At 51.9% G+C, this 70,951-nt stretch overlaps 1 protein-coding gene and 1 long non-coding RNA gene across 2 annotated transcripts; one reads left to right on the top strand and one right to left on the bottom strand.

Moving 5' to 3' along the window:
• Positions 1-15,519: 15,519 nt before the first annotated feature.
• Positions 15,520-60,274, bottom strand: NGFR (nerve growth factor receptor). The gene is made up of 6 exons (XM_005301920.5): positions 60,010-60,274; positions 51,467-51,608; positions 36,749-37,108; positions 27,221-27,464; positions 24,159-24,319; positions 15,520-23,742 (listed from the first exon to the last, which is right to left on the bottom strand). Exons 1-6 carry the CDS (start codon positions 60,052-60,054, stop codon positions 23,441-23,443), a joined length of 1,254 nt encoding a protein of 417 aa, XP_005301977.3. The 5' UTR covers positions 60,055-60,274; the 3' UTR covers positions 15,520-23,440.
• LOC135977373 (uncharacterized) lies at positions 56,613-58,073 on the top strand. Its single transcript, XR_010594826.1, has 2 exons — positions 56,613-56,885; positions 57,319-58,073. It is a non-coding gene; the product is annotated as an uncharacterized LOC135977373 (long non-coding RNA).
• Positions 60,275-70,951: the final 10,677 nt, after the last annotated feature.

Below are 70,951 nucleotides of genomic sequence, written 5' to 3'. Positions count from 1 at the left end.
GCATTTCTCAGGAACTTTGGCCTTGGCTCAATCATAAATGTCCCAACCTTTTCACTTGGAGTGTGAAATGAGGATGTTTGAAGGGAAATAGTTTGTTTGGCCTTGCCGAAATGCATGCTCGCCCCTGGGAATCTCTGCCACCCGGGAGCACGGCGCTGTGCTCTTCCCCTACCCCGCCCGGTGCCCATTCAGTGCGGAGGGCGTAGCCAATCATTGCAGGAAGAAGGATCGCTGGATGACGCTGCAGATTGAACAGGGAAGCTATTGGTTAAAGTACTAAGCTGGGTTTTTGGAGCCAAGGTTCAACTCCCTAATCTGCCACAGGCGTCTTGGGTAACCTCTGGCAAATCACTTACTCCCCACAATCTGTATATACCAGGCTAATACCTGTCTGAGGTGCTCATACACCCCTCCCCCCCATTCCCATAGTAGCTGAGTGCTTCACCCTCTCTAATGGATTTAGCGTCACAACCCACCACGGGAGTTTGCGGATGGGGAACTGATGCACAGAGCGGCTAAGTGACCTGGCCAAGGTCACACAGGTCTTGTAGCAAAGCAAGGGCTCGAACCCATGTCTCCTAAAGCCAGGCAAACACCCGAACCACCGGACCAGCCTTACCTGGCTGGTGCTACGAGGATCAACACTCGATGGTGAATTGCCCAGATGCTTTCAGTCTGTGTGAGGGCCTAGGGAGGGGTTTCAGTGCAGGTGATTCATGGGCAAAGGCGGCTTCCCTGATCCCCGGTTACTAATAGGAATGTTCTGATGGGTCTGCAGAGCCAAGGTGTGACGCCGGGCTCTGTCCCTCTCTCTGCCCCCTGGAGGCCAGGTGCTTGGCGGATCAAAGGGACCGGGGGACTTCGTTCCGCAGAGCGAGTTCCTGCATTTTGATTATATTAAATCTTCCAGCATCCCCTGTCTCTGTGGGACAGGGCTTATCCCCTCCAAGGGCCAGAGCGCTCTGCTTACGAGCCGGCCTTCACCCACGACCGATTCCTAGCTCCTTCCACGCCCTCCTTTTCCCTCTGCGAGATGGTGACTTTCCCATGGCCCCGCAGGGCACGTCAACGCAGCAAGTAGCAGCCCATGACAGCGCGTCTCAGAGCCTGGGACTACAGACTGGGGCTCAAACTAGAGCGACAAAAATAGCCGTGTGGCCATTCAGAAGCACCCCTCGCCTCGGCTTCAGAGCCTGAGTTCCAGCCCCAACCCAAGCATCTGCCCAGCTGTTTTTCAGTGCCACCCCTAGAGACATGGCCTCTGAGACTTGCTACCCCAGGCTGCTGCTGGCTGGGTGCAGGAGTCCTGCTTCCCAGTTCCCTGCCTTAAATATTCCTCCAGGGCCAGGCAGGCCGTTGCCCATGATGTGACAAAGAAAAGGGATGTTCAGAGGTGCTAAGCACGCTTGAAAAATCTGTCTAAGCAGCCATGGCCAGGTGGACAGAAGTCGCCAACAAGTCCCATCAGCTGCGGCACAGCCAGGGCCGGTGCAAGGAAGTTTTGTGCCCTAAGCGAAACTTCCACTTTGCGCCCCCCCCAGCCCTGCGGCAGCTCCCTGCCCCCCCCCCCGCCCTGAGGCACCCCCGCGGCAGCTCCCCACCCTCCCGGCCTGGGGAGCCGTGCGGCAACTCCCCACCCCAGCTCACCTCTGCTCCACCTCCTCCCCGAGCACGCCGCCCCCGCTCTAATTCTCCTCTCCTCCCAGGCCTGCGGTGCCAAACAGCTGATTGGCGCTGCAAGCCAGGGAGGTGGTAGAAGTGGGGCGGCGACCACCCACTCGGGGAGGGGGCGTAGGAATTCTGTTAAAAAAATTGGGGGCACCGCTTTTTGGCGCCCCCAAATCTTGGCGCTCTAGGCACCCACCTAGTTTGCCTAAATGGTAGCACCGGCCCTGGGCACAGCTAAATCCATTTCTAAGAACAGATCCTCATAGGGGGTAAGTGTTGCTTAATGCCGCTTGCTAATGGCAACTGCTCTATGACCCTGCCCTTTATCAACGCGGCACCGATGATCCAACTCCACTTTTCTGCAACGTGCTCTGGGTGATAGCCGCGGACGGAGAGGGTACCGAGCGCTTTCCACTGAGCCGGCTGTCTGTCCCATACACTAGCTGCCTCCTCAGTGGAGCTGGGGGAAATATTTCGTCCACAACATTTTTGCAGAGGAAAATGCTGGGCCAAGGACACTGAAACGTTGTCAGCTTTGCTATGTTGTTCAAAACAAAACCAAAGAACGTTGAAAGGGTTTGACTTTTTGTTTTGAAATGTCCTTCCATTTGAAAGTTTGAAATGTCAAGGAAATAGTTTTGTTCAACCTGATATGATTTCCCCCCCCCTAACTTTTTCAACTTTCTGAAAATGTGAAAAAAAAAAAAAAGAAGAAGGATTGGTTTGGGGTCAACCTGAAATTATTTTTTATTCTTTTTTTTTTAATTGCCCCCAGTGACCCCCCAAAAAATCAGTTATTTCCACCTCTCTACTCACAAGTAACCTGAAACTGACTTATGGGCAGAGGTGCGCATTTGGCATAAGTTTTACCCTCTCTGCTCCAGGCCACGGGGCTCTCTGCTTCTAATGTTACATACGCTGCTCTCTCTCCCGGTGTGGGGGCACCGCTGGGATTTTTTGGTTGCTGCGGAGATCTGCAGTGCAGACTGGAGAAGTTTGGTTCTCTGGGGCAGGGAAATGTTGTCTTTGTGAGGGGTCTGTATTGCGCCTAGCATGGGACAGCCCTGATCCTTGACTGGGCGGCCCAAGTGTTAACCTGGGAGCAGCTCATCTAGACGGGGCATATACAGAATGTAATTTGCCCTTCCGCACCGGGGGGTTCATTTCACCCACAGGCTTTGCTTGACCCCGCTGCCCCCCTCCCCTGCTCCACTCCAGAGTTCAGGTTCCTGCCATGTCATGTCATCCTTTCATTTCATTTCTCTTTCAGCCCCAGCTGCGGCCTGGGGACATCTTGTGCCCGTGTCCTGCAGCTGTGTCAGGGAGGTAAGCTGGTATCTGGAGCCACTTCCTCACAATGGGGGGTTTGGGTGGGGGCAGGAGAGGTAGGCTGATGCATCCCCAGAGCTTTGTCCTCTCCTTCCCATATGGGGTGAGGGATTGAATCCCAGGAGACGCACGCAATGCCCCACGTCAGTGTGTGTGCATGTTACCACATCCTACAGAAATGGGCCCCTGCCCTGCGGGAACGCCGCTGCAGAGGCTTTCAGCAGCACACATCCAAATGGCTGCGGCGGAAGAGAAAGATGGGCTTGTGGCGAAGGTGTTGGCACAGTCAGGGTTCAGTGCCCGGGTCCACCCTGGACCTCTTGTGTACCCGAAGCATCTCTGCTTCTTCCCTTTTGCTTCAGGATCCAGTTGGAAGCTGCCCTCCTTGGGTTTCTAAACTAGTCCCTCACCTTTCTCTGTCCCACCTCATTGACCGTGTCTTCCTATTTCCCACATATGGTGGCACAAGAACTTCCACCTATGCTACTCCCGAGAGCAGCTTTTCCGTATCTCTCTGCCCTCTTTTCCCAAATCCCGTTAGAAACCTCCCTTTTTCCCCCCCCTTTGCCTACAGCTCCTAATTGTCATCTCCCTCTGCTTTTGGCTTGTGATCCATCTCTGTAATTGCTTGTTTGTTTTACTCACCTTGCCGTCTGCCTCCCCTCTGAGTAGTGGTTGTAGCTACCTGCCCTGGTGTGTCTTGTGACAGACTAAATTTGTAAGCTCTTTGGGGCAGGGGTTGTCTTTTCGTTAGCTGTGCCTGTTCAGTGCCTGGCACCCGGAGGCCCTGAGCCCTGGCTGGGTCCCATAGGTGTCACCTCAAGATAATAAGAGTAATAATTTGTATGGATGATGCTCTGTGCTCAAAGCGCAGTGTTGTCTGTCATATGCTTAGGCTTCCGTTCATCTTTTATTAGCCCTCGCTAAATGTGTTAGGGTTGCCAATTTTGGCTGGACGTATTCCTGGAGGTTTCATCGCACGACAGCACCTTTAATTCAAGATTAATCATTAATTCCTGGAGACGCCAGGACAATCCTGGACGGTTGGCAACCCTGAAATCTGTCCTAAGTATAAAACTGGTTTCTTGAACTGGAGACTGATTTATAAGGAGCCCACCTTCCGCTTGCAGACACCAGCCAGGACTTGTGTGTTTCTCACCGGGCACGTTTCACTCTCGTGCCCCAGGCTCAATGACACCAAACAAGCCCCAAATGGTTGACTGCTCTTTTCAAGTCTTTCCCAACTTCCTCCTCCAACGGCAATTAACGCGTTTGGTTAAGATGCCGCATCAGGTGATGAGAGGTGTTTCCCTTTCCCATCAGAATCATGTCGGTGCAGGGCCGGGCAGGACACGCTGCAGTCAGAGGTGTCAACCGCCCGGCTGGGAAGGGGGTGTCTGGAATGTGCCTGGCGAGAATGCAGCTGGATTTACAGCTGACGGGTCTATCTGTACTGTAATCACAGGGGTGATTGCGGCTCAATCAAGCTGGCTTTCATCTAGCTAGTTTGGATCAGTTCAGCTGCACCATCACTGCTTTGGGTCCCGAGCTAGCTCAGGTATGTCTACTCAAGCTGCTATCATCTCCTCCTGTGACTGCAGTATAGACGTATCCCAAGAGAAGGGCGCATGCTTTCTTTTTATGGGTGTTTCCATCTCTCTCTCTCTCATTTGTTTCTCTTCTCTGTATTTTCCCCCATAATCCCACCGTCCTGCTGAGAGAATGACCCCAAAATACATACCCATTCACTGACTGCCATGTGTCCTTTGCCAGCTCACGGGAGCATAAGAACGGCCGGACTGGGTCAGACCAATGGTCCTCTTAGCCCGGTATCCTGTCTTCCAACAGTGGCTGAAGACCGATGTTTCAGAGGAAATGAACAGAACAGAGCAATTTGTCAGTGATCCCTCCCTGTCATAGAATCATAGAAGATTAGGGTGGGAAGAGACCTCAGGAGGTCATCTAGTCCAGCCCCCTGCTCAAAGCAAGACCAACACCAACTAAATCATCCCAGCCAGGGCTTTGTCAAGCCAGGCCTTAAACACCTCTAAGGATGGAGATTCCACCACCTCCCTAGGTAACCCATTCCAGTGCTTCACCACCCTCCTAGTGAAATAGTGTTTCCTAATATCCAAACGAAACCTCCCCCACTGCAACTTGAGACCATTGCTCCTTGTTCTGTAGTCCACTCCCAGGTTCTGGCAATCAGAGGCTTAGGGCCACCCAGGGCATGGGGTTGCGAAATGAAAGACAACTCATTGGGATGATCAAATGGAAGAATTCCGCCTGTCGTGGGAACTCCTAGTAGACGGAAGGGCTGATCCAAGGCTCCACAGGCATGGGGGTGTTCCCAGGTGGGTGAAGGCAGGATGGGCTTGTGGTTAAAGCGTTCGAGTTGGACTGCAGAGGGCTGGGCTCAATGCCAGCTTTGTTACAGGCCTTGGCCGAGTCTTTGGGCAAATTACTTCCTTTCTTTCCGTCTCCTGAAGTCCACTCTACAGATGGGGAACTATTTCCCTCCTTTTTGAGGGTCTGGGGAGAGTCTATCCCCATGTGATGCAGGCAGTCAGACTAGATTAGGGTGACCAGATCACACAGGTGAAATATCAGGACGCGGGGGGGGTGGAGGGGAAAAAAAAAAGGAAAAAAAACGGCCGCCGGAGCTCCACGCCGCCATACAGCTAATCAGCGCAAGCCTGGGAGGGAGAGGGGAGGAGGAGGAATGCGGCGTGCTTGGGGAAGAGGAGGGGCCAGGGTGGGGATTTGGAGAGGGATCCAATGGGGCAGTGAGGGGGCGGGGCTGGGGGCACGGGGCCAGGGCGGGGATTTGGGAAGGGACCCAATGGGGGAAGGACGGGGCAGAGTCAGGGCGGGGGGGCGCGAGCCCCCTCCAGGCTCCGGTCCGCCTGTGAGCGGAGGCAAAATATAGGGACAATTCACGTCCCGACTGAAGGTAGGTCGGGACGTGGGACAAATAAGCAAATATCGGGACAGTCCCGATAAAATCACGACATCTGGTCACCCTAGACTAGATGCCCATGTAATTGTCCCTTCTGGCTTTGAAATCTCCCAGGATCTATCCTTGAGATGGAGGTACTATGATGATGGGAACCATTTAGACACCTGGAAAGGTACATAGGTATGTCCCTGTGTGAATTTAGAATCACAGAATCATAGCATATTAGGGTTGGAAGAGACCTCAGGAGGTCATCTAGTCCAACCCCCTGCTCAAAGTAGCACCAACACCAACTAAATCATCCCAGCCAGGGCTTTGTCAAGCCTTAAAAACCTCTAAGGATGGAGATTCCACCACCTCCCTAGGTAACCCATTCCAGTGCTTCACCACCTTCCTAGTGAAATAGTGTTTCCTGATATCCAACCTAAACCTCCCCCACTGCAACTTGAGACCATTGCTCCTTGTTCTGTCATCTGCCACCACGGAGAACAGCCGAGCTCCATCCTCTTTGGAACCCCCCTTCAGGTAGTTGAAGGCTGCTATCAAATCCCCCCTCGCTCTTCTCTTCTGCAGACTAAACAAGCCCAGTTCCCTCAGCCTCTCCTCGTAAGTCATGTGCCCCAGCCCCCTAATCATTTTCGTTGCCTTCCGCTGGACTCTCTCCAATTTGTCCCCATCTCTTCTGTAGTGGGGGGACCAAAACTAGATGCAATACTCCAGGTGTGGCCTCACCAGTGCCGAATAGAGGGGAATATTCACTTCCCTCGATCTGCTGGCAATGCTCCTACTAACACAGCCCAATGTGCCGTTAGCCTTCTTGGCAATGAGGGCACACTGCTGACTCATATCCAGTTTCTCATCCACTGTAATCCCCAGGTCCTTTTCTGCAGAACTGCAGAAGGGCAGCAGGGAGTTTCCAAGGGCCGGTCAACAGCTGGCTTCCTAGGCTTTTGAAAAGCCCAGCTTGGGTATATGTGTTAGGTTAGCGTGTGTACGCGGGTTTGTGTGTTTGTCTGTGCGTGCGTTGACAACTGTTTTAGACTCTCTGGTTTTTGACCTGGTCTTTCTGCTTTGGGGCTTTTCCAGGACTGCACTGAAGAGTCTCTGCAGAGCCTGCGCTGATTCTGCCGGAGAGAAAGGCAGGTTTAAAGCGATTAGAAATGGAACAAAGGCCTTCCAGCTGCTGCAGAAAACCAAATGAGTGTGTGGGATGCACACTTGTGCTTCCATGAGCTTCAAGGCGGATTGCGCCTCTGGGGAAAGTGGGCTGTTCCCTTCCTGTTGGGGAGTGGGAACTAGATCCTAGCTAATAACTCCACTTCTCAGTTGTTTCTTTTTTGGATTCAGCCCCCAGTTGTGTTTGTGTGGGGGGTGGCTGGGTGCAGACAGCTGTATGGTTGGGGGTATACAGCTGAGTATTTTGAAAGCTGTCTGGCTTACCTGCTGGGTGTAAAATCTGAGCATTGCACAGTCTCACCGCATCAGGTGATACTCCACCTGTGAAACATACCACCCAAAGACATGAGATCACTGGTGTGTGTCCGTTGGCTTCCGGGGATGAATTTATCTTTGTTTTGCTGACCCTCCAGTGTTAAACTGGCCCGATATCTTTTGCTTAAAAAAAAAAAAAGTCACGTTCAGAAAATCGTTACATTCCCAATGGCCAAATCTTGCAATCTTCATGCAAGCAAAACTCCTGTTGAGATTCACCTAAATAAATTAATGGAGATATCCCATTGTCTAGAACTGGAAGGGACCTTGAAAGGTCATGGAGTCCAGCCCCCTGCCTTCACTAGCAGGACCAAGTACTGATTTTTGCCCCAGATCCCTAAGTGGCCCCCTCAAGGATTGAACTTACAACCATAGCTGTAGCAGGCCAATGCTCAAACCACTGAGCTATCCCTCCCCCAACATAGAGACTGCAAGAACCAGCTTGAAGGCTGTATTCCCTGAAGGTGACCTTCAGCCTAGCACAATGCATCTCTTCCAAGGCTCTCCATTAGTGGTAGATTTTTCCCCTGACAGCCCCAGCCTCGGAGTTATGCTGCTGTTCACCTGTGGTAGCTGCCTTTCTTGGGTGTTAAATACCTCAGGCGTCCCATGTTTTCCCATTCCATGGTTGGGCTACCACAGCCCATGCTTACATCAAGCCATAGCAATGTTAGGTACTTGGACAAGCCCGGTAGACCTGGGGATCTGGAAGTACCCTGCCAACATTAATTAATTAGACCTAAGGCGTTACAGACATTAATAAATTAAACCTGAAGATACCCCTGTGTGGCAGTGGCAGAACAGGATACAGAGCAGTATGTAGGAAGAACAGCTCTATTTGGCAGGTGGGGAAACTGAGTCACAAAGCAATGCCCAAGGTTACACAGTGATTCATATTTAGCTCTGTGCTCCAGGGGTGACATTTCCAAAAGTTCTGAGGGACTTAGTTGTTCCGGTCCCCATCGGCTCTCAAAATGCCCAACACCCAACAGCTCCGGCTATGACACCGACGGTCAGATTTGCACAAGAGCGCTGAACTCTTCTGAAGAGCCGGCCTCTCCCCGAGTCTAGCGTTCTACGGCATGCTTGCCAGTCCTTGAAGCAGCCGCAGGAATTGAAAAAAACTGTCTTACAGTGAGAGACTCAAGGAGCTCGATCGGTTTATCTAAATAAAGAGACGATTAAGCGGTGACTTGAGCACAGTCTATAAGGGCCAGGCCAGAGGATCAAAGTTATTTAGGCTCCCGTTGATTTAAATAGAAGTTAGGGGCCTGAATACCTTTGAGGAGCTGGGTCGAAGAGCCTCCATGTTATGCAGGAGGTCAGACCAGAGCCTCACAATTTCTGGCCTTCGAATCTATGCAATTCAAGATCTTTTGAAAACCTGGCCCTGTGCTCTTTCAAAAAGGATAGTGGGAACCTTTAGCAGCGGTTCCCGGCGGGGCTGCCCATTGGCTGCGTTTCCACCTTTCTGAACAATACTTTAATTTTGCTGGGACTAAAACTCCCCCGGCTGCACCGGCCTGACTTTGAAGGGGTAGACATGAATTGGAGTTTTCCGTCTCCTGCCTGCTGTCAAGGATTCTGTCCTCGGCTCTGCCTGGAAGGAAACCACTTTCTCCCGGCCGCCATAAATAATCTTTCCTTCTCCCAAACCAAAAGAAAGGAAATCATTAAATTGCCGAGGCGGGGAGCTGCTGCCAAGCCCGTCCCAGTATTGCTCAGCCCGGAGGTATTTCACAGAGCGACGGGGTCTGTTCCGCCTCCTGCCCCCTCCAACAAGCCTATTGGCCTGGGACAACCATTTTCACTGCTGTTCTCTACAGGGCCGGCTCCAGCTTTTTTGCCGCCCCAAGCGGCGAAGTGGAGGGGGGGGGGAAAGATAAAGCCGTGATCGGCGTCACTTCCGCGGCAGCTCTACCGCGCCGCTTCATTCTTCGGCGGCAATTCGGCGGCAGGTCCTTCGTTCCGAGAGGGACTGAGGGACCCGCCGCCGAAGACCCGGACGTGCCGCCCCTTTCCATTGGCCGCCCCAAGCACCTGCTTCCGTCGCTGGTGCCTGGAGCTGCCCCTGCTTCCCTAGCGTGTTATCCTTAATTAAAGCCCCACTTAAAGACTGTCTGGGTGATTCGGTTTCCAACGAGGGCAGCATCTATTACTGCCACCTGGGCTGGGATGCCACTAAACCCCGTCCAGATCGGTACGTTTGAGAGCCAGCAGCAAATTCAGGTGGGCCAGCACTGTGGCCTTGTTTTCAAACACTCTCGGGTAGAGACATTGGCGCTTGTGGGTATGTTAGCTTGGCCTTGGGACACCCCGAGGTTGGCTGAGTTAGGGTCTGGGGTTTAAGCCATTGGGTGAGGTTTTGGGTTCAATTCTTGGCTCCCTCCAGGACTTTGAGTGAGTCCTTTCCCTGCTCTGTGCCTCAGTTTCTCTATCTGTGGAATGGGGATAATAACCCCAGCTTCCCAGCAATCTGGTGATGCTCAATTAAGATACGGTGACGATGAATTTTATCTACCCCGCTGGGCATTTGGCATGAACGGCTCTGAGGCCTTGGCATTTATGGAGCTGCCAGGCAGCAATCGGCTCTGACGAAGGGCTGAGCCGATCGCGGAATCGTAACCTCCCCGGAGGCAGGGAAGAGAGGGGGGAGGAGAGATTGTTTAGATCCTTTTAATTTAATCTCCCCGTGGTTCATTTCACGTTGTTTCAGGCTGGGTGTCAGGGCAGAGCATCGGGGAGATGTACCCAGATACAGGCACACTAGGGCTCAGAGAGGACAGTCGGGGCCATGCTGAGCATTCACCAGGACACTCAGAACAGTCCTGAAAGCAGCCACCTTGGGGTAACAGAGGAGCTGACACCGGTGCTTCCCTTGACCTAGCCAGATGGGACCGCATGAGGTGGGGATACTGGATACAGCCGGGCTGGAGGCTCAGATAGGGGCAGTGGGAGAGATTTAACGTTCCCAGATGCCCTTTGGCGAGGGGTAAGAGTGGACCAGCAGGGAAGAGTGGTAGGTAGCACTTGCAATGGAAGCAGTATCTGAAGCGCTCGAAGCACTTTGCAAAGGTGGGGCCCTATTAGGCCCATTTTATAACTGGAAAGTGGGAGGCAAAGTGACTTGGCCAGGGTCTCACTACATGCCAGAAGCAGCATGACAGCCTGGCGCTCTGATTCCCAGTCCTGTGCTCTAGTCCCAGTCAGTGCTGCCCGGAGATACTAGACAGCGAGGGTGAAATTCTGGTCCCACTGCAATCAGTGGTGAAACTGCCCTCGACATTCATAGAGATGACATTTCACCCTTGGGCAGAGCTCAGGTATGTTCTCCTGTGTCCTAGGATATTAGGACTAGAAGCTCAGTGCGGCAGGGACTGTCTCTTACTATGTGTATGGTTTCCCAGCTCCCGGGCCTAGATTAAAGCCCGCTCAGCTCTGTGTACATGAGGGTAGCCGTACCTATGTGTTTATTCAACACCGAGAACAACGGGGCCCTGATTTCCGCTGACACTTCTGGTTGCTACTGTAACCCATGTAGTAATAACTCAATTCGTGCCTATTTTGATGGTTTTGCTCTGTGATTCCCTTGGAGATTGTTGGGGGATCTCTCTGCCCTTTCTTGCCTACCCCCATCAATCCAGTTCTTTAGATTAGAACGAGCGGCCCCCTGTCAGAATGGAAGCAAAGATGGATGTAAAAGAGTTAAAGGGCGAGTGGAGGAGGAAATATGCCTCTCTCTACGCTGCTATTTCACCACATCAATCCTGCCGTCCTCTGCACGGCCCCTGTGTTTATAAGACACTGAGCCGGCCTTTGGGGATGGAGTTTGACGCGAATTTGGCACGCTGCCGCCACGGCTGGCTTTGCGAGCGACCTGCTTTGCATTATTTGGGAATGTGCGTTCTGCTCCACATATGGCAGACAGATTGTGCCCGGGGGCATGATGGGGAGGCCAGGCTGTTCTGCTCCAGCCTCTGACCCCCGTGCCCCATTTTCCTCTGGCAAAACCAGGTAATAGCCTCAGTGGGGAGAGGCAAAGCTGGGGCCCTTTTGCCTTTGATTACAAATCGCTTCCTACCGTCACCTGGGTGTCAGGAGCTGAGCTACGCCATGCGCGGTCTGGAGAGTGGGGTGAATCGCGGCTGGTGCCACTGCTTTCTGGGGCAGCTCAGAGTTGCTGTATATTCCATCTGAGTGTGCACGTGAGTCAGCGCTATGTGCCGAGAGGGACCGACACGGATGCTTCAACGAGATCCAGGAACAGAGGGCGCCAGCAGCAGGAACGAAAGCACGAGGGCGTTGTGCTTTGCAAAACTCTGGCCCAAAGCCGTGTTGCCAACTCATGTGATTTGCTTGCAAGCCTTGCCATAGGAAGTTCTATTCATAAAGCCCCAGCACCTGGAGTCCTGTTATTTTTGAGAGAATCTCTGCTTTGGTTTAAAAAGAAAAAGGAAGTTTCAAGCCCTCCTCGAGGACCAAATCTTGGAAATGGGACCCAAGTGCACCTTAAAGGCACAGGAACTAGAAGACAAAAAGAACCTATAATGTCATTTAAAAAAAAATCTCCTGGGTCTCATGATATTTTCGGGCCTGACTCACGATTTTTGAACATTTGGGGCTTAATGGTTTCACAGAACCAAAGTGAGAGGGACTTGCCCAGAATAGGGTCCCACTTTATCCATCCCCTGCCCTCATTTCGAGCTGGCTAGGTAAGTGCTTAGGTAAATGCATACTATCTGAGAACCCCTCTAATTAATAATGAAGTTTATTTAATTCTCCCAGCATCCTTACGAGGTAGAGAAGCATTTTGCCCAGAGTAGATTAAGTGACTTGTCCAAGGTCACACACGGAGTCGGTGGCTGAGTTGAGAATTAGACCCAGATCTCTTGACTCCTTGCCCTGTGTATCATCCACTAGACCATCTATCCTCAGAGAGGGGTCAGCTATGGTCCTGGCTTGGGCCCATCTCTGTCAATCCCACCACTTGGGCTGTGCATGGGGGGAGAAGGTTCTGTGATCTTTGCTTCTGGGATGGGCGAGGGAACTGGGCAAATTGGGTGGGTGCAGATGGGAACTGGGGAATGCAGGGTGGCAGGTGTCTAGAGAGAACGGTGCCATGTGCTGAGTTAAGAGACATGACAGAGGACACAGCAACAGAAGAGGTGACCTCCCGGCCCCATGAAGTCAAATGGGAGTTCTAACAGTGATGTCACCGGGGCTGGGATTTCACCTGGTATATGTGCTGGTGGTAGGAAAAATGGACATTTTTTTTCCTACCACCAGCACATATACCAGGGTTACTGGCTAAGGCAGATGGGTAGAGTAGGATCTGGGGCTAGGGGTGAACAGAGAATGCCTTGAGAGGGGTGAGTAGGGGAGAGCATGGACGGAAGAGGTACGCGAGGAGGCAGGTGGTAGGAGGAATCTTCTGTTGATTGAGCGTGAGACTGGGGATGCAGAGCTTGGGGAGGGGCCGCGGTTGCAGATGGTCTGATGTAGGGTGGCAGCAGGGAATGGGACAAGATTAAGAGGATCTGAGAAATCAGACCTCGTTTGTAGCCTGGAAGTCTGGGACAGGGAATGGAACAGGACGGTCTTACGAGAGCAGAGGGAAGACAGGGCACAGCTGGGGGGGATTTTGTTTGAGGCACAGAGTGTGGGGCTGATGGGTTTAGGAGCTGACAGGGTGCAGCGAATACCAGAGCGTCAATAAAGGGCTGGGGGGGTGGGTGGCTCGGTTGGGATCGTGCTCTTCAATCCACCACTCCCCCAGCCTCCCTCTTTGCCCTCCCCACCCGCCCGAATAAATTCCATCAGTCGCCTGACGCGAGGCTCGCTGGAGCTCATGACTGCACATGTGCGATTGAGCCAGGGGCCAATTTCTCGCTCCTCGGGGAGCAGTAAACAGCAGAAAGGAAGTTGTCCGAGTCCCTTTCCCCAGCCCCTCTCACCACAGCAATGGGAACCCCAGGCTCCTTTCCAGACCTTATTGTTAATATTTTCCCTCCTGCAATAACCATAAATCGGTTTCGTTTCTGGGGGGTGGGGGGGGGACATATTACACAGCAATTCCCACACATCAAGACCACCTTGCTGAGTCTCCTCCTAGCCCCCCACCTCTCCCAATCAGGGCTCTGCATCCGGGGAAGAGAAGCAGCAGGCGAGGATGCCATGACCCTCACTTGGAACCTTGCAGGTGGTATTGTCACCCTGAAACTTGGGACAAAGGCAATCCAGATCACGGCCCAACCCAACCCATCCACCCCGACCTCTCAAAGACGCCCACCCCCTTCCTCTGGGATTAAGGGGAAGCAGGTTAAAATAATGAATCGACCGCAGTTATTCACCATTTCGTTATTTGCCGTCTCAGAAGGAAGGTGCAAGTGGAGGGGAGCGACAGATCTATAATCCCGGGCTTCACCACAACGCCCACCAAGGAGAGGGAACTGAGGCAGCTGACAATCAAATCATTCACAACCCCAATTACAACCCTGGGAGCAGAGCTGAGTACATGCTTCTGTGCGTGGAAACCACCCCCCCACCAAACCTGTGTGCATAAATCCACACCACAGCCCCGCAAACACACGCGCAGTCCTACCGCCACATGGCTATAAACACACTCTGCACCAAGCCCTGCCTTTATCTGAAGGGCATATTGTCTGCTGTGGAGTCCGTGGCTTTTACCAAAGACCTTAACTCCCCTTTAGGCATGGTAGTTGCTGAACGATGGGAATCTGGCCCTTATTTCGGTGTCTAAATGGGAGCAGAAAATCTGGCCTCTGTGGTGGTGTTGAGCCATTTTGAAAATCTGGCCCTGAGTTCTTTGGAAAACTGGACCATAACAAATAATAAACTCTGCCCTTATGTTTTTGTCAGGTTAGTTCTGTGCTCATTGACCTCAATGGGGCCCCTCGCTGGTCAAAGCACCGTGCAAATCTAAAAGATGCCCCAAAATAATAATTCGGGTTGTGTCTATGTAGGCTTCTTTTTCATAGCTCAAGAGCAGCTCGAAGGTGTTTTGGGGGCAGGAAAAATGTTTTCTTCGTCCTTTCTTCTTTGTTAACGCGTTAGAAATACAGGTCTTGTCTGCATTAGAAGATGCTTTGGGGACCAGCTAACTAGTGAAACTACGAGCACACACAAGACTGAAACCTGCCGGGCAGTATCTTCGGTCAGATGCTGATTCTGGTACGATCGCTGTAGCACTCGTGTCCAATGAACCATTGGGAGAAAAGAAGTCTTTGTTAAAGAGTCCTCAACCTGCTGCGTTAATTGAGGTGTGAGTTCCCACAGTACGCGTCTGACACTCCCAGGCCATCCTCTCTCCAACTCAATGAAGACCAGACTTTATTCTTCTGATATTTCTAAGGTTAAAAATCAAGCAGGGGAGAAAAACTGAAACAAACAAACCCCCACCTTAAAAGGGACTTAAGAGAGTTTTTATCTTTCATAAACATGAGGGGGGGAAGGAGCACAAGTCTCGCTATTTAACAATCATTTGAAGGTCACCTTCCACTAATCAATCCCAATAGCAATATCATCATCCTCACTGGGGGAAACTGAGGCACAGAGGCATCTGCAAACTAAGGCAGCTTGACTGGCATCTCAGAGTAAACTCAGTGGTAGAACCACAATTAAAATCCAGGTGTTCGCAATTCAGCTAGACCAAAAAGCCTCATCTTGAGAGACAGTCCAAGCAATACAAACACAAAGGCCAGCAAGCACATACCCACAGGCCCAAATTCCAGTGCGACATACAAGTGAGGACACAAGCCTACACACACACACAGTATGAAACACCAATGTACTCACATGTACATGCTGCCAATCACAGCTACATGATCACACGTCAACGAAGGCAAAAGCAATCGCAAAATACAGCCAAGACACACCAGAGCTGTATGCCGTTTATTCATGGCTGAACAATACACCCGGATAATTGCCCACACAAGCACAGGTTCATTCACGGACACACAGACACAACCTTTTGATGCTGGGCCAGGTCAGCCATCCACCCAACCCCCCACTGCGAGCCGCTGACACCAATCACAGCAAAAGGACTAATTGTGTGGTTCAATTACAGGATTATTTATTCATTGTAAGAATTTCTAATAAATTGGCATTTCTCCTATTACAGAGAAACCCGAGGGGCCGGGATAATAACAGGTATTAACAAGAGGAACGTGCTGTCTTTGTACAACAAAACATTATAAAAAGCAACAAAAATCTCCAAGATCATTAACTTTGGCTTATTTTTTCCTCGTTATGTTTGTCTCAGCACAGGAAGGTGAGACATCCTTAAGTCCTTCTTTGCATACTGAACGCTTCACGCTTCAGCATGGAATTTGGTGATGCACCGAGGGGCTTCTCCTACATGGCCATTAGGACCTGAGCGCTTAGCAATATTGCTCCGGCGATAAGAAAGAGATTTCTGAGCTCAGTAGCTCCAGCTCTGCACACTGAATTGCACCCGGTTAAATGAAAGTGCGACTTTAAACCGATTTAGTTTAAGTTGTGCAAAAACCAAATGTGGCCGCTCGTCAATCCATTTAAATCTAATTTCTAACGGTTTAATTTTTACCAGTAAATTTAACAACGCAAGTAAAACTGGAAGCCAGTTTTAAGCTGAGCTGAAGGTACGTTTACACTATAGCCATGAAAACAGCATAGCTTTGAAATGGATTGTAATCAAACCAGTGCCACTTCTGTGTGTAGACAGGCCATAAATCCAGAGGCATCCCAATGTCCGGGGGTTTGCACATTCAGACGAACTCCGTTGGATTTCATTGGGATTTACGTCAGGGCGGCTGGGCTCAGAGACAAGTTCTCCAAACTGGTGGGTTTTGCATGCGTAGTTGACAGCTAAGGCCATCAGTAGTTGATGTGGGATGGAAATGGTTCGTCCTTGGAATGGGTCTTTCTGCCTTGTCTACAGAGAGATTTGCATGAACGCAGACTCTTCAGGGCTTAAAAATTCATCCTCTGCTGAGCCTCCACCCCCTGCTTCTGACCTCTGGCGCTTTCCCTGTCCCACTGGGATGCGGCAAGCAGAGGACTATATGCTGGGTGAGATGGAGGCTGCTACTCAAGCAGGAGCCGCCGTGGCTACCACGGCTGAATCCCTCCCTGCCAAAGTGCCCGTCCTCCCATGCCCATTGGAGCCACCACGCTGCACGGAGCCTTCCCCCTCACGCAGACGCCATCTTCCCCACTTCCTGACGCCACACTGCTCCCTGATCCTTTGTGGAGCCCAGGGAGGCATCCCTTACACCTAACAGTCTCTCTTCCCCTCCTCCATTAGAGATTCCCCACCCCCACCTCTTCTGCCAGGCTCCCTAGCTGCTCCATCTTTCCCTGCTCGCTTTGCAGAGCCGGCCCGATCTTTCCTTGTTCCCACACCGTGCCCTAAATAACCCCTGAGTCCTCCCTTATTCCCACCGGAGGCAGGCCGCCCCGTGCACATGCTTTAAGCCTCATATGGCCCCTGTACATGACTTGCTTTGGATTCTGGCAGACATCTGGGCCATTTTTTTTTAGTCTCTTGCTGCAAGGGACAGGCGTTTGCAGGTGGGGGTGTAACTGAGAGCCTGGCTTTAAATTGACAGGTTTCAGAGTAGCAGCCGTGTTAGTCTCCTCAATATATGTTCCATTCTATATGCATCCGAAGAAGTGGGCTGTAGTCCACGAAAGCTTATGCTCTAATAAATTTGTTAGTCTCTAAGGTGCCACAAGTACTCCTGTTCTTCTTTTGGCTTTAAATTAACCCTTTCACCCCGCATGGACGGAACACAATGTGACGCCTAAGGATTTACAGGGGGGAGGGGGGATTATTTGGAGATCTGTGACTAACGAGGATGCTTTTGTTCTGTTCTCTGCTTTTAGGATTCACAGTGCAAATAATATAATCAAATACTGCTTTGTGGTGCTGAGTGACTTCTTAAAAAAGAAGGGGGAAGAACATTAACTCATAGAGTCCTCCTCAGACAGCAGAACATATAAATCACTCCTCAGAGAGAGCGAGAGCGCACGGGGTCTATGTGGTTGCAGGGGAAGCAGGATGGTGAAGTGCTAGCCTGCAGCACAGGAGAGCTGGATTTATTTCCCCTGTTCTTCCATAAACTTCCTCTCTGATTTGACACAAGTCATTTAGTCTCCCCGGATCTCAGTTTCCCCATCTGTAAAGTGAGAATAATAGCACTTCCCTGCCTTAAAGAGTGGGAGGTGATCAGATAAGAACATAAGAACGGCCCTACTGGGTCAGATCACAGGTCCATCTAGACCAGTATCCTGTCTTCTGACAGTGGCCAATGCCAGGTGCCCCAGAGGGAATGAACAGAACAGGGAATCATCAAGTGATCCACTCCCTGTCGCTCATTCCCAGCTTCTGGCAAACAGAGGCTAGGGACATCATCCCTGCACAGATACCACAGTGATGGGAACCATATAAGTACACCTCTACCCCGATATAACGTGACCCGATATAACACGAATTCGGATAGAACGCGGTAAAGCAGCGCTCCGGGGGGGTGGGGCTGCGCACTCCGGTGGATCAAAGCAAGTTCGATATAATGCGGTTTCACCTATAACGCGGTAAGATTGTTTGGCTCCCAAGGACAGCGTTATATCGGGGTAGAGGTGTACCGCAGACGTCCTCCACTGACTTTCAGTGTGTACTTGGCAAATCCCAGCCAAAACCCCAATATAAGCCTGTTTTCATGCACGTTTCCCATGTGATTAAAAAATGGAGCTAACCCAAAATATCGGAGCGGGTTGAAAATCTTCAGCTAAAGTTTTGTTTCAATGTTTTGCAGGAAATTTTAAAACAAAACCTGAGAATTTTCATTTCATTCCGATTCAACTACCAATGTTCCCTTTGATGCTAGGCGAAATTTTCAACAATCGAAACAAAAATTGCCATCTCAAATGAAGCTAAATGAATATTTTTGTTCTGAACTTTCCCTTGAAAATGAAAATAAAATTTCATGAAAAACTAAATTTTCCTGTGATCACTTTCATGTTTGAGGAAACCCTAATTTTCTGGTGGGACCAATAGTTCAAAAAATTTCAGCCCGCTCTACAACGTAGACATGAGTCTGCATTTGCTTTTCAGAGTTCTCTGCAGGGCATTTTTGTCTGAAACACAATACAGGTATGTTACGACTATGATCACCTTCCACATATATAAGGCAACTCAAAAATTAAAGCTGTTGCTTCATGTACAATATCTAAGCACCACTGGGTTCTGTGAAGAATACCTGATCTCTTATATGATGCTTCAGGACCTGCATACAAAAAATGAGTAATAAGGTCACTATTAACATTTTTTTTTTAAATCCCTTGCCTGCGTTACTAATAACACCATATAGATTGTTAAAGATAAAATCTGTCTGACTCAAATATGCTTTTTTATTGTTTCTAGTCTTTCATCGCTTGTTCATATTTCTCCCAGTTTGACCTAGACTGGTAAGTTTCAGTTTTTGCTTCTCATGCGTTAGCTCACTGCTGCTGGCCAAGAGTTTTGCAAATGGCTTGTTATCTGGGGACGCCTTAAAGGGGCCTGATTTTCAGAAAGGGCCGAGCACCCACCCTCTGAAAATCAGCCCCTTTTAAGGTGTCCTCACTTGGGTACCTGAAGTCACTAGTCACTTTTGAAAACCTTGGCCATTGTGTTTACATTTTCAGCACCGAAGCAGGAAGGTTTTGATCCAATCCCTCCTTTTTCCATTGTCATTTTTTTGCTTAAAATATTTGGGACATTTCCACTCACATTAAGTTTTCTAAAACTTAAAAAAACATACATCTAAACAGGCAACATTTTTCAGAAATGGGGGCCTAAATGATCCGCTCCTCAGTCCATAGTTTGGCACCTGGTTAAGTGGCCTGATTTTCAGAGGTGCTCATTTCCCCACTGACCGCAGTTGCTGAGTGCTCAACCCTAAATCAGGCCATTTAATCACATGCCTACATATGGTCATCATGGGTGTGGGGTTTTCCAAAGCATCTTAAGTGACCTAGCAGCTCAAGCCCCACTGGAAGCTGATAGGATTTGTACTCCTAAATCAATCAAAGGTATGAAGGTAGCCGGGCGTTTTTGTAAATCCCGTTCTAGAAGCCCAATTCTTAGCAACCTCCGCCCACCCCCATCTTTTAAAGCACAATGGGTGAAATTTTCCAAAGCACTTAAAGGAGTTTGAAAATTTCAACCTGTCCCTTTAAAAAGGCCTGAAGTTGCATCCTGGAACTAATCTCTCCGCTTTCGTCAGTTTCGCATGGCCTTTCAACATTGCCATCATCATAAAAAAAAAAAGTGTGCATATGTCAATATCCTTGTGTCCTCTCTTTACTCTGTAAGGCCAGAATCAAGGTTATTATAACAAATACAATGCTGGTAACATAAAATTCAACCTGCAACGCAGAGCCGTGAGCAAACGGATCTTTGCCACCACACCGTCCATCAGGAAGACACTGGGAGGCCAGGCAGTTCATGGGAGCTGAATGGCACTGGTTATAACACTTATCATAGCTTTGTGGAAGAACGGGTAACAGCTAGACCCCATGCTAAGACAGCGTTGAACAGAAGTCTTGATGAGAAAGCCAAGGTCTCCTGCTCTTTAGCACTGTAATCCACTTCACACTTAGAAACATTTAGCAGTGAGTAAAACAAGACAATATTATTTACAATTCTTAGTTGTCTCATTTAGGTTTTTTTCCCCCTTTCTTCCTCATTTAATAATAAGATTTCTGGTGGAGCTGGGAGGCAAACAGCGGGTCCTTCACTTATGTAGCTCAGTCTCTCACATTTCTCTCTTCAGGGACAAGTTCGGCCCCCTTGGAGCAGAGATGAACGTGGCCCATAGACTTCATTTCGTCTGTGAAATTATGAACATCACCAAAACGCAGCTACTGCAGGCCCCGAACATGAACTCCTTCCTCCGACAGTGCGCCCACTGCTTTCCAAGGCAATGCTGTCTGAGCAAGGAGGCTAGAGTCAGGCTGTTAATGAATTAGCAACTCAGGTTGGATATACAACATGGACTTGCTGGCTTGAGGTCTAGAGGAAGATGCCAGACCAGAGGTATAAAAGGAGGAAGGGTGAGGGGCTCCCCCCACCCCAGTTCTGCTACAATTCTTCACTAGCCACCAATCAAATGAGATTTGATCCTATGTTGTGAGAGCAGAAGCAGGGTAATATTCTAGAACTGGAGACATTTGGGGCTGGATTCTTACTTGCATTGGATAGAAGAGCTGGTCAGGAATTTTCCAAAGAAACATTTTTGTCCATTGGAAAATGCTGATTCTTTGAAATTGAAACTTTTTTTTTGCAGAAAAGGGTCCGTTTCGACAAAAGTTTTCTACCCAACGTTTGGGGGGGGGGGTGTTTTGTTTTTCCCCCCCAAAATCATCAATGTTTTATTTTGACATTTTCTACATGAAAAATCATAGTTTTCCTGTTCAAAGTGGCTTTTCGCTTAAAAATTTAAGCTAATTCTAGTAACCCCCCCATAAAAACCCCTTAAAATGGTCAAAATTAAAACAACATGCTTCAAAATGATTGAAACGAAATATTTTGACCTGATCTGAATTTCTTTTGCCAGATTTTTTGATGTGCGAAAAACATTGCCATTTAGACTTTTCCTCTCAATTTGGGATGAGAAAATGTTTCAATAACTTGAAAACTTTCACGGGATGGGAAAATCATTCCCTGGCCAGCTGGGTTTGAATAGCCCCTTATTCAAGGAGTCTTCATCATCAGGAGGTTCCTGGGGAAGCAAGGAGCTATTCAGTGGGAGCAAAGAGAATCTGGCCCTCTCCGAAGATCAAAGTGCTGTGAAACAATCTTCAAAGTCATCAAAACTTTTGCTACCAGTTTTTGGTCCCCCAAAAGGAGCCAACCCAAGAACAACCTCCCGTCTCCAGCTTCTAACGCTCCCAGGTGTGATCCGTCACATACCAGCCATACTAGGAATCCGTCCTGAGCCTCTTAAGGGCTAGAGCACTTTGCATAGTCCCTTTGACTTCCTGATGGCTGTCGGCAGGTGTGGGAGCCCTTGTGGTGAAGGAAAGGCATTTTCAAGTCACCCTTCCCATCAGGAGCTTTATATGAAAGGGAGCCCTATGGACAAGGCTAAGCCACTCATACCACTTGGCTGCCAGCGACCCTGGGCTCCATTAGAACTCCCCTCTCCTAGGAATACATATCTGGAGTGCCAGGAACTGGTAGCTTCCTCCAATGGGTGGGAAACAGCTGAGTCCTACGATTTGGTGCTTTTCTAGTGTCTTCTTCAAAGAAGGAACTTCTAACTGACGATTGGGCCCAGTTGGTTTGGAAGGAGCAAGATCCACCCCCTCCCCCAACACCCCCTTTCACCCAAACCCATTTCCGAGCCTGGGAAAAACTCCATCGAACACACTCCCTGACCCCCTGTTCCTTTAGAAAGGTTGCTGCAACTGCCTCTCTACCTCCTGGGTCTTCCTTGGAAGCCTCAACATACCCAAAGGAGCCTGTTCTTGGGATGTTTCCAGCTTTGCAGAGACCGAGAGGTTCAGATAATACAGCGAAGACAGCTGAGCTTCTGGGCGCTTTTCCAAATCACCCTCCGACCCTTTCGAGCCTCATCCGTACCAGCTCAGATACTATGGTAATGATCATGGTCTAGGAATAGAATCGACTCCATCACTAACGTCGCCCATCCCCACTTTCCCCTTACTCGTCGGCCGCTAAAGCAGCAGCGTGATTACGTTGTAGCCCACAGTGGGTGGATCACTGGTCTGAGGAAGGGCACAGAGCCTGTCTCCTAGTGTTTCACTAGTACAATATGTGAGAGGTCTGGGAGGACAGCAGCTGCTCCAGCTCTCCATGGCCGCACGGCGATTGTTGGCTGACCTGCAGTGTGACGGATGGCAATTGTTTTCTGCTTTCCCAGGCACCGTTAGCGGGTTGCTATTCTCCACTAGAATTTGGGGGCTCTAACAAGGGTGATGTCTGCCCAGGAGCGATCAGCGCCTGGGAAGGTGCTGGAGATTGACCGCTGAGCACCCGAGACGGGCAAACGACATTATTCCTTAGGTAACTAGATTGTTTCTTAACGTGTCAGGCAGCCTGGCTGCTAATGACCAAGGCAAACTCTTCCAAGCCTGAGGAATGTGCGTGTCATGGAGGCATGTGGATCTCTCGCCAACACGCACGCTGTATGTTTCATGATTCACAGTGTAGATTTTGCCTGCTAGAAACAGTCTTCTCCCCCCTCACCAATTTCAAGGACAGTGCAGAGGCACAAATGTGTGTTTCTATAGATGGGGCCTTTTTTCCCCATGCTGCATCCTTGGGTAGCTCTTTCTAATTATATCCCTCTGCTCCCCACCCTCCATCCCAATTCCCTGTTAATAACATCTTCACTCAAACGTTAGCCCTGAAATCCACCCAGTTCTCTCTGAATTCAGCTGGGTCCGTCCTTCCTGGCTTGGGAGGTGCAATTCAAAGAGAGCAACTGGTGATCTGGGGCAAACAGAAGGGGGTGGATATTGTGGGGGGCAGAGGAAGATCCTCAGAGGGGGAGTGGAAGAGGGGGAACGAAGCAGACAGAGAAAGAAAGAGGAGAGACCTGAGCGAGAGCAAACACGGTCATCGTTGCAGCTACCGGAGACGTGTTGTTGGGGTTCGGGGGGGCGGGGCGTGCACAAGAGATTGTTCTGCTCACACAGGAGGCGCCGAAGCCGTCAAGCGCTCCTAGGTCCCAGCAAGACTGAGGGAGGCCACAGCCCCTGGTGGCCTTGGCTATATCCCTTCTGTTTTAGCATCGGCCAGTCCGCCGGGGAAAGGGGGATAGAAAAAAGGGGACAATACTGAAAATAAGAGGTCAGTGCATACGGGATTGTTCGTAAATAGCAGGGGGCCCGGGCGGGAACCCCATTTCCTTCACATCTTCTCGCCAGCTGGTATCTCCGTGGGGTCGCAGAGGGGCTGGCTGGGGAGTGCCTCTCCCGCCCCACCCTTCACACCGGCGACGTGGCGGTCGACTCGCTGTACAAGCTCTCCACAATGTCTCCCCGCTGGATTCGGCGCAGGGCGGAATAAAGGGCGTCCATGGTGGCGCTGTCCTTGCTGGACCAGTCGGAGAGCAGGGCCCGGACAGGGCACTCCTCCTGCGTGAAGGAGTCTATGTGATCCTCCTTGTAGCCCAGCTCCCCCGCCAGGTGACGCCAGGTGTCCTCTGGGGAGCTGTTCAGCAACTTCTCCACCTCCTCTTGCTTGTTAGGCGGCAGGCTGGTGTAGAGGTTCCCGTCTCCTTTCAGAGCTATGCAGGGAAGGGGAGGAACAGAGCAGGGTCACTACGGCCTTTGGGAGGTGAAACTGAACCAGAAGGGGTCAGAAAGCCCAGGAGAGCACCAGGATCGGGGGCGGGCAACTTGGTGCTTTGTACACACTGGGAGATTTTCCCAAGGCAAACTGGAGGATGCCTATGACCTGTACCCTGCTGTGTATCATTTCCCCAGTCTGGACTTGCAGCATCACCCCACTGTTTCAGTCCTGGGCTCCCCACTGCCCCTCTGTCCCAGTCTGCAACCCCTGTCCAGCCACTCCTACCCCGATCCTGACCCGCAGCGCCCCTTCCCTGCCATACCATGTCTGATCCTCCCAGCTCCACCAGCGCTCCCCAGACTCCCCCCAGCCCCGGGCCCACCCTAGCGCAGCTTGGTGGATAAACCTTACCCTGCACCTGTGCGGTCTGTGTTGGTGGCTGTTGGTCGTGAAGGCTCTGGCTGTCCACGGAGATCCCGCTGTCGCTGTGAAGCTTCTCTCCTTCCGGAGAGGGGGTCTGGTTGACAGGGCGGTTGTTGGCGCCCTGTTTGTTCTGTTTGCAGCTGTTCCACCTGCAGAAGGGACCAGCGAAGTGGAATGAAACAGCCGATCCAGCCACAGCGGCCAGCCTCTTACCCGGATCTTATTGTAAGTCAGCCAGAGTCACAGAGCCTCATTCTCCCTGTCCTGCCCCTTTGTGCCCAGTCTGCCTTTGCAGTGCTGGTGTAAATGTTGATACAAGGGCAAAGCAGCAGAGAGCCAGACCCGCTGGCCTTAGAGATCCAGGCTCCAGCATCCTGCTACTGATTACTATGATGTATTGCAGTAACACCTAGGAGCCTTAGTAACGGGTCAAGACCCCCACAGGGTGCTAGGTGCTGTACAATCCCAGAACAAAGGGACTCTCCTTGCCTCAAAGGGCTTGCTGTCTAAGTCTCAGCTAGGAATAAATGAGGAGCAAGGGTATGTCTACACTCCAGTGGCACAGTGACAGTCCTGCAGCTGTAGCGCCATAGTGTAGACGCTTCCTACGCGATAGTGTAGACACTTCCCATGCGGGTTTTTCCGACGATGCAGTTAATACACCTCTCCGAGAGGTGGTACTGAGGTCAACGGAAGACTTCTTCTGCCAACCTATCTGCAGCTACAGTCTACGCTACATCGCACAGGGCGCAAAATGTTTCATAGCTCTGAGTGATGTAGCTAGGTCGACTCAAGTTTTAAGCATAGCCCAAGTCTTCCACTGAAATCAGTAGTGTTACAGAGGTGAATGTGGCCACTGAGTCAGGCTGCATGAGATCATTGTGATTAGGACAGGATTGGTTTAGTTTGCTTGGGGGCCTAGGTTTAGCCAGGCTGACTAAAAAAGATTGGAGCCAGAAGGGGATTGGTCCTGCTTTGAGCAGGGGGTTGGCCTAGATACCTCCTGAGGTCCCTTCCAACCCTGATATTCTATGATTCTATGATTAGTCCTTCAGGGGAGAAACACTGCATTGCTCCTACTGTCTATGGGCCAAGCTCTCCAACAGTGTAAACGGGCAGCGCTCCACTGAATTCAGTGCCAATTTGCACCACCAGAGACCTGAGTTTCGTGTAAACATAAACTTTCCTTTAGACATACAAATATTTTTTTAAACGGACATGAAAACCAGCCTGTGCCGCCTGCATGCCTTTATGCACCAGAGTCTGTGCACATATGGGAGTGTGGGCACACTGTTAGCCAATGTATATGTTATATATGATGCTTATATATGGAGATATCCTATCTCCTAGAACTGGAAGGGACCTTGAAAGGTCATCGAGTCCAGCCCCCTGCCTTCACTAGCAGGACCAAGTACTGATTTTGCCCCAGATCCCTAAATGGCCCTCTCAAGGATTGAACTCACAACCCTGGGTTTAGCAGGCCAATGTTATATGTATTGCACAGCATATTATGATGTAGTACCCACCAAATTAACAGCATATACATTACATTATATATGAATGTTGGCACTACATTGTATTAGGGTCACGCTTGCCCACTTACATTAAGAGTGATACCTCCCACAATACCTTGCAACGCTAGATACGGCATTTAGCACTAGCCAATATAAATCCTGTCAAAATCAAGAGACACGAGTGTCCTGCTCTGGTACAACGCGGAGAACGTCTTCGTGGCGTGGTGTGGAGTGCTTTGTTCAAAAGGAGCTAAGGGGCACACCCTGGTACCAGGACAAAAAAAGGTAAAAAAGCTAATGGGGGAATGTTAGTCTTGGGTGTCATATTGCATGCTTTTAACTTGTAAATGGGTCTACGATAAAAATAGGGAGCGGTACATAACATCCTTTTCGTATTGTACTATTTTGTCTTTAGACAATAAACTTCGCTGAGGTTGGTCATAAGGTTGTCCTGCCTTGAGTGCAGGGGACTGGACTAGAAGACCTCTTGAGGTCCCTTCTAGTCCTATGCTTCTATGCTTTGATCGCTTGAATGTTTTTAATAAGGGACCGCGAGTGTAGGGCTAATCAAATGGCTGCATTTTAATCCATAATACATCTGTAATTGTGTGTGCTCATATACATGCATGTTAAACCGTGCGTGCACGCATGTAAATGCATGTGTTGATATGCTTTGGTGTGTGCACCTGGAAATGCCTGTGAAACAGCGTGTGGGTGGGTGCGTGTGAATCACTGCACCGAGCGAAATGCAAAAGCACATGGGATTGTGTGCGCACAGGCAACTGAAGGTGAATTTAGTGACTCAGTGCACACAGGTAGTTGGGTGAAAATATGCACATGTAAACCATGTGGTGTGCATGTGTGAACGTGCTTGTGGGTGCGCACACGGGAATGTCTTGGGGGCGGGTATAGATGCACCTCTGCTGGCATCACTGATTAGTCAGTGGGAGTTTCCTTAGCAGAGAATTCAGCCTCCTCCCTAGGAAGCACAGCGATTAGGGATTATTTCTAGTGCGTGGGTATGTGGAGAAATCGTAGCCCTCTGTGCAAACACTGAACCAGCTGCGACCTGCATAGGCACCAGGTGCACAAAGGGGGTGAGAGGGTGCAAGACACTGAAAGTGACGGCGTTGCAGAATGTCTCGGAATTACAAGCACCCCCTAAGGGAAATGAGCGAGCTAAAGAAAGAGCAGGATAGGCGAGAGAGACCATATAGGGCCCCATTCTCCATTGTTCTGCACTGCAGGGCAGGTGAGTGCCCAACTCCCCTTGGCCTTCCATAGGAGACGAGTGCCCGACTCCCATAGGTGCCCCTCCGGTGCTGTCATTTACACCAGTGCGAAGTGTAAATTTGTGTAAAACTCCAAATCGGGCCCATTATCACCGCAGGTCCCAAGACGATCAGGTGCTGCTAGAGAAAGCTGCCCGATGAAGCAGTAACGGCCCTGGGTCTCAGTCTGAGGCCGGCAGCCTTCCCCACTCCTGGATCCCTCCCTCCGTTCCTAGAATGCCCCAGGGCATTGGCCCCTGCCTACCTTTTGAAAGCAATGTAGGCTATTAGCCCCACCACCACGGCTGCCAGGATGGAGCAGTAGACAGGGATGAGGTTATCGGCAGTGCCGCGGCTCAGGACTGGCTGGGAGCTACCCAGGACGGTGGTGACTGTATCTGCGAGGGTGCTGGCGAGGCCTTCGGTATCGTACGGGTCTTTGGTGAAAGGCATGGGGCTGTCAGACCCCATCAGGGTTGGGGTCCGAGCCGTCCAGCGCGGGTGAAGATCTGCCAAGGGGAATAAAAATGGAGTTAGCAATTCACCCGGCCTCCTTTTCTCCTCTTTAGCACTCAGTAATGGCACCGCAGGGAAGGGGGAGGCGAGGCCAGCACTCTCCCAATGAAGCTCTGCTGGCACCCAGGGGGAGGAGCCAAGTTGCGGCCCACCCCCTTCTCACACAGACACACCCCTCTGGAGCCCTTAACAGTGTTAGCCATCATGGACGGGCGAGCTATGAAAACAGGTACTGCACAATCTCCACCGTTGACTCTCTCTGGTGGGGCTCAGGGTGAGAGGAGCCTTTTATCTCAGGTGTAACTAAACCTGCCCAAAGACTGTCAGGACTTCCTGGCAGAGGTGGGCTCACATGAGAAGCCCACAGCCTAACACCCCTGAATTCTGCAGCCTGAACTCATCTTTAACCACTGTCTGCCAACCCTAAACATAGCGCACCCTTGGTGGTGCTTTGGTTATCATGTGCTGGGCATTGTGTAACTAATCTACCGAGCCTCCCATTCCTCTTTCTTATTAGTCCTTCTCATCAGCGCCACATATCCCTGCAGGTGGCAGCCTTTGAATGCAGGCATGTAATTCCAGAGAGAACCGAATCTTTTCCATACCCTTTCTCCACCCTGGGACGGCGGATCCTGCCTCCAGCCAGCTCAGAACCATCTTTGACCTTTGCTCTTTGCCAGTTTTTGTTTATTGGAGGCTTTTTTCCTGACGCTCAAGGACCGCGGGGGTTTGACCTGTCGCGCTCTAAAGGGCGTGAAATCTGGAGCGCCAACCAGATCGAAAAGGGCAAAGGGTTTCAGAAATGCAGCGCTCCTGCCAAATACCATGGACGGCACGGAAACTGGGAGTGGCTGATAGCGGGAGGCCAGTCTGCAGTGCGGGGAGCGATTCTGGACTGGGAAGATCAATAAGCAACACACTCCTTTGTAGCACTGTTGTCTAGGAACATCGCGTGGAAATCCGCAGCATGGCTATTAGGCTACCCGGAGCTTGGTACACTTAGCACCAGAGCAAATGCATCCCACCTGGATGTACTAGGAAAAGACAGCAACAATCAGAGCTTTGGGGACTGCAGACCATATAGATCAGGCTATGCAAGGGGGGAAGCAGGTCAGGGAAGAGCTCAAAATCAGGGCAGGCAACTGCGATGATCATTTGAGCACGGTTTGCAGTAACCTGATGGCCTCCCTCATAGGTAAGGGTCACCACTGAGGAAGGCTGAATGCAAAGAATGCAGCAAGCAGTTGGAATGTCTAACGGAACACACAGAGCAATGCAGATTCTTAGCAAGAATGAGGGACAGTCTATGTAGCACTGTTCGTCCAATGGCCATTGCAGTATAGCATGTACCCGGGAAGCTGTTCACGCGTCACTGAAATGCAGCCTCCTCTGGGGTGGAGGTGAGGCAGCTTTTTCTGCAAAGTGTTCAGCTCCAACCTCAAACACACCTAAAATTAACCTTGGTTCAGGCTTAGAACTAGGGGGTTATCCAATGAAATGAATAGGCAGAAGGCTTAAAACAAACCAAAGGAAGTATTTCTTCACACAACGCACAGTCAATCTGTGGAACTCCTTGTCAGAGGATGTTCTGAAGGCCAAGACTATAACAGGGTTCAAAAAAGAATTAGATAGATTCATAGAGGATAGGTCCATCAGTGGCTATTAGCCAGGAGGGGCAAGGATGGCATCCCTAGCCTCTGTTTGTCAGGAGCTGGGAATGGGTGACAGGGGATGGATCACTTGATGATCACCTGTTCTGTTCATTCCCTCTGGGGCACCTGGCATTGGCCACTGTCGGAAGACAGGATACTGGGTTAGATGGACCTTTGATCTGACCCAGTATGGCCGCTCTTATGCTCTTATGTTCTTATTATTTGTATTTCAGTTGCCCCGAGGTGACAGGCCCCCATAGCGGGGCAGTGCACAGACACTTAATAAGAGACAGTCCCTGCCCCAAGGAGCTTACCATCTAAAGAGACATGCCAAAGGAGAAAGAGGAAGTGCTGTGCCAAAGATCACCCAGCAGGTAAGTGGGAGAGCGGGGAATAAAAATCAGATCTGCCGATTTTCCTCACATTATCTCTCCGAATGGATTCTTTTTACAAATCATCTATGGCACAAATGGGTTTTGTTCCTGCCCTTCAGTCCCTTCCTCAGAGCTGGCTACGTACAGCGATACTGGCCTACAATTTATGGAAGAGAGGAACCAAGAATACCCATTGCCAGGGGAACACAGAGAAGGAATTTAGGGTGTCAGATTGTACTCATCCAAACACAGTTCCCTTGAATAAGTAATAACCAAGGTGGGACAAGTATCAGGGGGTAGCTGTGTTAGTCTGTATCTACAAAAACAACAAGGAGTCTGGTGGCACTATTTCAGGGTCAAAGAGAATGGTCCAAGAAGTTGTAACTAGAAATAACGGGATAGTTTTTAAAAAAAAAAGTAATATGGTGCAGGATAAATATCAAGAGAAACCCCCTCAACAGTGGGATCTCTGTGACTGTGTGATAGTCTTCCAATGGCAGCTCCATCCCTGGAGATATTGACATCTAGGCTGGATGATTCACTAGAAGACATTGTTAGGAGCAATCCTGCAATGGTGGGAGATTAAACTCCTGTGCCACTTGAGTTTTGCCGGAACACTGGTTAATCCCATCTCCTACTCCTGGCAGATGTGCCCACAGCACATGTGATTATCACGAACGGCCAGGTTTTTTCCTGCAAGATCTCTCACCATAGTGCTGGCCTGGCCCAACCCCGCTTTGCTGATGAAATCTGACTAGATCGGCGCCTGAGGGGAGAGATGTTCTTTCTGCTGTTCCTCCTCTCAGCCCCACTTTCCGCCTGGAGCCCGGCTGCGTTGCAGCAGCAGTAACCGACCCTCAGGGGCTGTTCGGTGGATCAGCTCCACCCAGGCAACGGAAGCTCAGCGTTGCCGGGGTGCTGCACTGTGCATATACATCTCCTTATCCTGCACGGGAAGGATGGGCTTGTGGGCAGCAGTCCAAGACTCGAGAGAGGGGTTCAGTTCCTACCCCGTCTCAGACTGTTCTGTGTGAACTTGAGCCACTCTCTCTGTGCCTCGGTTCCCCATCTGTACAATGGGGATAATACCATTTCTTCTGTCTTCCTTGGCGATTTAGGCTGTAGGCCTGAAAGCTGTTCTGTGCTTAACTCCCACTGAAATCCATGGGAGTTAGGTGCCTAAATACCTTTGCGGATCAGACCCTTAGCTCATCAGGGCAAGGACTCTCTTACTCTGGGTCTGTACAGGGCCTACCATAATGGGGCCCCAACCTCAATCAGGGCTCACCATCACATTCATTTTAATACACGGGAATATTGTGCTATCCAGCCTGCAGACACAGCTATGGCGCAGCAAATACACATCTGGCGTGAGACCAGTGGCGTAGCCAGGTTTTAAGAGCGGGGGAGCAAACATAAAAAAGGTGCCCCCCCTTGACACCTCCTCTGGCCACGCCCCCCTTGGCTCCTCCTCCAGCCGCTCCGCGCCCCGCCCCCCTTTGGCTGGCTCCTCCGGCCGCGCTGCGCCCCCCCCCGCCCCCGCCCTCATGGGGTCCACTCCGCGCTGGCCTCCCCTCTGCGCTGCTACGGTGCCAAGCACCCCCCTCGCCGGGCCCCCCAGGCGGGGGGTGAGGTGACACCCCCACGTGCCCCAGGCTGGGCCGAGCCGCAGTAGGGTCCATGTCCCTTTAAGAGCGGGCTGGGCTGAGCCGAGCCGGCGGGGGGTGGCTCCGCTCCCCGCTGCAGGCTGATGCCGGAGCCTGGGCTGAGAGCCCCACTCGTCTCCTGCACCAGCTCCGGGCGGGGCTTTGCTGCGGCTCCCCCAGTCCCCCCGGGCCGCGCCCGCCCCCTGCACAGTAGGGACGGGTTGCATGAGGGCCGGCAGGGCAGGACCCAGTGGGGCTGAGCGCTGAACAGGCCCAGCAGGGCGGTGCGGGGGCTGCTGGGGGGGGGAGCTGGGGAAGGGGTGGCACGGCCTCAACCCCCTGGGGCTGCCTGCCCCACGGAGGAGGCAGAGGGGCGCAAGCTGCAGCAGGACCCTAGCCTCCCGGGGGAGGGGATCTGGGGCCAGCCCGGGGAGGCAGGAGCAGCCCCAGGGGTGCTGAGCATGTGCAGAGCAGAGCCCCGGGAAAGCCCGACCCCAGCCCCATGGCGGGCAGTGCTGCAGAGGAGGAGCCCGCGCCCCGCGGCGGGCGAGGGGAGCCCCAGGCAGGGGGAGCCGGGCCGCCCGCGAGAAGCTGAGGGGAAGCGGCTGCTTCCTCTGCACCCCACTAGCTACGCTACTGCGTGAGACCTGTGTACAGGAATGCCACCTGTCTCAGCAACATGCATGGCAACCAGCATGGAGCTAGGGTCATCCCTTGCTAACATCGAGGGGTTCCTGTTTCACCTGGATCCCCTCCCTCACTGTGTGACTCACTGGCGCGAGTGAGTAGCCTGCACGCTCACTCAGACTCAGTGAGCAGCAGCGGTCCCAGTTTGTTCTCTTCCCATCTGTGCCCAGACGCTCCTATCCTCCATGCACGCCCCGTTGCTCTGTCAGCCTGCTGGGACACAGCTCTGGAGGGGAGGAAAACATTTTCCTATTGGCTGGTTCCCCGTGTTCAGCCAAGAACCGCACCTAGGCATGCCTGGTGAAGAAAATGTGTCTCATCTTGTACCTGTGAAGCAGGGAGGGTCCTAACCCTTTGTTGCCAGGGAAAAGGCAGAAAACAGTCCTGGGGAGGTTATGAAAGGTGGCAGGGGAGGCGAGCAGGACGGGGCGAAGGCAATGCCTACGGGCCTGTGATTTTAGAGTCTCTTGCAAGAAACAGTCTCTGAGGCTTACAGCGTCCCATTGCCAGGGGAGCGTGACAGCTGAGCTGACACTTTGTCTTCTGTTTTAACTCTCCCTGGTGCCACCGAGCCTTTTCATGCTGCCCTTGCTGTCTGCTACGCGAGGATGGAGCGATCCACCTTCTAGCTCTAGCACCGACATTTGGAATAGTCCATGCTGCAGGCTATGGGTTCTAGGGCCAACAGTTGGAATATTCCACTGTAGCCTTGGGTTCCAGGGCCAACAGTTGGAATGGTCCATGCTGCGGCCCGGGGTTCTAGCACACGCAATTGGACTGGTCCACATTGCAGTCTGGGGCTCGAGCATCAGCAGTTGGAATGTTCCATGCTGCCACCTCGGGTTCTAGCGCCAACAGTTGGAATGGTCCATTCTGCAGCCTGGGTTTCTAGCGCCAGCAGTTGGAATGTTCCATGCTACCACCTCGGGTTCTAGCGCCAGCAGTTGGAATGGTCCATTCTGCAGCCTGGGGTTCGAGTGCCAGCAATTGGAATGGTCCATGCTGCAGCCTGGGGTTCTAGCGCCAGAAGTTGGAATGATCCAGGCTACAGCCTGGGGTTCTAGTGCCAGCAGTTGGAATGTTCCATGCTGCCACCTCGGGTTCTAGCGCCAACAGTTGGAATGGTCCATTCTGCAGCCTGGGGTTCTAGCGCCAGCAGTTGGAATGTTCCATGCTGCCACCTCGGGTTCTAGCGCCAGCAGTTGGAATGGTCCATTCTGCAGCCTGGGGTTCTAGCGCCAGCAGTTGGAATGATCCAGGCTACAGCCTGGGGTTCTAGTGCCAGCAGTTGGAATGGTCCATGCTGCTGCCTGTGGCTCTAGACCTTTGGTATCTTCCCTCTAGGCTGCTCGTGCGCTCTAAATCAGGACAGACCTCAGCAATCCCCTTCTGGTAGCTGCCCGAGTTCCTGCTCTGCCGTGCCCAGCTCAGAGCGCACCCGCGCCACAATGTGCTCTGAGAGCCGTGTCAGAAACACACTGCAGATGAACCCTTGCTCCAGGACCTTTAAAAAACCCCTGCCCATCTGAATGCGCACCCAGGCCCCTCTGCCATCCCCTCCAGCTAAGGGTGAACCACGATGCAAGCAGGGCCATGGAGCCTGCCGAGGCACCGACCCTTGCCATAGGAACTGTCTAAGTAGAGCACCACACGGGACCTGGCACAAGAGCAAACCCAGATCCAGAGGTAGTTTCTCAGGCTGGCGATAGCTCCTGGCTCAGAAGTGCTTGTAGCAACTGGCAGCCCTCCCTACTCTGCACGCTGCCCTCAGCTGGGCTGGTACACATTCCTCCTGTGGCATCCTACGAAGGCCTTCCTGGCTATTTCCTGCTGGGCTCTGATTCCACCCCTTGCGCCCCCGAGCATAAAACCTGCTAACAAAGCCCGCCCTTTGTGCCTTGACTTCTGTCTCCATTTATTCAACCCTGTAAAGGGATCAGCCAGAAAGGGCTGCCCAGAACTCCCCCCGCCTTGCAGCGGTGAATCAGAGACGCCCATGGCACAATGGTCTCTTCTCTACTTCTGTGCTCGGGGCAGGGAGCATAACTACGTCTCCAACCAAAGGAGGAAACCGGTGCCCTCCCCCACCCCTGCCACCAGCCCAGCGTGCCATTCATTCTGCTAATGAGCTTTCTAAATAAAGGACTGCCCCTTTTGGGAAATCCCCTGGGGAACGGGGCCTCCCGTGAAGTGTCATCAGCATGGCTGGGGCGGCAGAGGACTCAGCCTGGGGGAACAGGAGGTTACGGCCAGATGACAACAAAGGGAATCAGATATTGCGTGTTGTTGCTCCTCCGATAAATGGCATCTCTTCCCTACACGGGTGACATTTTATGTAAACCATTACAGTGCTAATTTGCATGTAATTTTAGTTGACCGGCACCCTGGGGGATTGAATCGGGAACCTTCAGAGCTAAAAAACAAACAAACCAAAAAACCATAAGCTGCTGTAGTGTAATCCCAAGCGCCTTAGCTAGGGCTGTAACAGACTCACCTCTTCTGGGACCCGGGACTGGTAGCTCACACCCACCAGTGGGTTACATCGGACCATAAACTTCCCAGGCCCAGGCCTACCCCTTCTCTGCCCAGAGTGCCTAGGTGGAAGTGAGGAGCTTAAATATCTTTGAGGGGCTGAGGCAAAGTCCCAGGGTGACATTACAGCCGATCCCCAGCTGGCCCCGAGCACTCATTCCTTCCCCCAGAGCTCAGTCCCTATTCTGTGACGCGCCAGGACCTGAACTCAACACGGGCATTAGAAGAAGTAGTGAAGGAGCTGAGGGACTGAAGCCAACAGGCCAGAGCTTGCCATGCCCTGCAGGGCTGCGTGGATTTGCTCTGTCTCACCCCCCCCTGGCCTGTTTCCCAGTCCTGAGATTTGATTCCTCAATAATCCCAGGGGAGAATTGAAGCATTGTCCCATGCTCCCGATTTCCTTACTTCCCTCTTCTTAACACAATTCCCCAGCAAAATGCAGCCCGGCCCCACATCCCTCCTGCCGGGTGGCACAGCGGAGCCTCAGGAAGCAGTCACTGATCCCGCGTGCCAACTGGCGCGGTTCTGCCAGGCACTGAGCCTCATTGGAGCCAGCAGGCCCTGAACTAGATGGGGATGCTGTAGGATTTTAGGGAGATGTTGTCCCTGGGCGTTGTGCCCCAGGAAACAGAGAAGTTCTGTGTGCACTCCACACCCCCACTCCCCAAAATGAAGCACACTAGCTCCACCTGGGGCAGTGCAGCCCCCAGGTCTGGCAACGACTAAATGCCTCAATTAATTCCCATTAGGGGCCCGGCGGCTGCCAAATTCCATTTTGCAGAAGGCCAGGACTGCCAGGCTCCAACTGCCACAAACAAAGCGTCTGAAGCTATTAAACGTCTCCTCTTTGCTCCAGGTTCCTGTAACTACCAGGCAGGCCGATTATTTTTAAACGCAGCCAGCAGAGGCCTCTGGGCACATCCCTCCCCACATGAGTCGGGCTTCACCTTGGAGCCAAGATGCTGCCGTTGCCGGGAAGTCATAGACCCCTTGGAAACACACCAGACCAGCCGCCAGTGCAGGGCAGATGTTTGCAAGCCACGTGAGAGCTGGAAGCAGCAGACACAAACCCCTGAAATGCCCAGGGCTGCATTTGAGACAGTATTGCATCCCCGATTTCCCTGCTAGCCATGGGGTTGCTGCTTTATTACCCTGATGTGTGCAGAACCACTGTCCAGAACCAACACTCTGACCCCAGGCATTCCAGTGGCCCCAGCCTAGGATCCACGCTGCTTTCTCGACTATGTGTAGCAGTTTTCATCATAATGTTCAGCACTGAATTAAGCTGATGGATGATCAGTGTCAGCCCCGGGGATATAGCGGACACAGATAATGCTTTGCATTTATAGTGTCTTTCACTGGAAGATCCCAAAGCCCCGTAACCAGCTGGGTGCAGCACCATTATCCCCTTTATCCACAAGGGGAAACCGAGGCACAAAGCTGCTAAGGGAGTTGGCCAAGCTCACACTCCCCTGATCTAATCCCTGGGCCTCTCAGGTGAACAAAGATTGGCAGCCAAAGAATTTCCATACTTCCGTACACCCATTCCCCTGCCTCTGATGCGGAAGCAGCTGGGGTGGGCTCGGTGCGGAAGCATGGGGGGGGCTAGCCGGGCGAAGCTTTCTCTGACTTGGAGGGATAGCTGCCAAGGCCGTGCAGTGGGGGCAGAGTCAGAGAACATTGTGGCTGGTTCCATTGCTCATCTGGGAGCTGTTTCTATATTGGCACGGCGACATTGCTGGGGACGCCAGATCTGTCTGAAGTGACAGGTAGAACCATATGGAACAATCAAACCCTGCACGTCCTGCTTTACCATTATGTCCCAGAAAGGTGGGGAGCAGAGGTGGGGAGGGGGGTTCTTCTAAAGTTCCTAGTTTGCTGGGAGGCCACATTGTCTAGGGGGCTGGGACTGGGAGTCAGGACTCCTGGGTTCTTTTCTAAGCAGTTTGAGTGGTATTGTGATCAAAGCAGGGGACTGAATGCCAGGACTCCTGGGTTCTTTCCTAAGCTGTTTGAGCGGTGTCCTAATCAAAGCAGGAGACTAGGAGCCAGGACTCCTGGGTCCTCCTTCTAATTTTGACACTGGCTCATTGTGTGACCATCAACATATCACTTCACCCTCCTTGGGCCTCAGTTTTCCCTTCAGTGAGGTGAGGCTAATGCTCCTGACCTACCCTTGGTAAAATGCTTTGAGAGGTAGGAATGGAAGGTGTGCTGGGTGACTTATTCCTTTTGACCTGAAAGTCACTAAGGGACAAATCGTGAGCCCAAGGAAGCTAACGGCCAAACTCCCATTGCCTTTAATGGGGCTGGATTTGGCCCTAAGGTGTTAATCTGAACTACCATGATCCACGCTCCACAGCACAGGGATGCAGGGGCCCATTACCTCTGCACTCGGCATCGGATATCGGGGTGCACTCCTTGATCAAGACCTCGTTCTCCTCACAGATGGTGCAGGGCAAGCAGGGGTCCATGTGGTTGGCTTCGTCGGAGAAGGTCCCGTCGGGGCACTCCTCGCAGACGGTGTTCTGAGTGTACCCACACGGGAACATCAGGCCGTAGCCCACCTCGCAGATGTCACATTCCTTGCATTGGCCGCTCCCCTCGTCCTGGTAGTAACCGTAGATACATTTGCAGACGGCGTCGTCCGACTCCACGCAGGGAGCCGACATGCTCTGCAGGCCCACGCACTCTGTGCACGGCTTGCACGCCTCCGTGGCGCTGACGGTGTCCGAGTAGGTCACGCCTGCAATGGAGCAGAGGGAGAGAGCGCGAGCGAGAGATCAGTGTGTGGGTAACCCCCCCCCCCCGGTGAGCGAGTGGTACAGGCCTATGCTGATCGGCAGAGGATATGAGTCTGTTACTGGCCTGACTGGGCAGCCTTGCTTTTTAGCTCAAGGTGTAGCAGCTCTGGAAGCTCCTGGTTCCACCTCTGCCACAGCTGTGCTGCCCTGCAGGAGAGCCAGACGATACCATTGCTCCTGTACAGACCTATAGAACTATATCGAGTCCCCCTCTAAACGGAGCTACCGGTGGCAAGGCAAACTGGCCCAAGGCAGGAGCTGTGGCAAGACCAACACTCGGGGCTCTGTTGTGTCCTAGCACAGGCAACTTCTTTAGCTGTACTCGGCTGTTACCCAACTGGAACCAGAGGAGATTCAAGAGCAGCTGCAGCACAAGCTTATAAAAACCCAGGCAATTCCGGGTTTTATTATTAGGAGGCGTGTTTAGGGCTGGTGAAAGGTGCCAGATTGACAACCCTGGAGACCCACGTCCCCTCTCCCCAGGTCACGGCCCCGCACTGTCCTGCCTCTCCCCAGGAGCTCAGGCCCAGATCCTCAAAGCTATTGAGGTTCCTAACTCGCCACGGCCCATCCACTCCCCAGCCTGCTCATCGGTGCTAAGGGGATGGTAGAGCTCCTTGTCCAGCGGGCGCTGGACCGAGACCAGTGGCTCGTTCAACAAGCCATTCCCTCTGGCTGGATTTGAATCAGCAGCCTTGTGGGGAAAGCTCGGGATCCCGATAGCAACCCCCCCAACCCCATAAGGAAGGGGAAGCTCAGGAGAGGGAAAGGCACCAACTACAGCAGCCTCAACCAGACCCGTGTTCCCTTCACCCTAACAACGGGGGGCTGGAAGCTGCCGTTAACCCTGTAATCAGAGCAGAACAATTTGCCGCACAAACAGGGGGGCAGCCCCAAGCTGCAGTGGGAGCTCTTCGCTAACTCAGGCCCTCTGAACTCCTGCCCTGTTGGGAGACCCCAGGACTGTCAGCCACAAGCTAATCTCTGGCATAACTGCCGTGTAATTAGCATGCGGCGTTAATGGGGGAGGGGTGTGTGTGGGGGGTGTTTTCTGCACACACTCATTCAGTGCTGCCTCCCTGAGGGTCATGCGGAGAAAGGAAGCAGTGTCATGCCTGGGTGTGAGCCAGGGAGGCTGTTGGGGGAGGCGGGGGTCAGGAGGAAATTTTTCCTAGGGGCAGGTTATCCCATAACACCCTTCCGCGGGGGTTTCTTGCACCTCCCTCTGCCCACGGTCAGATACAGGGCCCTAGGCTAGAGGGATCCCCGCTCTGATTCAGTCTGGCACTGCCTGTGTTCCAGCTGCCAGTCCATGGCTTCCTACCTCAGAAGGGTCCGCTCACCCCCTTCACAGCTGCCTAGCCCTCCCCAATGACCCCACTGCCAGCACCCCCCAACTGCCCACTCTCTCCTGCTACTGCCCCACAACATAGAATCATATAATCGTAGGACTGGAAGGGACCTCGAGAGCTCGGCTAGTCCAGTCCCCTGCACTCATGGCCAGACTAAATATTATCTATTATCTATATTATCCATCCCTGACAGGTATGTGTCTAACCTACTCTTAAAAATCTCCAATGATGGAGATTCCCACAACCTCTCTAGGCAATTTATTCCAGTGCTTAAGCACCCTGACAGTCAGGAAGTTTTTCCTCATGTCCAACCTAAACCTCCCTTGCTGCAATTTAAGCCCATTGCTTCTGTCCTATCCTCAGAGACTAAGAAGTACAATTTTTCTCCCTCCTCCTTATAACAATCTTTTATGTACCTGAAAACTGTTAGCATGTCCCCTCTCAGTCTTCTCTTCGCCGGACTAAAAAAACCCTAACCCGCATGGCCCCACACTATGCCAACATTTTTATGGCTGACTTAGAACAACGCTTCCTCAGCTTTTGTCCCCTAACACCCTGTGACGTTGTGCAGTCTATATAGTTTTATAAAAACATGATAATAAGTGAATATAATGTAACTGGGATATGCTTCGTGCAAAAGGTCTCTTGTAAGGTATCATTACAAAGCTCATAATCTACTGAGTGTGATCATCCTATTTGTAGAAATGTACCACTCTTGTATCTAAAACTAGAAATATAAAACATAACTCTGAGGGCCTATTGTAATTATGTATAGTGTGGGCCATTAATGATGGTTTGGAATCTTGATGACTCCCATTAACAAGGACCATTGTCTGCAGATGGCTGTATTTACCTGTTAGTCTTCCTGTATATGTGTGTGCTGGCAAGTGGGCAATGAAGTCTTGCAGGGACATGTGATCATGTCACCTGAACTGGAATCCATCTTTAACCTGGTGCTTTTCCAGTGGGGGGGGTGTGGAAACCCAGAGGGACAAAGGGTTCCCGCCTTATGCAAAAGATATATAAAGGGGTGCAAGAGAACAAGGGGAGGGAGGAGCCATCATGAAGAACCCCCCAGCCTGAACTGGAACAAGAGCTGTACCAGGGGAAAGAATTGTGCCCAGGCCTGGAAGGTGTCCAGTCTGAGGAAAACTCACTGAAGCATCTCTGAGGGTGAGATTATCTGTATTTAGCTTGATTAGACATAGATTTGCGCATTTTATTTTATTTTGCTTGGTGACTTCCTTTGTTCTGTCTGATACTACTTGGAACCACTTAAATCCTATTTTCTGTATTTAATAAAATCACTTTTTATTTAGTAATTTACTCAGAGTATGTATTAATACCTGGGGGAGCAAACAACTGTGCATCTCTCTCTATCAGTGTTATAGAGGGCGAACAATTTATGAGTTACCCTGCTTTATGCAGGGTAAAACGGATTTATTTGGGTTTAGACCCCATTGGGAGTTGGGCATCTGAGTGCTAAAGACAAGCACACTTCTGTGAGCTGTTTTCAGGTAAACTTGCAGCTTTGGGGCAAGTGATTCAGACCCTGGGTCCGTGTTGGAGCAGACAGGAGTGTCTGGCTCAGCAAGACAGGGTGCTGGAGTCCTGAGCTGGCAGGGAAAACAAGAACAGGGGTAGTCTCGGTACATTGGGTGGCAGCTCCCAAAGGGTTTCTGTGATCCAACCCGTCACACACCCCTACTCTACTTGCACTACATTGATAACATCTCCATCATCTGGACCCATGGAAAAGAAGGAATTCCACCAAGATTTCAACAATTTCCATCCCATCAACCTCAGCCTGGACCAGTCCACACAAGAGATCCACTTCCTGGACACTACAGTGCTAATAAGCGATGGTCCCATAAACACCACCCTATACCGGAAACCTACTGACCACTATACTTACCTCCAGCTTTCATCCAGACCACATCACAAGCTCCATTGTCTACAGTCAAGCTCTAAGATACAACCACATTTGCTCCAATCCCTCAGACGGAGACAAACACCTACAAGATCTCTATCAAGCATTCTTACAACTACAATACCCTCCTGCTGAAGTGAAGAAACAGACTGACAGAGCCAGAAGAGTACCCAGAAATCACCTACTACAGGACAGGCCCAACAAAGAAAGTAACAGAACGCCACTAGCCGTCACCTTCAGCCCCCAACTAAAACCTCTCCAGCGCATCATCAAGGATCTACAACCTATCCTGAAGGACAATCCCTCACTCTCACAGATCTTGGGAGACAGGCCAGTCCTCGCTTACAGACAGCCCCCCCAACCTGAAACAAATACTCACCAGCAACCACACACCACACAACAAAAACACTAATCCAGGAACCTATCCTTGCAACAAAGCCCGATGCCAACTCTGTCCACATATCTATTCAAAGGACATTATCATAGGACCTAATCACATCAGCCACACTATCAGGGGCTCGTTCACCTGCACATCTACCAATGTGATATATGCCATCATGTGCCAGCAATGCCCCTCTGCCACGTACATTGGCCAAACCGGACAGTCGCTAAGTAAAAGCATAAATGGACACAAATCAGATGTCAAAAATTATAACATTCAAAAACCTGTCAGAGAACACTACAACCTCCCTGGCCACTCAATTACAGACCGGAAAGTTGCAATTCTTCAACAAAAAAACTTCAAAAACAGACTCCAACGAGAAACTGCAGAATTGGAATTAATTTGCAAACTGGACACCATTAAATTAGGCTTGAATAAAGACTGGGAGTGGATGGGTCATTACACAAACTAAAAACTATTTCCCCGTGCTAATTTCCCCCCTACTGTTACTCACACCTTCTTGTCAACTGTTTGAAATGGGCCATCCTGATGATCACTACAAAAGTTTTTTTCCCTCCTGCTGATAATAGCCCACCTTAATTGATTAGTCTCATTAGAGTTGGTATGGCAACCCCCATTTTTTCATGTCCTCTGTATATATATCTTCCTACTGTATTTTCCACTGCATGCATCCGATGAAGTGGGTTTTAGTCCACAAAAGCTTATGCCCAAATAAATGTGTTAGTCTCTAAGGTGCTACAAGTACTTCTGTTTTGCTGATACAGACTAACACGGCGACCACTCTGAAACCAGTTTTTTCAATCTTCCCTCATAGGTCATGTTTTCTAGACTTTTAATCGTTTTTGTTGCTCTTCTCTGGATTTTCTCCAATTTGTCCACATCTTTCCTGAAACGTGGTGCCCAGAACTGAACACAATACTCCTGCTATTACCTCCCAGAATGATGTTTGCTTGCAGTACTCCTTCCTAGGCAGCCATTTCCCATTTTGTATGTGTGCAACTGATTGTTCCTTCCTAAGTGGAGTACATGAAATCCTGCTCCCCTCCCAATGCTGACACCCCATCCTGTGACCCAACCTGCGCCCCACAGCTGCTAACCCCTCCCCAGCTATGGAATCCACCTCTCATTACTTTGCAGGCCCCCTGCTATGGGCTTGGAGCCATCCAGAGCCTCAGGGGCAGGGGAGCAGCTGGCATTAAGCATGTCGACGTAGGGGATGACTGCTGTTGCATGGTGCTGACGGGCTGCTGTGTTCCACCCCAGAACTGGCCACCCGCCTTCTGGTAAGGGATCCCTCTGAATGCAGCCTGTCAAGTGCTTTGTGATCCCAAAGGTGCTATAGGCATTCTCCTTAGTATTTATATTACTGTAGGTGCCTGAGGGCCCCAACTGAGATTGGGGCCCCATTGTGCTAGGCCCCGAACTGACACTGAGTGAGCAAAACAGGCCCAGCCTCTCAAAGCTATTAGGTGCCAAACTCAACAAAGCCAACCTTCCTCTCCTAACACCCTGGAGGCTTTCTCCTCCTTGCCCTGTCGGGGCTGTTTCTGAGGGGCGCTGCCTCCCCTCCATTCCCCCACCGAACAGCCATTTTCCCCAAACAGAGGCCACACGCCCCATTTTGGTTAGCTGCATCTGTTTCCCATCCATGACTGATGGAGACCAGGGCAGAATCAAGAAGCAGGAGTCCAATATAAACAGGAGCGTACGATGCTAATTGCTGACTCTCGCCCCAGCCTTGGTGCCTTGGTCTCCGGTTTCAGCGGCACCCTGCAGAACTGATTCCTTGGTGTAAATCAATCTCCCCCACATGTAACCCACGCTGTCTTCCCTCTCCCCTCCCCAGCACCTCCAAGACTCCTGGACTCAGAGACCCTAAGGCCAGAAGGGCCCCCTCGTGATCATCTAGTTTGGCCCCCAGCACATTGCAGGCTGCAGAACCTCATCCACCCCCTCCTGTAATAAACCCATCACCTCCGGCTGAAATACCGAACTCAAATCACAAGAGAAAGACTTCGCTGGAGGTGCAGCAAGCTGTAGGCCAGGGGCGAGTTTAAAGGGCTACAATGCTGTCCTGGGGCAGGGCTGGCTTGGCCCACAGGCCCTGCTGGGCAGAGGAGCAGGGCGATGGGCTGCTCCGAGCTGACCCTAGCAGGGCATAGGCTGCCTGCTTCCTTCCGAGCCCCGTGCTATCCCGGCCCCACAGGAGACAGAGGGAGGCCTGTGGGTTGGGAGGAGAAGAGCCCTTGGGGGCCCCCCCCTTGCCCCCCTGGCTACCGGGAGGAACCCCGGCGTCTGAAGTTATTTTTAACCCGGGGAAGAGGAGTTCCTGTAGGGCTGCCGTCACTGTCTCTTCATCTACGTCCTTTGAATTCATTTCCTCTGCTCTGACCTGCCAGGGCCTCCGACCTCCTTCCTCCCTCTGGGCCTTGGACTCTCCCCCCTCGTCGGGGGGAGAAAGGTGTCAGAGAGATTAACCCTAATCCTCGGCTCAGCCTCCCCCTCATTTTGAAAGCGATCCATCCCCGTATTAATCTTTAATTACCTGGGCGATCTCCCGAGGACGTTCGCAGGAGACGGCAATTATCCTGCTGAATGACAGGGCGCAAAGTGCTCCGCTCAGACTGAGCGCTGCCATCACGGCCGCCCTGCTCCCGGAGTCTTGGTTAAACCTGCCCTTTGCTCGCTGCCTGTCTAGCGCTGGTACTTAAGGTCCCTGTAGCCTCTGAACACCTCATGACCTTTAGTGCATATTCCCTCCTACAAACTGGGAGGCAGGGCAGTGGCGTTATCTCCACTGTACAGATGGGGAACTGAGGCACAGAGAGACTAAAGCCTGGACCTGCAAAGGGAGTTAGGGACCTAACTCCCAGTGGCATGGGAGTTGGGCATCTAAATACCTTTGAGGATCTGAGCCTAAGTGACTTGCCCAAGGCCAGACAGGGAGTCTGTGGCAGAGCCGGGATCTGACTCCAGCTTCATTCAAAATGAACAGTTCGGGGGGAGGGGAGTGGCTGTGGTCTTTGAGCCTTTCTTACCAGTGCAGAGCATGGGCATTGAAGTAAGGAGACTGGTGGGTTCACAGGAGGAGACAGGAGGTGGCTAGATCATGGGCTGAGAACTAAGGGAGAAGAGGAACAAGCCAGATCTCTGTAGGATAACACATCCCGCCCGCACCCCTGTGAAGCTAGAACAGACATTATTAGCCGGATGCAGGAATTCCTGCATGAGGTTCTCTGGCTTGAGTTGGGCAGGAGGCCAGACTGGCCTCTTCTGGCCTGAACCTCTATGAATAAAGGCAAAGAAGTGGGGCTGAGGAAGACGATGTATCTGTTGGGATTTGTACGCACTATCATCTAGCTAAGGTGGCCCCATTGCCATGTTATCTTATAACCTCACCATCTCTAATGTACCGAGCCTCACCACACCGCTGGTGAGGCAGTGCATGGTACAGATGGAGAACTGAGGCTAAGTGACAGGCCCAAAGTTCTGGGCTTGAATCCAGGTCTCCCTAGTCCTGTGTCCTAACCACTTGGCCACCCTTCCTCTCGAGAAGGCAGCAGCCCATCCAGTGCCCTTGACAATCTTTTAAAAAATAAAGAAACAGACCCGTCAGTTCCCACCAAGCAAATCAAACCACCCCACAACAACATAAGCATCATATCACACACATTCCCTAGAGTCCCACCCATGGCTACCAGCCCTACCAACTGCTCATCTCCTCACCAGCCAGGAGAAAAGGTAGGCCCCTGAAGGCTGACCCATTCAGGCTGGCGGGAAATGAACTCCAAAGGTCAGGAGCCTTCATGGAGAGCACCTTGTGAACCAACCTCGCTCAGTGACACCTCGTGGTCAATGGGGTTAAAGGTGGCTGACAAATCTAATGGCCTCAGTCCTTCCTGTTCATCCATCGCTAGGAGATCATCCACCAGAGTTGTCTCTCTCAGTAACCAGACTGGCCAGGAGATCTGAGCATGGTCTCACCCCAACCTTTTCCCATAAGCTTAACCAAACGCGGAAGACTCGATACAGGGTGAGAGCTGGCAAGATACTCAGTGCCAAGCAATGAGTTATAGATAGCCAAGGCCTGCCTGGCAGGGCTGTACAGCCCTGAAGGAGAGGTGGCCAGATCACAGGCTTGTGGCATGATGCTGTATTGGCAGGGAGTGGTAGACATGTCTTCTATGGTAGGATGTGCATTGCCTTGCGGGAGAAGACAATGGTAACCACAGACTCCACGTTGACCCATGTAGGCATGTGATTCATAGGTGACATGACTCCCAGACTGGTGACTTTATCACAAGCTGATCTTTCCTCACACAGGACGTGCATTGCACAGAATTGAACAGGCCGTGTACCCCACTCCTCTTCCCCATGGTCTGCATCATGTCAATAAATATAACACGGTGACACTCCGTAGTGTCTACCAGGCCTTGGTGTTTGGGCCCAGGTCCAATGAGATTTAGGCAGCTTTGAGGATCCTTGGCCACAGTGAATAGCTCGGAGCTGTCCCGGCCATCTGCCAGGAGGTCCGGGAATGGATGGCAGCCAGTCAAGCCCCAGCGGCTCCAACTCCGTGCAGCCGGAGGGCTTTTCTTTCGGCAGGACAGCGCGCCGGTTCAGAGGTGCGGAAAGCAGCCATGTTGAGCTATTTTAGGCAGCGTCCTCAATACTTCAGCAGCATCAGTTCTCGGTGTCGAAGGATCACCGGGAGGATGCTGCTAGCGATGAAAGGCAGAGGGGTCCCCATGTGGCCCGAAGCAGCTGATCGCTATTAAGGGATGACATTGGTGCCGGCAAAGAGGGTGCTCCTGGCGGCAGTAAGAGCAACCAGACAGGTGAGCGCGCCAGGGGGATCTTGCCAATCTCTCCACCTCCTTGGCACAGCCTCTTCTGCCAGGCTGTCCATGCACCATCCTGCTGGCACCGGTCCGGTATTGCCATTCTCCACACCATCCTCTCCTGCTGTACCATGTGCTGCCGTGGGGGGGGAGACCACCACCCCCTGCTGGCCCTTGAAAGACGCTTCCATCCTCTGCTCTGTGGCTGAGAGCACCCCCCAAACACACCCCCTGGCATCCCATGGCGTTCCCACTCGCCACACTCCCATCCTCGCTGGCTCAGTTCAGTCCCAGCCTGCGCCGATCCTTTGCATTCCTCTGACCCTTTAACCCCTCAAGGAGTGGATGTGGCTGTGTTGGGCGGGGGGGAGGCATTCTTCTTCGCCTCCTAAATCTGTTGATTTGAGCTTTCCATCCCGGCAGCAGCAGCTCTCTCTTCTCTGCCCACCTCTGCTTTCTTGGCTCCTCCGGCGGCCGCCAATTTCATGGTCATAACTGAACACAGACTGGAGATCAGACCTCCCCAATCTATTTTATTCAGGCCCTGAGCCCCATGACCCCCCACCCCATCACCAGCTCTGCACAAAGATCTGTGCTCTCTCTCTCTCCCTCTTGCCCGTCCCGCTCCCCCCCTCCCCCACCTCCCGTGCCTTTCTGAGCAGTTCCCAGTCAGACGCTGGAGTGCACAGCTCCCATTAACCTGGGTTAATTCCTTACATTATTCTGAATTATTGATGGATGCTATTAGAACGGGGAGCTGGACAGGAAAAGCATATCGGCTGAGTGGGCACATTTGCAGTGGCAGCAGGGTATGCGACCTGACCAATTACAGCTGAGAATCCAACAGGCCCCCATGTAACGATGGATGTTGAGGAGATGAATAAATAAATCATGAGACAGCGGTCGGGAGAGGCTGCCGGTGGGAGGGGGAATGAAGCCGTTTGGGCTAATGCAGGACTCAGGTTGAACTTCAACATGAAAGGAGACCTGCTTTCCCCCCAGACGCTTTCTTCTCCACCTGCACAGACTGAGTTTTGCCCGGATGCTCTTTTGTGCCTTGCTGTTGTCGAATCAGTTGCAATTAAACGAGGCCGGCGAGTCAAGAGCAAATCCCCCCACAGGGGGAACTGGAGGAATCTGCGACCGTGGGCGGTCACCCGGGCCAAACGGCGGGGCTGCATTATTAGAGGGCTCCATCGTGTAATGACCAGCAACCGCACGATTATTCTGGACGCTGTGATCGAGGGGCGGCACATGCCGTGCTCTGGGGTAAGCCAATCCCCTGCGGAGGCCCAGAAGGAACGTCTCGCCCACCCCACGCCAGGGACAGCATTTCACAACTGGCTAGTATAGCCGTTTTCTCGGCCCCCTCTGAAGCACCGAGGAGTAGCAGCTGCCGGGGGCAGGAGAGTGGCTTTGTTGGGTCACTAGTCTGAACCAGTGCTTGGCGGTAGGTTAGTGGATTGACAGGGCTACGAGCCACTAAGGTGAATCCTGTGGGTGTGATTCTGCAGCACCTCTGACGCTCCTCTTAAAACCCAAGGGATTCTCACACATGGAGCAGCGCCGGCGTCAGACCGGATCGCTCCACACTGCCGATATTTCACAAAGAAAAGAGGGAAGGGAGGGGGGCTCAGAAGCTGGCCTGGGAGAGGCAAGGGGCTTGATTCTGCAGACCCGTCCACCAGCCTTACGCTGGCATAGCCCCCATGGCTCCTTATTTACAGAGGAGCAAGCGAGGCCAGAATCAAAGCTGAGGGCTCCTTCCAATCAGACACGGAACAAGGCTATGAACGGCAGCTCGGCCAATCTATCGCAGTAGGGGATTGGTCCCCTATTTTCAAGTGTTTTCTCCCATCTACTTTTAAATGCCCCCAAGCACTGGGGAGGCTGTCCCACAGCTTGATGGCGCTCACGGCAGCAAGTTCTGCCTCCCAACTTCGCTTTGCTCCTAGCTACCCCCATTGGGTCACATTCATTCTTCTCCTTTCTTGAGGGCGTCTTTACATGTGAGCAGGCGCCCAGCTGGCTGGTGAGGGGAACCCTTTCACCGTCAGCGTCTCTTGGACACCTCTGCTCCCCCGATGACCTTGAGCCCCGCCCCGCTTGAGGGCCTAAAGGCGGGCAGAGGGACCAGCTGAATCTGCCACCCCTGGCTGTGAGACGGCCTGTATTTTATTCCGGTTTTTTAAATAGTTACCTCCAAGTTTATAGCTATCTATATAGCTTTTCTCATCTTAGTTTTTTCCTTATTATTTCCATTAAAGTAGCCCCATTGTGTTAGGTGCTGGACAAACACATAGTAAGAGACAATCCGTGCCTTGAAGATTTTACAGTCTAAACAGACAAGTCAAACAAAGGGTGGGGAAACCGAGGCACGGAGAGGAGACGTGACTTGCCTAAGGGCACCCAGCAGGTCAGTGGCAGAGTCAGACTAGAACCCAGAGTTCCTATTTTCCAGCCTGCTGCCCTATTATCTAGATCAGCTGTTCTCAACCAGGGGTCCTGGGGGCTGCGAGCAGGTTTCAGGGGGTCCACCAAGCAGGGCCAGTGTTCGACTCACTGGAGCCCAGGGCAGAAAGCCGAAGCCCCGCTGTCCCGAACCCCACCACCTGGGGCTGAAGCTGAAGCCTGAGCAACTTAGCTTCGTGGTGGCCCCTGTGGCACAGGGCCTCAGGCAATTCCCTGCCTGCTACCCCCTAATGCCAGCCCTGGCTTTTATATGCAGAAAACCAGTTGTGGCAGCACTGGTGGGCCGTGGAATTTCTATAGCATATTGGGGGGGCCTCAGAAAGAAAAAGGTTGAGAACCCCTGATCTAGATCATACAGTCCCTCTACCCCGAGCCACTCCTGCCTCTGGATTACTTTGTGACACCGGGGTAGGGGGAAGGGGGCATCTCAAGACCCTGCTGATGTGTGATTGGTTGTGTAGCTGAGCTCCCCAGTGTGACAAAGCAGAGACCAAACCCAACCTTTACTCCTGATTCCTAGCAGCAGGATGGAAATACACACTCCAGCCTGGGACTAAAGCAAGACAAAGACATGTCAAGGTCAGCTGGGCACAGAAAACAGAACCACATGTATTTATACACACAACCACCCACGTGCAGATTAATGGACAGATGCAGCCACCTCCCAGTCGCTCTAGTGCTGCATCCGAGTTCTGATCCTGCTCTCTTAATAGCCCCCCCCCCCCCCCCGCACACATTCCCTGAGGGACTCACATGATGAGAACTGGAATGGCTCCCTCCCACAGGGGAGAATGCATCCCAGCCGGAAGGATGTGGCGGGGGAGGGGGCGGGGGGGTTGCAGAAAAATGTCATGTCTCCACTCTGGGATTGTGAGCCTGGAAACGACTCGAAAGCCGAGAGTGGAGAACGAACATGTGTCCATGAGGATTAATACCGACATCTGTGAAAGAGTCGGGGAGCCTGGCATCCAGCACGCCGCACGCACAAAGCCGCTGCTGCATGGAAAAGCCAACAGCACGCACGCCACAAACACAGCCACGGTCCAAAGAGACAGCATGCAAACACTTGCACACAGAGCCACCCCCAGGAGTGGTTAACCTGTAGCTCCATAGCACAGACTTGAGCTAACGGAGCAACGTCACTAACCAGCCGCAGCAGTAGGCTGTTATCCTGAGGGAACCAGCCACGAAAGGTGGGGGCACAACACACACTTGTGCATGCACGGAGCCAGAGTCATGCTACACCCATCAAACAAGTGTGATCCAAGGACACGTGCACGCCCATTCACATCCACTCAACATTTACTGCATACGCACTCCCTCCATTACCCGGGTGGGAATTATTTTATCTTCTTCCAAATCCACATTTCCTTCTGGAATGAAGAGCTGGCGTGTCTCCCCGGGACCTGATTCACACCACATGTGCTCTGTGTGATTGTAAAGGCGCATCAATGTGGAATCCTGCTCAGGGAGGTACCCGGTGAGAGACCTAAAGGGAATGCTGCAGAGAGTTACCAGCCTATGCTCAGGGCAGGGGGCGCTCCCTGGTAGAAGCTGCTTTTCACGGTGTTAACACGCGTCTCCCCCAAGGTCAGACAGCAGGGTTGGTATTCAATATCCAGAGTCCTTACTGCCGTTCACTCCGAGGTTAAGTGGCATTCATTGATTTTGAAGGAAGGTTGATATTTTTAGCTGGTGTGCCGCAGAGCTGTGACTGGCATGGAGCGTTTTCCTCTAACGAGTCAGATCACCTGCCCAGAGCCCCCTCCCAGTCAGCACCCTTTCCTCCACCGGTCCCCTCTCTTCCAAAAACTCTTTTCAGGAGACACCCTCCCCAAGGATCTCTCCTCCACTGGGGAAGCCTTGTCTCAGGGATGTCTTCTCCCCCCGCAGCATTTTCAGTTTTGCTCTGGGTCAAAATAATAATTGTGAAACTAACCATCACGCAGCCCTTCACCACAGTGTTCTGGCTTGGGCGGATTTCGCTGCAAACAGTTGGAACCAGCAGCATTTCGGCACTATCCTGCCATGGTAAATATTTGGAGGGCAAGCTGCCCTGGTGGTGGAGGATGCGGGGGGCTGGTGTTTTTATTTTCTCTGCAAAGCACCGTGCACGGCCACGGCACTACAGAAATAATCGCTCAATCATTTCATCACTACGTGTGCACCCAGATCACTAGCACATGTACTCTACCGGGGCCTACGAAGCATCCGACGGGGACAAAATGCCTTCATCGGGGGGAGGGATAGCCTCAGTGGTTTGAGCATTGGCCTGCTAAACCCAGGGTTGTGAGTTCAATCCTTGAGGGGGCCACTTGGGAATCTGGGGCAAAATCAGTACTTGGTCCTGCTAGTGAAGGCAGGGGGCTGGACTCGATGACCTTTCAAGGTCCCTTCCAGTTCTAGGAGATGGGATGGGATATCCATCCGTGATATAACAGCCGGTTTCCTTGTCCTACCGGGGCTACCTTGTTCTCATCCCCTCCTAAACGGTCAGTCTAATTCCACTTTCTTATTATACTGTAAAAGACACAGGGGGACTCATTGGAAAACATCGCATTGGGCAGCCCGTACAGCTAAGCAAAAGAGAGAGAATTTCCCAAACGTCTGAGAGAACCAAGCAACTCCCATCAGCTGGTGCAAGCCCAGGGGAAGGGGCGAGTGGGTGTGGAGAGGAATAGAGACCCCAAGGAAGCAGGGAATGCCACAAACGGACAGTAGAAGAAAACGCAAAGGGCCGGTCTCTCAGAGGAGGGCTCGGGGGGAGAAATCCCATAAACCCCTTTGCCTTTGGATGTGCAAGTTAGTTGGTCCACGCAGACTGGGAGCCGGCTGATCAGACTCCGAGGCCACACCGGTCAATTTCAGTTAACAGGCTTCAGTTACAGTAGTTACCGTGTTTGTGGAGTGTATGTTCTGTTTGTTATATCCCACTTGCTGCAGGATACAATGGGTTTAAATGATATAAAGGGAGGCCAGATACTGTAGTAATGGGCACGTTAGAAATTGCAGGTGAGAGCAATTGGCTAGATCTGGCGCAAGCCGATACCTGAGTGAGGACTGTAGCAAAAGGGAGGACAGAGCAAAGGGGATACCCATTTTTTTCTAGGTGCACCCTGTATCGTAGTCATGAGAAGACAATACACACCCAATGATCCAAAGGGCTTTTCAACCCAGCCATCTCACCCCTCTACTGGAATCTCCCTTCCCCCCAGCTTTATCCCCAGTGCCGTAGGCAGTAGGCGGTTTCCACCCACCCCCAAAGCTCGCTGTGCGGGTGAAATCGAGGACAAGCTACTTACTGTCCAGGCATGGCTCACAGACCGTCTGATTCACCCCACAGGGTTGCGCTACCCCTTCTCCCAGGTTGCAGGCTCTACAGCACTCCCCGCTGGCGGTGTACTTCTTGGTGAGACACTTCTCCTTCGCGGCCCAGGCCGGCCCCTGCCACGGGAGGGAAACAGAATGATCGGGTCGGTCTCTTTGCCGGGCGGGTGGGGTGGGTGAGAAAATAAGAAACTAACTAAATTCAGTCCCACCAGCAGGAGGGGTGTCCAGCGTGATCAAACGCCCCCGCCTAAAATGCACGTGATTGGAACCATCTGGGCTTAAGATGAGCTCACCTACCAACTATTATTAACATCAAAGACCTGGGAGAAGAAAGGGATTAAAGAGTGTTGATCCTCCCCTCCACCTCCCCCAAATTCCCATTCCCCAAGAAAGCCCCCAAAAGCATCCAAATGCCTGGATTCAGGCCTCTGCCAGCACAGCACATCGGGGGGGGCTGGGTTCTTCTGGGTGCCTATTGCACTCCTTATTTGCACTCATATAGAGCCTTTCATCGAAGGATCTCAAAGCACTCTGCAATCATCGACCACCTAACCCTCCAACCATCCCTGTGACGTCTAACGGAGACGGGCGAATAAATAGAGGTTTAGAGACTTGCCAGTGGGAGAGCTGGAAAGCGAACTGAGTTTTAAACACTGCCATCCCAGACCCTCGCCTAGTTAGGGTGCCCAAACTGTGTGAAAAACCGGGACAGGGGACGGGGGGTAATAGGCACCTATATAAGACACAGCCCCACCTATAGGGACTGTCCCTATAAAATCGGAACATCTGGTCACCCTACGCCTAGTGCACCGTGGTTTACCTGAGCTCCAGGACTTGGATTCCGAGGAGTGATAATGGAAGCGCACGCTTTGAAGTGCTTGGTAATTATGGTGCCAAGGGATTCAGCCGCATCGCTGTCTAATGGAAGCAACAATATTTGCTTTCTAAATAAACCCTGCCCTGGCGTATGGAAGCAATAACACGCCGCAAGTTGTGCGGTTAGGACAGAGCTGCACATGCATCATGTGGGTTTGGTAAACGGCAGATGAGCGAGGCCAATCTTCCTGAGAAGTGGGAGGGCTGGGTGCTTTAACTTCACAAAGTGCTTTCTTGTTGCGAAGCACCTTCCCTAGCAACGCTTCCCTAGAAGAGACAGCTAGCGGCCGAGTGTCGGCAAAGGTTACGTTGTGCAAAGGCTATTCTTTCCCTCCCCCCCCCCCCCGCTGCAATGCTTGTTGGTAGAAGGATCCTGCAGGTTTGTCTGAACTGTGGTAACAAAAAGAAGAAGGGGAGGATTGGATGGCTCAGGGCATGGTAACGAGATTCAGAACCTTCCACCGATGGGAGTTGGGCGCCTACATACTTTTGAGGCTCTGGGCCCCAGTGCAAATCTAGCCCAGGCAGGGACCAAAAGATGCTACTATCTGGCGGTTGTTTGACAGCAGCACGCCACTTTCTATTCTGCATGTCACAAACCAGCCGCCACGGGCGCTAACTGCCGACCGTGTCTACGGTCTCAACAGAAAGGCCCAGGAATACATGGGAGAGAGAGACTGAAATACCTATCTCCTTGTCCTGAGCAGTGGTCCCGCAGGGCCATCGATAAACACAGCTATACTTGAACAATCCTCTTGGCTAGTGCTGAATGGGAAACATTTCCTGGGGGAGGGGTATTTTCGAAAAGCGACCACTCAGTGCAACAAAAATACATCTGCTCACAGCACTGCAGGCTGGGAACTTGCTGCTTTATTCAACTGCATCACAACAGAGTGGAGGGGGGGAAGCTTCCATTGACTAAAACAGGAAGTAAGGGCGAGGTGGAGCATGGCTCCAACTCATAATACTCTGAATTAATCCCTTGATAACCACCTCCTACTTCGACTACATCACTAATGAAGAGGTCCGTAACATCATCACCCAACGCGCTGGGTCATATGAAGACCTTCTGACGACCGTGAAGAAGCACAAGCTGAAGTGGTATGGCCATATAACAAGATCGTCTGGCCTATCCAAGATCATCCTCCAAGGGACAGTACAGGGGAAGAGAAGAGGTAGACAGAAGAAGAGATGGATTGACAACATAAAAGAGTGGACAGGAATGGACTTTGCGGAGACTCAAGCACTGACACACAATCATCAGGGGAGGAGACAATCGGTTGATTGCTTATCAATGAGGGTGCCCCAACGACCAATGCGGTTATGGGAGTGATGATGATGAGAGGCATAAATCATCAATCTCTACGCAATTTAAGATTCACTTTTTTTAGGAAAAAAGAATTCTGTTTCTAGCTTTTAGGTTTCTGAAGAAAACCTCCCAAATGGGAATGGATGCAGCACTGTCTTCCTGAGTCTGCAGATAGCTCGCCTGCTGCTCACCGCTTCTTCAAACAGCAGCAGAGTAAAACCTACAAGCTGGTCAGTTTCATGGCCTCTGGGAACAAGAACCATGTCAGTTTTAGTCTGCTGCTATGGGTAGCAGCACAAGAAAGCATTGGAGTTATTCATGAAGAAAGAGTCAAAGTATGGCACTTGGAGAGGAGTAGAGTAGCAGAAATCTGACCTCTCCAGCAGCAGCAGGTAGCGTGTGGGAGGAATAGCTAAGTGGAGTTGGAAGAGAGAAAAAGTTCTTCCTTCCTTCCAGCAAACATAGGAAATTCACATTTATCTGCCACCCATAGCCGGAAGCAGCTACACAAGATGGAGCAGAGTCTAGGGAGAGCATCACTGGAAGGAACCCCAGTCCCACTCACGTTCCCAGCAACCGGGAGAGGAGCTCCTGGATTCTCACCATCACACTCCCTCTTGACTCCCATAGTATCAGCCTCTAATGAGTAGGTTTACTCTTGTGCCGGGTAGGTGTCTGGGAGCAATACAATTCATACCAGAAATGAAAATACGGCATTGAAAACAATCCCTCAGAACAAACCCTGCCAGGAAAAAAAAACAAAACGAGGCAGGAAAGACGCTTTCCCGACAATTTCTCTGACCCACACGCCCCTGGCCACGCAAGGGAGACGAGCTGGGCTAAGGAGCCCAGGGCCTTTGCTAGCCAGCTCAGTTCCCTGCAAAGCAGGCACTTCCCTTAGCCAATTAGCTGCCTCCTTTCCCAGTGTCCACTGGATAAACGCTGTGCTCTGTCTATTACAGATGCTGGCGTTAGACAAGGGAGCGCCAATTACAGGCATTTGAATGACAAAGGGCTCCAATTACCCAGCGCTTGAGAGCATGTGGGCACTGCATTTGGCAGCACAGTTAACTAGCGAGGGCCTGGGATGATTTTCTCTGGGCACCACTGCACTAAAAGACCCGCGGAGGCTGGATCAAGTGACTCCGACTCATGGGGCTCAAAACAGCCGTGGAGACGTTCTAGCTTGGGCTGGACGCTGGGCTCTGAAACCCTGCGAAGGGGGTGGTTCAGAGCCTGCCCTCCAGCCCGATCCTGAACACCCACATGGCTATTTCTAGTCCCGCAGCCCAAGCCCCACGCGCTCGAGTCAATTGACCCAGGCTCTGATGCTCGGTGCCGTGGGTTTTTCTTTGCACAGACCCTCTTGTAAACGTTGCATCACACCAGTGACCCCAAGAGATGGGGCTTCATGCTCCAGCCGGCACATCCAGGCTAAGAAGGGTCCCTGGCAAGTAAAGTAGTAACTGCAAGCTCCTCACAGGCGCCTTTATCATTATTTTAGGGCCGCGGTTCTCAATCGTTTTGGGCTCAGGACCCATTTGTAAATGCTTATGGCCTGTCGCGACCCAGTAAATAGTCTGGGGGTGGAGGCCCTGGGGTGGTTTCGGTCGGATCCTGCCCCCTGCGACGGTTGGGTCCTGCCCGGCACTCACCCCACAGTGACGATTCCTGCAGCTCCTGGCTGGGCTTGGATCTCCGCTCCACGCATTGCAACCTGCAGGGTTGCAGCGCTGCTCAGATTTGGCCCCCCTGACTGGACCAAATTGGTCTGAGTGGAGTTGTGACCTAGCTCATGGGGTTGCAGCGCCACTCACTCAAATTTAACCTGCCCGGACTCCCGCCGGCCTGACGGCTCGGCCAAACCTGAGCAACACTGGGACTCCAGAGACGGCAGCACCAGGAGCAGGGAGGCGAGCCCAGCCAGCCCCGTGGGACAGGAGCTGCCAGGGGCCCTTTGCAACATTCTGGCGACCCAATGTCAGGCGCCGACCCACGGGTTGAGAAACCCTGGTCTAGGGCATCTCTGCTGGGTGAAGCTGGGACTGGAAAAGCTGTGGGGTCCCCCTCCACAGCCAGCACTGTCCCATCATTCGACAGTGCCCCCTGCTGGAAGAAGGTAAGAATTAAATGAGGGCTGGCCAGAAGAAAATAATTCCATTTGGTGAAAAATGGTGAGGTTTCAAAATGTGTTAACATTCTGCCTCGGAATGAAACCCAAACCTTTCAAAACTGTCCACAAAACATGGCAGAGAGAGAAAAGCCAATAGCCCTGTGACTAGGGCAGCGAAACACCCTGACTCAAAGCTTTCTTCTGCCTGATTCCACCAGCTTCAGAGGCAGTCTCCCTCTACCTGATTTGAACCTGGGTCACCCCCTGCCCCAGCGCAGCTGAGAGCCCTAACCATTGAGCTATGCTTGCTTTTGGTTGGCTCAGAAATTCCATCCTGACCTAAGGAATCTTCCTGGTGAAAGTTTAAGTAAAACTGGTAAATTTCCACCAAAGAGTTTTGACCAATTTCCCCATTAGGCTTTTGGCCTACAACGGTGTGTGTGTGTGTGAAAATTCCTGAATGATTCCAAATGAAATTGCTTTAAGTGCCATCATACCCGGCTCACCTCTAGGGTGACCAGATAGAAAGTGTGAAATATTGGGACATGGGGTGGGGGGGTAATAGGAGCCTATATAAGAAAAAGGCCCAAATATCAGGACTGTCCCTATAAAATGGGGACATCTGGTCACCCTAGTCACCTCCTGCATCACCCCTCAGTGACCCCTGCTGAGAGGAGCAAGAACCGCCGTAGTTGGGTCAACATTGTCCTGCGTCCTTTCCCGCAGTGACTCCTCTTGCCAGAGGCTGGGGCTGGAGTAGCAAACCAGCTGCTCACATTTTTTACTATGAATAGCTCTGGGAACGAATGGGACCACAGCAGCTGTGCTTTCGGCCCCAGTCTGCTCAGGCCGGCTGGGACTGAAGGAAGTGGGTTACCAAGAGCCAGGCTCTCACCCCAGCTTCTGCCAGGGTTCCTAGAAGCTGGAAGTGAAATATACAGACTTTCCTGCCACCGGCACTCCCTGCAGTGCCCCCTGCTTGGAGAGGAGCAGCTGTGAGATACGGCCAGTCCCTCGCAATCTGATTGCCGGGGAGGGCCACTGACTGGCAGCTCGCACTCTGCATCCCCTGTTGTAATTCTTGCCGGGAAAGGTAAGAAGAAATGAGCAATGCCCCCTGCTCCTTGGCAATCCCTCCCCTCAGTGCTACTAAATGGTGTGGAAAATATAACTTCCATTCCCAGGTTCCAGAATCCACCCTCCCCGCCAGCCTGCGTTTCCCTTTCCGCTCCGGGTCCTGAGCACTGAAAACTCCCATAAAGATTAACACATTTATGGGAGAGCACATGGTCTAAATTAGTCCAGCGAAATGTGCATGTTATTAACACAACTCCTGTTGACAAAGCCGCAGGTATTAACCCCATAAAGCATTTTGACAGCTCGAACAAGAAGGAGAGAGTGACACCTCCGTGAGCTTTTAATTGCTTTTTAAGTTGTGCTGGGGTGTGTGTGGGGTGTGTGTGTGTGTTTTGTTTTGTTTGTTTAAGGAAGAGGATGACTGATCATTAATTCCTAAATATATGTAGGACATGGGAGCTGGGCACATTACCAGTAAGTCTCTGGCATGAAAAAGATTTCACCCTGAACAGGAGACCTGGAGCAAAAATCCTGGGCCCAAAATCCTGGAGCCGTACTACCCTGCAGCCTTGACACATTCCCTGGCTACTCGCCTCGCTGTCCACAACCAGAATGCCAGCTCAGAACAACCCCCCCACGTTGGGGACATCTGAAATCGGCATCTGAATTCTACAGCCTGGGTCATTCGCAAGTCACAGCACCACATGGGCAGTTCCTCTCTGGATCCTACCACTTGAGAACGGCACTGCCCAAGACAAAGAGCAGATGAGCTCCCCTTCCCTTCCTAGTCCTCCCAAGGAGTTTATCTGCAGCTCGGGGTTGGTAACGGGACACTGAGCTTTTCAGCTCTAAGTAAGCGGTTCCAATCCGGCGCAGCTCGGTGATGACTGAAAGTTATTGCCATCTGTTCGGTGGCCTGTGTGAAGTGAACTGATGGGTGTCTCTCTACCTTCTAGGGGCAGATGTTCTCGTTGCAGTCCACCACTGCCTGCCCCCACACCCTGCTTGGCTGGCTGTCTCAGCAGAGAATCAAGGGTGCAAATGAACTCCCCTCTTAGCCCTAGAGGTGACCCCTCCGGGTCACAGCTGAGCAGGGAGAGTGTTGGGGGTGCCTGGCCTGTATCTGCTCTGTGGATCAAGTTGTGGGCTGAGGAGGCACTTCTCACCAGCGCAAAATGGCTTTAAATAAATGAGGTTGGCTTGAGCCCTGAAGCATGAGGTTTAAAATCCCCTCCAAAATGTGCCCAGCAGTCACTCTCATAACACTGGATATCCCTGATATCCACGGAAACATCCACGCCTGCCCTGTGGATCTGAGCGGGGCTAGCAATTCCTCTGTCCCTGGGATCTATCATTTACCTCCGTCTAGGCGCCTTTTCTTCTGCTCGGTCCCTGCCTTTGGCTTGTGAATATTTCATTGGCCTGTCGCACTCTCCCCCGTGCAACACTTTTAACGGTTGCCCCCTATCGTATTTGAATGGCTGGTGCCCCCCAAGAACCCAGGGAGGGCGGGGGAGGGGTGCTTTAGCAAAAAAAAAAAGCATCATTTCTCTCGGATCCTGTAGCTCCTGCTCAGGTGGGAGCCCAGATCTCATGGGGGTAGATGCCCTCTTTTGCCCCCCCCCGGGGGTCCCAGACTAGAGGAGAAACCCCTGGCCCTCGGCTAGGCATGAAGGTCACAGGGGTCCTGGCGCTTGGGCTGCCAGGCAGGCTAAGGGTGAGGTTAGCTGAACTGAGCCAGCTGTGGAAAGGTGCCCGCGGGCTGAGACGTTCCCTGGGCCGGGGCTTCCCCTCTCTCCATTGGGGGTGGCCTCCAGAGCTCCCCGAGCAGGGACACTGGAAGCTGCCATGATGCTCAGCCGGACTCCTGGGGGTGAGGAGAGATTTTGCCCCCACCCCTGTCCCTGGGAATGGGGTAGGGAGAGGTCGGGGAGTGTCTGGAAAGGGGCACAGCAGGGGGAGGGTGGATGGATGGAGGGAAGAGGTGGGGGGGGTTCATCACAGGGGCCAGTTTGGCCACACGATCCCCAGCCCAGCCCCCTGCATTGATTTAAAGCCCCTCGGCATCCATTGGTGGGTGCTCATCTCCTTGGCTGGATGGAGCCCCCCGGGCGGGGCATGTCCCAGGCAAAGTGCCCGGCCCAGAGGGGGGAAGGTTACAGCTCAGCCGTGCTCTCTGTGACCCCCCCCCCTTTGCCAAGCTGCCCTCCGCTCTGCACCCCTGTGCCTGGCCATCCTCCACCCCCCCACTCCTCCCCTTGGCTAACCACCCCCCGGGCCTGGGTACCCCTCCCCAAGCCCCCTTCCCCCCGCTCACCCCTCCCCCTGTCCTCTTGTACTCGGGTACCCCCCCGCTCACCCCTCCCCCCCGTCCTCTTGTACTCGGGTACCCCCCCGATCACCCCTCCCCCCGACCTCTTGTACTCGGGTACCCCCCCGCTCACCCCTCCCCCCGTCCTCTTGTACTCGGGTACCCCCCCGCTCACCCCTCCCCCCGTCCTCTTGTACTCGGGTCCCCCCCCGCTCACCCCTCCCCCCCGTCCTCTTGTACTCGGGTACCCGCACCCCCTCTCAGCTAACCACTCCCCTGCGGATACCTCCGCAGCCCTCCCCCGCTAACCACTCCCCTGTCCCCGGGTACCGCACCCCTCCCCATTATCCACTCCCCTTCGCCCCTGTACCCGGGTACCCTCCTGAACCCCTCCCTCGCTAACCACTCCCCTGTACCCGGGTACCCCCGCATCCCTCCCCCGCTAACCACTCCCCTGCCCCCCTGTATCCCTCTCGCACCCCTCCTCCGCACCCGGGTACCGCACCCCTCCCCCGCCCCCCTGTACCCGGGCACCCCCCGACTCGCTACACCCCTTGTCTCCATCCCTTGATCCGGCTGCCCCCCTCCCGCCGTCCCGCCTGTGCCCGGACCCCCATTCCCTGTCCCGCTACACTGCCCGCCTCTCTCCCTGCGTCCGGCTGCCCCCCCGCTCCCGCCCCATCCCTTTGCCCGCCTACCCCCTTCCCCACCACCCCTCACCCCCTCTGCCTCCCTCCCCATCCTCCGCCCCGGGGGCGCCTCCTCCTCTGGGGCTCTCCGAGCGCACGGTCCCCCCGGCCCCGGCACCAGAGCCCGCAGGTTCACTCACCCCTGAGACCACCACCAGCACCAGCACCAGCAGCAGCTTCTCCATGGTCTTTCCCGTGTGTGCCCCAAGCCAAGGGCGAGCGGCCGGGGGGGGGACGGCGCTTCTCGCAGCCCCAGCAGCCTCTCACCTCCCCGGCGGGCTCAGGTTGGAAGAAGGACGCAGCCCGGCTGGCTGCGGGACAGCACCTGCCTCTGCGCCTGAAGCTCTGCCCTGTTTTATTAAAACGATCGATGCTGCCCTCCCACTGGCTGGGTGGCTTTTCAAAAACCCAAGTCACTGCAGCTGCCCCTCCTCCCTGTGCCCCCCCCTTCCCCTCCACCCCCAGGAATAGTAGCACACACACACACACACACACACACACACACAAGCTGGCATCTGCCTGCTCCACCAAAGACTCTTTGGAAAGGAGCCTGGGAGACAATTAACTGGGAAATAAACTGCAAGAGAACCAGAATGCAACTTCCAGCTCCCTTCCCTTTCGCCAGCTGCCATTCATGGCCCTGGAAGAGCTGAATGAGACACACTGTACTTGACTGGGTTTTCGGGAGAAGTGCTACACACAGCGCCGATCAACTGGTTTCATTGGGGGTCCTTCTGTATTATCCACCTAAGGTATACACCCCCTCCCCGCCCCCCAAATCTATCTACCCATCCATCTCATCCACAGCCCAACATCCCCTCCCCACCCATCTATCTATCCATCCATCTCTGCTCCTGTCTATTTTATTCTTTATTTGTAGTACAGTAACACCGAGAAGCCACCATCGCGTTGATGCCCCTGGGCGAGGCAGCCTGAGAAAGCCTGAAGAGGAAGACGACCTGCAGACTAAATTCCCCCTTTCACCTGCCCATCCCACTGGTCCTCTTTTAAGTCAGAGATTGCTGGTATGGAGAGGACTGCCCAGATGGGAATGAATATTGGAGACTGGCGTTATGCAGCAAGGGTCCCAAAGGCGTCAGGGTCCCTCCTTTAAAAGCTAGCATGGTATTCTACAAGAATGGTCCAAAATGTTTGGGCCAGACCCTCCGTTACAGCTGAGGTGTGTCCAGTACAGTTTGTGGGGGGGAGGGAAGCAAGGAAGTGTCTTTTCCCCCCTCCTGAAACTAGGCCAGCTGTGTGCAGCTCGGGAGTGCGGCATAATTCAGAGCAGCTTGAAGGCTGCTCTAAACGATTGCAGCTGTTAGTGGTCCCCAGGGGCTGATACATCAACCAGGGACTGCCAATCCGTCACATTCCTTTTCCCCCCAGTCCCTGTCCATACATCGGCAGCAGGAAGGGGTGCAGAGGAGGAGTGCCCTATACTGGGGCAAGCAATTCCCCTATACTGGCCAGGGATGCTGGCATTAGGGTCGTTGGGCCTGAAGTCTTTGTCACGGTGCCCATGCTGCAGGGGAGAATCGGAAGAATCCTGTCTCACCGGAGTGCTACCAAATGTGTGGAGAGATTGTGGTAGTGTACTGTATTAATTAAACATTGCAACTACACTGTTTGGGGCCATTACTGGAGAACACTGTAGTGCCGTTATTATTAAGGTAAAATTCCCCTTGTCCCTCACTGCAAGCGAGGAAGGATGGTCTTGGGGCTACCACACCGCTCTGGGGCTCAGGAGATCTGGGCTCATTTCCGAGGGTCTGCTGCCTCAGTTTCCCCACTTGTAAAGCAGGAGCAATATAACACTCCCTTTGTCTATTTGGATTGCCAGCTGTTTGGAACAGAGGCTGTCTGCTGTTATGGGTTTGTACAGCCCCTAGCACACAGGTGCCTTGAATTCAGTTGGGGTCAGTAGGTGCTACTATAAGACACATAATAAGAAAGAAAGAGGTGAGTGGATTCCTTGATTCGCAGCAAGTTCCCCCATCTTTGCCCAGACCTGGTTTCTGCAGCCTCGCGCTGGCTGGGCGCTCTTCTCTTCTGCCTCGGGTTTGAGTTTATCAAAAGAAAACCCTGTCTTGCTTCCTCCCCTGACTAGCTAATTGTGCACTTGTGAAAGGAGGCAGTTGAAAATGCTCCTTCTCCCCCATCTCAGCAGCAACCTTAGGCCTCCGAGCGGGGAGCTGACATGTAGCACGACCCAGCGGAGCATGACATTGGCCGAATGCTCTCTGTGGTGCTCATCACACCATTACCGGCCTTCATTGTGGCTTTGGTAACGGATGTCAGTTTGAGAATTACCCAGCACACACTGGGTGTTCCTGTCCCCTCCCAAAATGTCCTCTAGCCCCAGGGGACAAGGAGCTCTCTAAGTCAGATGGCTCCAGCTGGCAGGGCAAGGCATGGGGGAAGGTGAGACTGATCCCTAATGTAAAGTGGAGAATTAGGATGAAACTCAAGGGGGTGTGTTGTGGGGGCAGGGGGGGAGGGGAACGTTGTGACTTCCTTTCTGCACCCCCAACCTATGTGCCCGATCCTCCCCAGTCCTTACTGGGAGACAATGGGATTTTGGCCTAGGAGAGCAGAGTTAAGGATCTGGCCCCTCTCTGTTCGCTGTAATAGCTGAATGAAAAACCAAGCCCAAGGAGGAGAATGACCTCAATTAAGATACCGTCCTGCTCTCCAGCCCCAACGCACAGCCTCCAGCATCCACGAAGGCCAAACCCTCCCACCCGTAGGTGAGTTCTGTGGGATTTTTGCCTGAGTGAGAACAAGAGGAGGTGGCCTATAGAAATTAAAGACGGCAAAGACCTGCTGGGCATCCCAGGTCCACCCCCAGCTGGTGCAGGAGTTTCCCCCTCCTCCATCTAGTCTCCAGTCCATTGCCCAGTTTCGTTTTCAATCTCTCCGGGAGGCTGTTTCACCGCCCCATGGCATCAGCCTGCAGCTATCCCATTCCTAAAAGACATCCCATCACTTGCGAGTTACTGTCCTTCGCTGGTTTCCTACCAATCGCACACCCCATCGCTCCTCGTTAATCCCACCCTAATGCGTTCCGCCCCCTTCCGATATTTGCAGGCGGAAACCAGGTTCCTGCAGAGCAGTTGCTGAGCCAAGATATTTAAATTCGTTTGATCTTTCCTCGCAAATCAAGCCCTGCAGCTCCCCGATTGTTTTTTGACGCTCTCCTTTGAACTGCCTCCAGTTGAATCTATCTTCCTGGCCCACCACTGAAGGCAGTAGCACGACTGCGGGTGGGTTTTTCAGATGATGACCGTAGCACTGGCTGCAATATGCCGCGTGACTGGCTTCACCTTGCTAAGAGCGACTGGGCATTCGCCCATACGTTAAATACCTCTCCTTAACTGTAATGAAGAGGTGGTCCGTCCCCGCAGACAGCTCTGGGCTGCCTCCCTGCCATTGCTAGCCTTCATGCTGCTGCTGGAGTAAGGACTTTCTCATATTGATTGGTTCAGGCTGCGTTTCCTCTCACAAAACGCAAGCTATCGACCTGCCAAAGCAGATGGAGTCAAGCAGCATGACTGGGGCGGCTGTATTCTTCTGGGCAGCTGGTCTGCTCTGATGAGCAGCTACAAAGGATCTTTAGGAAAGCCCCCTTTCGCTCAAGTCAAATAAACTTAAACAAAGGATGCGGTTTGTTCTTCATCCGCCAGACATAGCATCATAAGTGCATCCCACCACAGGGCAGGGTCTGAAGTTTGGTTTGCTGGCTCCGCTCAATTGTCTGTCCGGGGTGAAGCTTGGGAGCAGGGTCTTCAGATGAGTATCCGCTTGGCAGAGCTGGTCTTTGAGACGTGAGCCCAGTGCCCACTCAAGGATCAAACCATTGGAGCTGGAAGCAGGGGTGATAAACCAAGCTTTTCTTTTGCTAATGCAGAGAAGATTGCAATGGGCAGATCTGTCTGGTTGTAGGGCAGAGGGGTGTGGATACAATGAGGGAGATCCGGAACAAGGAGACGACTCATCTTGTGCTTCCCACTTCAAGCAAATTCACACTGCCTCTAGTAATATATCAGTCCCTTGCTGCTCCCTGGGAATGCATTCCAAACTCCTGGGAGTTTACAAATCGACTCCAGGTGTCATGGATCCTGAAACAAGCCCGCATCCTCAGAGGCCCCCATTCAGAGGTGATGTGCAAGGTGGGTCTGGAGGCACCTAAGCTGGTGTAACTTACATGTTCCAGGGCTGGAAATGAGCAACACATCACGGAAAGAAGCTGACAGGAAGGTGTCAGTTAAATTATCTTTCCTCCCCTTAACGCCCACCTCCTCCCAGGCCCACAGTGTGTACGTTACATGGAACTTCCACTTCCCCAGCTGTAATCGACGCAACCCCTCTGAATCTGACCCTCAAATCTGAGGGATCCAGCCGTAGGCACTGTAGAAGCCGCTGCAAGGAGCTCTGGGTCTGGACCGCATTACAATGGAAATCATAGGGAAACCCCTCAACATCAGGGGTTCTGGAACTAAACCCCTTGGGCCTGATTCGGCCCTCACGCCCATGCAAATCAGGAGTCAAGGGAATTAGATTGGGGTGAGCGAGTGGAGGACTGGGCCTCTTGTCTCCATTACCCTTGGGCTAACACTTTTCTCTCCAGGGTTCGAATAACCTACCCTCTCAGGCATTGACTGCCCCAGCTCACAGGCTGTGGGACTGATCCTCAGAACTCGACAGAAAGCAGGAGCCCCTTTCAGTTAGATCTGTGATCTCCCCAACCCCCATACGCTCTACCCTCCAGGGGTAATCAATACTCGAAAGCCCAATGCCTCTTCCTAGGCCCATGTACGGCTCTCTGCTCAGCCCTCAGCAAACAGCCTGACACTGATGGAGCAATTGGCCTGGGGGCGGGGGGTGGGGAATATATCATAGTCCTGTAAAGCAGAGTCAGGCAGACGGAGACACCCGGTCAGATGGGTTGTAGCTGCAGTTGGGCTGGGAGACAGCTAAAGTAAGGCAAAACTTCTGCTCCCACTGTAACCTTCTTCGGCGCCTTTGATGAGTGCGTTAGCTAGGGCTGCTGAATAACGTGTTTTGCTGTCGCACAGGGGTGGCAGCCCTTCCTGGCTCTGTGTCACGACAAAGCTCCTCGCACAGGCCAAGGGGCACCACTCAATGGAAGCTAATGGCTGGAGGGGTCAGAAGCTAATGACTGGGGTGCGGGGGGCGGGGAGGAGATGAGGGTCTGGACCCCAAGGAACCTCAGGGCTTTGATCTTTAAGAGACTGACATCCAAGGGTTAACACCCAGGTCCTGGCTGACTTCCTGGGGTCCTACGGGAGCCCAGGGGACTCCCACCAAGGGGGAAGGTTTAGGATCCAGCATATCTGGTCTCCAAGGAGATGAGGCCTCTGAAAAAGAGGGAGGGTTTCTAGTCATTGGAGTGAGCCCTGCCCTGCCCCCACCAATACCCTCCTCCTGTGCCTGGAACCCCCAGCACGACCTGGCTTCACTTCCTGTTCCTGACCCTCCCTTGGGCTGGGGCAGTCAGGAATGGGGCAGGAAGGAACCCGTATGGAGATGACTGTGGGGGCAGGGAAGCAGATAGACGAGAGAGATGCGGCTCTCCCCAGGTCTGAGGTGCATCTTCAAAGGCTACCGCTAAAACGCTCCAGCCATCTGCTCAAGCCTCATCTCTCAGGGGTTCGGTAGTGTCCCCCCTATTCTGGATCTCTCCAGCCCCATGATAGCTCATCAGAAGCACTGGAAAGAGGGAGCTGGAGAGGGAGGGACTCGAACATGTTCCATGCCTGTGACTTTCTTATACTACTGGGTAGTCATCCTTATGGGACTGCAGGTCTAAGTGATTGTTAATCCACCAGAACTTCATATATGGGCATTTACATCTACATAATTAGCTCTAGGGACACCACAGGACTAAAACCCAGGCAGGAGGTGCTGAACACCGAACCACAGTTTTATGGGAGGAGGATGTTGCTGGTCCCATATATATTAGACAGGGGTTCAAGTGGCAAAATTCAGGCCCAGATTTGTAACACCCTGAACCTCAGGAGGGAGTTTGGCTCAGGGGAGCTGAGTTGGGCCCATTCACAGCAGGGTTGGGACTAGGGTGACCAGACAGCATGTGTGAAAAATCGGGACAGGGAGTGGGGGGGTAATAGGAGGCTATTTAAGAAAAAGACCCAAAAATCAGGACTGTCCCTATAAACTCAGGACATCTGGTCACCCTAGTTGGGACATTCCTTTACCAGGCAAGAATAAAACACTTCCTAGTGACCGACGCCACTAATCTGAGCAGTTCAGCTGTGCGGCTAGCGAGCCAGCTAGGCTGTCTGTGTCTCTGCGTGTGTTGATCTAAGAGGAGGGGAAGCCCTTCCTTCATCTTACATGAGCCATGTGTCATTTCTAGCCAGCTTTCCTGGGGGAGAAGCTCGCAAAGAGAGAGAGAGACTCTGCCTGCTTCAAGGAAGGAGTGTCAGGGGCTGAACTCAGCCCCGCTGTGGCAATCCAGCTGCAGGGCCCCCCTGTGCTGCGGCAGGAAGACGCGTGTATGGGGCTCATCACATTTTGTATTCATCAGCTACTGAGTCAGCACTTAGCCATCAGGGAGGGGATAAGAGGGCAGGGTTCAGAGAGAGAATGAAACAGCAGTAAGAAAGGGCAGGAGAAAGACGGCAGAAGAATGGATGGGTAGAGAGATGCACATCAGGAAATCGTGGCTACATCTGTGTGCATGCAAGACAGCCAGATGCTGGGTTTTATCCTGCTGACAGTTCCACTCAAATCGGGCACGATCCCCATTGCTTTCAGTGTAATTCAGAGCAAAATGTGGGCCCCCCCAACAACAACTCTTCGATGGTGTTGTATAGAATATTAGGTAAACTAATTTGGAATTTCTGGGAAAAAAAGCATCGTCATAGGGAGTTAGGGTCTGTCCATAAATTACATTACTTTTTCAGGTGATTTTCAAGACTGATCCACCCCCTTGCAACACTGAAACAGACACCCAGAATTAAAGACCCATCCGTCCACCCCCTAAAGCGTTACAGAATTTATGGCCAGCCCCTTATTCTGGAATAGCTATTCAGGAATACCCCCCCCCCCCCCCCCGTGTAGAAAAGCCCACAGACACCTACCTCAGAGGAGTATTCGAAGGGTGAATTAGTTAGGGCTTTGTATGTACAAAGTGCTCTATTAAGCATGTCTCAAGGATGGAACCTAAGTGCACGGCGTGCCTGGCGTGAGTTTTCATCAGAGTGGTCTTTCTCTCTGAATTTAGTTTTTATCCAAGCCAGCTCCAGACACCAACAAGGGGTAAAACACTGGTCTGCTTTCCTCCCACCATGCACGAGTGCCATGTGAACTCAGAGCCCCCCCAGAAATAGCTAGCGTTAAACACTGTGTGAATTCCTGCCTTCAAACTTTTTATTGATTTTACTCAAAAGCAATAGGTAATTACAGGCCCGCCAAAGACGGTAACACATTACAGTAAGTTGTAAATAACGATGAATAAATAATACATATACACACACACGGAAAAAGACAACACTACTACCTAGAGTATGCACAGCTGGGGCTGAAATGAAATCAGGTTGCTTGGCATCAGGTTCACTTCCATCTTCATTGAGCTTGTACATGTAAAATGGAGAGTGAGACCTTTTATAAACAGAAGAATTCAGCTCCCGTTTAGACACTCTGGATCTCCAAAAGCACCTCGGCCCAGAACCTATAAAGGGACAGGTGTCTAGCCCTCCTTCCCTATTGAAACCAATGGGAGTTAGGTACCTAAAAGCCTTTGAGGATCTGGGCCTATATGACTTCAGAAGACAGGTCAATGGGATTTGTGCTTCTAAGTCATGGAAAATTCTGGAAAAAAAAAATCAGGCTGTGTCGTCCCAAATGAGCCCCCAGTCATTGAGGTACCCCAAATTAGTCATCATCTTTAGACTCATTGGTTTAGCACAAGTGGTAGCAAACTGATCTTTGGTGTTAAAGGTTCGGGGTCAAGCCCCTGCCTTGTTAGGCTAACAAGAGACAAGAAATTAAAGCATTTGCCTCTGGCCTGCATTAGGCACTAGTTCTTTCTGACTTTGAAATTATGAATCTTTGAAGGAGGGAGTATGAATTTGTACAGTGCCTGGCACACTGAGGTTCTAGTGCAAGACTGGTGTCCCTGGGCACTGACTAAATACAAAGAATAAGTATGAAGCTATGAAATTCTGCTCCCAGAGACAGTACAATGGTATCAGATAACCCCATTAAAATGCTTGATTTTCAAATTATATTGTAAAAAACAGGATTTCTGCTTTGTTTATTTAAACTGAATATATTTAAAAAAAAAAATTTTAAACTGTTCCAATTTAAAAAACAAAAACAAAACAGAAACCCAGTTTTATTGCGACTTACAGGAGTTGAAAGACATTTAATTTTTGACGCTTTTGGATGAATGTTCATCCATTTTCAGAAATGCATACTAAATTATGCTGGTCTGCTCCTTTGTTTTGGTATCTGTCTACACCCAGTCATTTCTTTAAATGTATCAGGAATGGAGACAACAGCTCGTTGGAAATCCAGTTTTTATCCCCATGAAAAGTTGTTGTTCAAAATTTGGTTTCCCAGAGGAAGTTTCCACCTGACTCAAGAAACAATTTTGATCCAAATCCACTTAGTTTAAAATCATTCTTTTGCTTTGGCCTATTTAAACCAAAAAGAAACAACACGTGAAGTAAATTACAAGTGAAAACTTTCAGTTTTGAAATTTCATGCGGGAAATATAGAGAGACAAGGGGGTGAGGTAATATCTTTTATTGGACCAGTTTAAACTTGTCTCTTTCACCAACAGAAGCTGGTCCAATACAAAGATATTACCTCACCCACCATGTCTCATATCCTGGGAACACTGCATACATCATGGGGGGTGGAAGGGGAGAGAATCATTTTCCCCCCCCACAAAAACTTTGGTTTTAACAAATCCATATTTTCCAGAAGGAAAACATTCCACATGAAGTGTTTCATCTAGCTCTAATAAAGACCATGCAGATGTCAAAAAAAATTGCAGGTTTTAGAAATATTGGTTTTCTATAAACTACCAACAAAAATCAGAACGTGGCACCAGAACTATTCATGGAAATGTGTTTTATGACGTGACAATTTGCAAAAAAATAAAATCAAACTCCTATTTGTTTTCTCTTTTTATAACAGAAATCCTAAAATCTGCAGCATTCCAATTTATGCAGCAGAAGTATTTGCAATCTGAAGTCACAACCTGCGAGGGTTTTTTGCCTGATGTTTTAGATTAATCTATTTTGTTCTTGTCTTGCTCGCCAACAGAAGTTGGTCCAATAAAAGATATTACCTCACCCGCATTGTCTCTAATATCCTGGGACTGACATCGCTACGACTATACTGCATACTGTAGGTACAGAACAGTCTGAATTCTCAAGGAATTTATAATGACATATAGGCCCTGATAAATTACACATGTTGAAGTCAATGGGACTTAAGCATGTGCTTAAAGTTAAGCAGATTCTGGGCTTGGCTAGGGACTGTCTGGCTGTTCTAAAGAGCTGGTCTAATTTACGCTGCCTCCAATGGTTTCCAATGGAGCTGTCCAGCAACACAGAATAACCAGAGTTTAGCACTCCAGACACACTCCTTCCCACCTCTGACATGCCTCTTCTTGCCCCTGGTTCCACGCTGCATTTACAAAGGGGAGGGTTGTGTGGGGAGGTTATGCTGCCTGGGGAAACCTCCCCCTGCATCAGGGATCAGCCCGGATTCCAGCACCTATACACTGCTGGATTTGCACGAATAAGGCAGAGGCAGACCGGAATCCTCTCCCATCCCTAGAGGTGGCTCTGCAGATCCAGGCTGAGATGCAGAGGTGGGTCCACATGCTGGATCTTGGGATGTCTCGCTGCTTCTCTGGGGATAACTGTAGGACTTCAGTAACACTGGTACCTATCATGGGATGAATAACAAGAGCGAGATCAATTTGTACTCCATGCCCATCACGTTGGGGAGGTAAATGGGGTCTGGCATTCTCTTACCTAACAAAACTCTGATTTCCATCCATGTCAGAGTGTCCAGTTTCGGTTCTCATTAGACAGCCCAATCATTTCTCCTAATGCTTCCCCCCTTTTCACTTGTTAATCTCTTCAGTTCAGGGCTTCCCGTCTTCCCTTTGTTTCATATAAATCATCCTTTCACGAAGATCCATTGCTAAAGTATAGCCGGGGGGAGGGGCAGTCATTTAGTGCATGAAATGAATCTTCAGTTCCTTATAAGGAGCAAGGATGGGGTCTGCTAGGACCCATCTGTCCAAGAAAGATGATTCACAGACGGGATAGAACAATGGTAAAATAGAGAGACATAAAAATAGAACGTGAGTTTTTTCCCCCTCCCCGAGCAACAAGAGTTTACAAAATCAAAAACAACATACTAAATTCAGGGGACGTTCCTCATGGTGTGTATAATTAGGGGCATAAATATTTCTGCGGCAGCAGCTTGGAGATTGCATTATCAATATTTTTCTATTTAAGGTATTGATCGATTCCACATGCCAAGGGCATGGCAGGCTCTCTTCTCACCGGCCCCGGTTTTGGGAACTGATTGATTCAGTTACGTTGTTGATAGACCAGGAATTCTGCTGGTGGAAGGAAATGAACTTCAGGTCCTTTGTTGCCTAGATACGAAGGAAAAAGGCAGGCGCTGGACATGGAGTCAGGACTCCTGGGTTCTGCTCTTGGCCCAAAGTCACGAGCAAAGCAAGTCACAGCTACATTTTTTCAATAGTGACCTCTGATTTTGGTGGTCTCCGTTTCCCGCCCGATGGGAGGTGCCTTGAGGTCTGATTTTCAGGTGTGCCAAGCACATCTCAAACTGGAAGCCGAGGGAGGCAGCGCCTTTGCAAGCCAGACCGAAAGTGTTTCAAGCTGTGACCACAAATCAGTGGCCACTTTTGACATTTTGGCTGCTAACTTCTCCCTGTCATGGTTTCCCCCTCTGTAAAGTGGGGATAATACTAGCCTTGTCCCTTGGGAGTCTGAATGCATGTTTGCAAAGTGCTTAGAGAGCCTGTGATGAAAGGCA

Source organism: Chrysemys picta, chromosome 24, assembly GCF_011386835.1.
Source record: "Chrysemys picta bellii isolate R12L10 chromosome 24, ASM1138683v2, whole genome shotgun sequence".
In the NCBI taxonomy this organism is placed as follows: domain Eukaryota; kingdom Metazoa; phylum Chordata; order Testudines; family Emydidae; genus Chrysemys; species Chrysemys picta.
Note: the sequence above shows the minus strand (reverse complement) of the source record. Positions and strands in the feature narration are given on the sequence as shown.

What these genes read in the sequence shown, in the direction of transcription:
- NGFR (XM_005301920.5), bottom strand. Translation starts at nt 60,054, where the DNA reads ATGGAGAAGCTGCTGCTGGTGCTGGTGCTGGTGGTGGTCTCAGGG. An exon ending in TGCTGGTGGTGGTCTCAGGG is followed by an intron (nt 51,609 to 60,009) that starts GTGAGTGAACCT and finishes CTCCCGTGGCAG; the next exon opens with GGGCCGGCCTGGGCCGCGAA. An exon ending in CTGTGAGCCATGCCTGGACA is followed by an intron (nt 37,109 to 51,466) that starts GTAAGTAGCTTG and finishes GCTCCATTGCAG; the next exon opens with GCGTGACCTACTCGGACACC.